This window comes from Balaenoptera ricei, chromosome 8 (assembly GCF_028023285.1).
Source record: "Balaenoptera ricei isolate mBalRic1 chromosome 8, mBalRic1.hap2, whole genome shotgun sequence".
Lineage (NCBI taxonomy): Eukaryota > Metazoa > Chordata > Mammalia > Artiodactyla > Balaenopteridae > Balaenoptera > Balaenoptera ricei.
The window spans coordinates 23,602,577-23,674,347 of record NC_082646.1 but is presented as its reverse complement, the minus strand read 5'-3'; the positions used below and the strand labels follow the sequence as shown (position 1 = coordinate 23,674,347).

The 71,771-nt window shown below is 45.1% G+C and overlaps 3 protein-coding genes, 1 long non-coding RNA gene and 1 pseudogene across 5 annotated transcripts; 2 read left to right on the top strand and 3 right to left on the bottom strand.

Moving 5' to 3' along the window:
• Positions 1-17,298: 17,298 nt before the first annotated feature.
• Positions 17,299-18,115, bottom strand: LOC132369732 (serine/arginine-rich splicing factor 3-like; annotated as a pseudogene).
• A 1,896-nt stretch (positions 18,116-20,011) lies between these two features.
• Positions 20,012-22,814, bottom strand: LOC132369657 (uncharacterized). Of its 2 annotated transcripts, none has more exons than XM_059929340.1 (2): positions 22,540-22,814; positions 20,012-21,383 (listed from the first exon to the last, which is right to left on the bottom strand). In XM_059929340.1, exon 2 carries the CDS (start codon positions 21,348-21,350, stop codon positions 20,592-20,594), a length of 759 nt encoding a protein of 252 aa, XP_059785323.1. In that variant the 5' UTR covers positions 21,351-21,383; positions 22,540-22,814; the 3' UTR covers positions 20,012-20,591. The 2 variants fall into 2 exon arrangements, with proteins under 2 accessions (XP_059785323.1, XP_059785321.1); XM_059929338.1 differs by lacking the exon at positions 22,540-22,814 and adding an exon at positions 22,083-22,160.
• Positions 21,539-25,391, top strand: LOC132369729 (thimet oligopeptidase-like; the record flags this gene model as incomplete). The annotated part of the gene is given in 8 exon segments (XM_059929402.1): positions 21,539-21,707; positions 21,908-21,949; positions 21,952-22,300; positions 22,380-22,605; positions 23,486-23,636; positions 23,742-23,870; positions 24,508-24,644; positions 24,858-25,391. Coding segments are annotated over 8 exon segments (1,737 nt in total), but the record flags the coding sequence as incomplete, so codon positions are not given.
• Positions 25,392-31,108: 5,717 nt separating this feature from the next.
• Positions 31,109-34,733, bottom strand: LOC132369658 (uncharacterized). Its single transcript, XR_009504455.1, has 3 exons — positions 34,666-34,733; positions 32,136-32,172; positions 31,109-31,275 (listed from the first exon to the last, which is right to left on the bottom strand). It is a non-coding gene; the product is annotated as an uncharacterized LOC132369658 (long non-coding RNA).
• A 25,950-nt stretch (positions 34,734-60,683) lies between these two features.
• LOC132369724 (endogenous retrovirus group K member 13-1 Env polyprotein-like) lies at positions 60,684-67,742 on the top strand. The gene is made up of 3 exons (XM_059929397.1): positions 60,684-60,736; positions 65,782-65,998; positions 66,450-67,742. Exon 3 carries the CDS (start codon positions 66,516-66,518, stop codon positions 67,740-67,742), a length of 1,227 nt encoding a protein of 408 aa, XP_059785380.1. The 5' UTR covers positions 60,684-60,736; positions 65,782-65,998; positions 66,450-66,515.
• The last annotated feature ends 4,029 nt before the right edge of the window (positions 67,743-71,771 follow it).

The window sequence follows — 71,771 nt, the reverse complement described above, 5'->3', positions numbered from 1 at the left end:
TCCTCATCTCTCTACCATACCATTCTCTTTATTTCCTCCACAGTACTACCACAGTCTAAAATTATCTTGTCCTTGGGTACTTGCTTATTATCTCTCCTCTCCATATAAAAAAGAGAGGAACCATTCAGACTTAGCACTATCACCAGTTTGTGGCAAAGTTCCTGGCACAATGCAATATCCGATATTGCAAGTATCCAAATACTCGCTGAATAAATACTAAAAATGAGAAGCACCATTACCAATATTACATCAATGTATTCATGTAATTCACTACATTAAAATGTTAGAGGTGAAAAGAATATGTATCATCTCAACAAAAACACATGATAAAACACAGTATCTATTACCATGGAAATACCTGGTAAGCCAAGAAGGACACTTTTGTTCTTGACAATGTACTCTATCAGATATCTAAGGCATATATCAAGTAGGAGTTTAAAAATTAGAAGCATTCCATGTAAATCAGAAAAGATGCCCAAATCAGAACTAGAAGGGAACAGATCTGGAAACCTAACCAATGCAACAAGACCAGAAAACAAAATAAAACAAACAAAAAAACAAAATAGAGAAGTAAATACTGAAAAAAGGAAACAACAAAATGCCATCATTTGCAGAAAACATAATAATCCTTCTAGAAATTTCGAGAGACTCAATTGAAAACTAAGTAAATGGTAAGATCAACATACAAAAATCAATAGATTTCCTATACAGTAGCAATAACCAATTGAAAAATAAAGTGCAAAATGGAAGAAAAGATGTAATTCACAATAACAACAAAAACTACAAAATAGCCCCGGCATCTGGTTCCCATTCCCCCCACCCACCCCTTCCCCCCGCGCCTCCCCTTCCTACTCCTTAAAAATTCAGAAGAGCCTCGACCGAGGAGGAAAGCCCGCCCAGCACAGGGCGGAACGGGCGCCCGGACTCCCGGCTGCAGCCCCCGCCCCGCAACCCAGATGGAAGCGTTCGCTGCGCCCCCGCCTCCTGCCAAGAATCCGGCTCAGTCTACACCTCGGTCTTCCGGGCTCCCCCAAACCAGAAATCCACTCACTCAGACAAGGCTTTGATCTTCCAACTTTGCCAGGGAGCAGAGAATCCTCACGACCCGTCGCCTCCGCGCCCCCCGCCTCCTGGAGCCGCAAACCCTACAAAACCGGATCAGAAACCGTCTCACGCTACCACTGCCTGTGCCAGGAATCCCAGACTCGGCTGACCTCAAGCCTCTTTTTCTCAAAAGCAAAAAGTCTTATCTAACCAGGAAACCAGCCGCTTTCCCCAGCAAGGGGAAGATCAAACTCGGGAGAGGGCAGGAGCGGGCCGGCGGGGCGGGGGACGCGACCCCGAACCGGGGGCGGGAACCCTGGGCTCCGGGTGGGCGCGCGTGGCCCCCGTGCGGGGCCTCAGGCCGCCGGTAGCGCCGCGTTCCCCGGGCGGAGGGGAGGTGGGGCGGCCCCGTTACCTGGAAGACCAAGGCGGCCCGAGGCCCGGCTCTCATCTCTGCCGAGCCCCCCCGGCCCCAATCCACCCCGACGCGTCCAGAGCCCCGGTGGGCGCTCGCAGCCCCCGAGCCCTGGTCGGAGGCGCCCGCAGGAGAAGCGCGGAAAGCGGCAGCCGGTCCAGCAATGGCGACGCGCGGAGGCTCGGCCTCTCCGCATGAGGGGTCGGGGCGGCCGGGGGCGCGGAGCCGGGCGGCAGGAGAGACGCGGAGGACGCGGGTGCCCCGGGCTCGGGCCGCTCGGGCGCGCAGACTGAGCCTCGGCCGGCGCTCAGGGCCCCTCTGCGCGGACCTGGGCTGGGACGGGAGGACTGGAGGGGAGGAGAGAGAGGCGGGAGGGGGCGAGGGGAGGGGAGGGGGCGGGGGGCGCCACCACCCTTTTACCCCACCTCCCAAAGGCACTCCGGCACACACTTGCACCCAGACTCCCATCCAGCACCGCACCGGCGCGGCGCCCCCGGGGGAGGGGGATCTGCCGCCGCTCCGCCCACGCCGCGACCGCCACTCGCACAAGTCTCTCCGCCGGGCCGCCGCCAACCCGGCCGAGACCCCCGGAGCGCCGGGCGCCGCGCCCGCCGCCCGCTCTGCGCCCCGAAATAGCCGGCCAGCCCACTTCAAAGGGCCGCCCGGCACATCGAAGCGCGCGGTCCGCCTGCCGCCTCGCACTCACCAGGGGTCCGCGCGCGCGCTTCGCGCCCAGACCTCGCGGGCGCCCCGGGCAGGGCCTCGGCCCCGGCCCCCGGATCTGCTCGCCGCCACGGCCCCGGGCCCCCCCCGGGCCGGTCCCGGCGTCGGGGAACATGGGGGAGTCGCACGGCCGGGGAGGGAGTACGGGGAACCCGGCGGCGAGGGAGGGGGCAGAGGCGCGGCCCGCCGCCACTCTTTCTGCGGAAGATCCGAGTAGGCCTCGCCCCCGCTGCGGCCGCCCTCGGCCCCTCCGGCCCCCGCCCGGCCCGGCTTTCGACACGGGCCCCGCTTCCAGCAGCCACTCCGGGCACCCAACGTCCTCCGGGCGCTTCCAACAAAAACTGCGCCGTGGATTTCACTGTGCACTTCAAAGGCGCGAGCCGGCGCACTGTCCTGAAAAGGAGGTACGCGCCCGCCGCGCTCCGGGCCGCCCCCGGGGCCCCCGCCGCCCCTCTCCGGGGCCATCCGGCTAGCGGCCGCCCTCCCGGCCGCCTCTCGGCCGGGCCGGACCCCCTCCCGCGCCCTGCGCCCGCGACGCGGCTGGGCGCGACCTTGCCCCCGGCCCGGGGGGGCCCGGCTCGGAAGCGGCTCGGCCGGGGCCGCGCCTCCGCCCCCACCTTTTACAGCACAGCTTTCGCCGGGGAAGACGGGCGCCTCGGACGCCCGGAAGGGTTATTTTTATTTCCCGGCGCTCCGGTGGTTACCGAGTTGCCAAGACCTTATCAAAGCGCAGCCGGCTCCAGCCGACTCCCCCGGGCCGGGCCCGGGCCCGGGCCGCCAGTGATCCCGCCGCGCCAATCACTGCCGCGCTCGGCCGGCCCGCGCCTCCCGCCTTAAAGGGACAGCGCCCCGCGCCCGCCCCGGCCCGGCCCAGCCCGCCCCCGCCCCCGCCCCCCGCCAGGCCCCCGAGGCCACCCGGGCGCTCCCGGCAAAGAAAAAAAAAAACACTAAAAAATACTCAGGAGTAAACCTAACAAGAAAAATGTAAGACCTACATGAAAAAAAACGATAAAACTTTACTAAAGGACATAAAAGAACACCTGAAGAAATGGAGAGGCATACCATACTCCTGGATGGGAAGATTCAATAGTGGAAAGATGTCAATTCTCCCCAAATTAATCTGTAAATTCAATGCACTTCCAATCAAAATCCCAAAGGGATTTTTAATGGAACTTGACATGTTGATTCTAAAGTTCATCTGGAAGAGAAAATACACAGAAATTGCCAAAATTTTTTGGAAAAAGACAATGGGGAGGGGTGCCCTACCAGATGTCAAACATGAAATGACAATCATCAAAACAATGGAGTATTAAATCCAGAACAAATATATTTTGGACTTTTAAAATATGATAGAGATTGTATATCAAGTCAGTGGGAAAAAAAGACATATTGTTCAATAAATTATTTGGGGAGAAGGGTTACAAAACTGAAAAAATTAGGTCCCAACCACAGAATATATATTCTAAAAATTCCAGATGAATTAAAATCTACTAGAAACATAAATAAAACTAAGAAGCAGTAGAAGAAAATATAAGAGACTAAATTACTATAAGAAGGCTTTTCTGGAAAGACACAAAACCTAGAAGCTAGGAAGGAAAAGACATAGATTTTGACAGTATAAAAATGAAAAATCCAAAGATTCCATAAAGTAAGACAATTGACAAGTTAGGAGAAAATGTTATAAAATATGATGAGTATATTATAAACAGAATTATAAAGAAATCCTAAAATTTCAGTAAGAAAAAGGCAAATCCCGAAATGGGCAAAATGATATGAGTAGGCAATTTATACAAGACATAACAAATGACCGATAAATATGCTCAACTTCACTGGGAATCAGGTAAATACAAATTAAAATGTGGTATTACTTTTTATCCATTGACAGATAATGCCTATTTTGGAGATTTGGCAGAATCTATAATTGACATTTTAAAATGCAGTTTTCCTTCTAAGAATTTAGTGTACAGAAATACTTGTACATGTAAGCAAAAAAATATGTACAAGGATGTGCATTAAAGTATCGATTATAACAAAAAAAAATCTAAGTAATCCATATGCCCATCAACAGAATAAGTTAAATAAATTATACTATGAAATAATAAATAACCATCTAAAGAATAAAGTAGGTCTACATATAAAAGCCTACACCACGACTATCTGAGGTACGTACGTATCCTGCTCATTCTGTCCCTTCACTTTTCATCTCTTTACACTTCATTATTTATCTTTATGAAACTTAACAATATAGTGACATTTTCCCCCCAACTTGTTTATTATCTTCTTCTTACTTGAATAAAATTCACTTAGGCAAGGACCATATTTTGTTCCTTGCTCTGTCCTTTGCAACTAGAACAGAGCCGTAAGCATAAAAATATTTCCTGAATAAATACATGAATACTGATGTAGAAAGATATCAACATTACATCAGGTGAAAAGTGCCTCAGTAAAGCAGGCGTGGTATGTATCTGCTTAAGTTGATTTTAAAAACAAAATGTATGTGTACAAGAACATAAGCAAAAAATTTCAAGATATATAAACCCAAGCGATTAACAGTGTAATCAAAGAGTGAAATCAATGAGAGAATTTTACATTTTTACTTGTCTGTACCCTTCTATATTGCTTACCTTTAAAAACAACAACAACAACAAAGACCACGTAGTTTCCTATTGTGTAATCCTCGCAAATAATTTTTTAAAAAACCTTTAGATCTTCAAAGAAAAATATCAAGAATAACTTACTTATTTCCATATTTCTAACAAAAATTCCAAAAGAACTACCATAATAATTTGTATTATTTTGAGGTATATAGGATTAACTTGCTGGTATATGTAATTCAGTCTGAAATGCACATGCAACCCAATAATTTTTAAATGAATGCAAAAAGTCTTGGCATCAAAATCAGTCATTGTAAGATTCAGTTAAAGCAACTGCTTGGTTTCCCAACAGAAGAAAAATCGGGAGAATATTATATTCTTTCCCTTCATTCTTTTTCCTTCTGTATCCAATTAAATTTTTCTGAAAGTCAGGTTTATTGAAGTATAACTTCGAATATATTCACCCATTTTTAGTTGTAGAAATCTGTGAATTTTGACAACTATATAGTTACGTAATTGCCACCATAAACAAGATAGACAATATTTCTTATATTCAAAAATTTCTCTTGTTCCTTTATAGGCAATCTCTTACCACTACCCTCTGCCCCTAGCAATCATGTTTTCTGTTACTTTCATTTTCTCTTTCACAGAATGAAATGGAATCATCCAGAGTTTTGAGTGCAGCTTCTTTCACAAATGCACAATGCCTTTAAGATTCATCCACCCTACAGCATGCGTTAGCAGTTCATTCCTTTTTATTGCTGAATATTACCTGACTAGGATCTCTAGTAGTATGTTGAGTAGGAATGATAAGAATGGGCAACTCTGCCTTGTTCTCAACCTTAGGGGGAAAGCATTCATTCTCACCATTAAGTATGACATTCGTTCCAGGTTTTTCATAAATACCCTGTATGAGGTTAAAAAAATTCTCAGCAAACACAAGAATTCTCTGAAAATTTTGCTGAAAATTTTTTCAACACTGCATGTTGAATTTTGCCAAATTCTTTCTGTATATATAGTGAGATTATAAAATAATTTTTCTTGAGTATATAAATGTAGTGAATTACACTGATTGATTAGCAAATGTTAAATCAACTTTGCATTCCTAGAATATACACCATTTGTTCATGATGTATAATCTTGTTTATATATTGCTAGATTCTGTTTGCTAATATTTTGTTAGGATTTTACATCTAGGTTCATTGCATATTGGTCTATAATTTTCTTTTCTTATAATATCTTTGCTTGGGTTTTGGTATTAGGGTAATAATGCAGGTCTTATGAGTTGGGAAGTGACTCCTCATCATCTATTTTCTGGAAAAGTTTCTGCAGAATTTGAATTATGTCTTCCTTTCATATAATTCACAGATGAAGCCATTCAGATGTGGAGTTTTCTTTGCTGGAGGGTTTTTAATTAGAAATACTATTTCTCTGTTAGATATAATATTATTCTGGTTATTATTTATCTTGAGTGAAATTTGATATTTTGTGTTTTTCACAGAATTGTTCATCTAAGTTAAATTAGCTGGCAAAGTAATTCATAACACTCCCTTATTAACCTTTTAATGTATATGGCTGGGATAGCTTGTCTTTTCTCTCTCTTTCTCTCAATCACTTTTAATGATTCTTTCAAAGAACCTACTTCCACCTTTCAGTTTTATTTTCTTTGTTGTTTTTATTTTCAATTTCATTAATTTCTAGTTATGTTTATTTTTGTTAATTTATATTCTACTGTTAGGTTTATTATTGCTTGCATTCTGCTTGCTTTGGTTTAATTTGCTCTTCTTTTTCCAATTTCTTTTTTTTTTTAATTTATTTTTAATTAATTATTTATTTATTTCTGGTTGCATTGGGTCTTCATTGCTGCGTGCGGACTTTCTCTAGTTGCGTCGAGTGGGGGCTGTTCTTTGCTGTGGTGTGTGGGCTTCTCATTGCGATGGCTTCTCTTGTTTCGGAGCATGGGCTCCAAGTGCGTGGGTTTCAGTAGTTATGGCATGCGGGCTCAGTAGTTGTGGCTCGCAGGCTCTAGAGAACAGGCTCAGTAGTTGTGGTGCATGGGCTTAGTTGCTCCGCGGCATGTGGGATCTTCCCAGACCAGGGCTCGAACCCATGTCCCCTGCATTGGCAGGTGGATTCTTAACCACTGCGCCACCAGGGAAGTCCTTCCATTTCTTAATGTAGAGCTTGAGGTCACTGACTTTACTCTTTTTTAATATAAGCATTTAATGTTATAAATTTCCCTCTAAGCATTGCTTTAGCTGCATACCACAAATTCTGATATATTTCATTCAATTCAAAATAGTTTCTAATTTTCCATGTGGCTTCCTCTTTGACCTATGTATTATTTTTAAGGTATGTTATTTAATTTCTAGATATTCGGGGGTTTTCCAGAGATCTTTCCATTTTTTATTTTTAGTTTAATTCCATTAGTCAGAGAACACAGAATCTTTTCATCAGAGTCAAAATATTTTTGAAGTTTTATAGGAATTTTAAATAAAGTTAATGGAATGATAATTGACAGAAAGTCATACTGTACCAAAGCTGTATGCTTAAAAATGATAAAAATGATAAAATTTTACTACTCAATAAACATCAAATATGAGAAGGTTAAGAGTCAATTAAAAAGAAAGATTTCTAGTATCAATATTTCTTTTATATTTAACAACAACAACAAAAATGAATGCTCCATTCTAAGAATCCTAAATTTCTGAAGGTGGAAAGGATCTTAAACATCACCTAATCAATGATAACCTATTCTCATGGTTATACATTGAACATTTACACCTTGTTCGAACTCTGAAGATTTACGTTTTAATATCTAGCCTCTATAATTCTATCATTTTGTTATTATCTATTAAATCTTATTTAACTACATTCTAGGATCCTAACCTTTCCTCTTTCGTTCAGTCTATCCGTTCCCTTCTGGATCATTTCCTTCCCGACCAATTCACAAATAAATGTGCCCACCATCTCAAGTATTTTATAATCACGCCCTTCTGAGCTTCTCTTCATGGACTAACTCATTTAAATACTAATATGTCCCCTTCGTTTCATCTTGAGTCTTTTTGTCTGTTTAAGTTTTGTTTAAGTTAGGTAAGTTAACAAGGTAACGTCATCCATAAACACGTTTTAACTGATAATTTAAAATATCAGTTTCCACTGATAATTTTCAAATATTTCTCTCTCCCAAATAGACTTCTCTGCTGAGCTTCAGTTCTATTTTATCTAAACTGTTTGATATCTCTTCCTGGATGTGCTATAGACACCTCAATGAAACATATCTTAAATTGATATCTTTCTGTACTCTTTTCCCCATCTCCAAGAAGAGAAAGCTCTTCTTCCTCCTGTATTTCTTCTCAGAGGAACGTACAGAGCCTTGCCTTTACTATCTTCACTGTCTCCCTGGCTCCACTGCTCAGAGATAATACTCTACAATGGACAGCAACAGAGGAGGGGATAGACTGTCATCCAAATAAATGATTGAACCCTATCTAAATTATATATGTTTTAGGTTTTATATATATATAAATAAATAATATATATATAAAACCTAAAACTTAATCAAGCACAAATAATTAAAAGTCAGATTTCTAAGTATTCCAATTCCTTTTAAAATGTAAATAAGATTTATGACTCTTTTGTTAAAAACTGGCCAATGGCTCCCATTTCACTTAAAGCAATGCCAAAGTCTTTACAATGTCCCAAGGTAGGAAAAATTATTATATTTCAGTGACTCATGTAACCAAAGCTCTAAGAACACAATAGGTACTCAATGAAATAATTGCTGAATGAATAATTTCCAATATTTGGGTAAGATCTAAAAAAAAGAATATTCTTGGCATATCAAACAATGGTGAGCAGCAGCAACCTTAGGACACTAGATACTTGCTCACTTAAATTCCTAAGTATTTATGAACCATATTTGATAAATTTCAGTAATAACTGGAACAGGTCACTGCTACCTATTATAAAAAATACTTTTCTTTATCTATTAATTTTACTTTATTTGAGTCGAGGTAGTATTTAAAAGGACGTACATTTTTTATGCCATGTAATAAGAATAAAGACACTACTTCTGCTCGCTTGTGACTTTCACTCAATTTTTAAATCCTGAAACTAGAAAAAATGGTAACCCTTTTCGTAGGTGAGGCTTTAGAACATTTGTATTATCAATCTCAATGAACTTACAAAAAGATGCCTTTTAATTTTAAAATTAATTGTATTTTGCATAGAAATGAGTCCTAAAAATCTGAATTTATATATAGAAGCCAAATAGACTCTACAACCAAATAAAGGGTAAAGCGATGCTTACCCTCCTCCACCCACACCAAAAAATGCTTCAGAAAACAGGCAATCACCTTGTCATGCTTCCTTGTTTGGGGAACACACATTAGTCCAAAACAGTGCAAGACTAAGATATAAATATATACAAAATTCACATGATAATTTTTTGAGGCAAAGAAATATAACAAGGTTAAAAATTTATTCCCAGTCTTCAATTCTAAAAGCCGGATGGATGTTATTATAAAGAAACCTTTCAAAGAGCACATTTTAAACTACTTAGTAAATGATTTCACTGTAGCAATCAAGAATAGATAGCTATATAGAGGAAAAATGAAAACCCCAACTGTCTTAAGCTATAAGAAGAGGTGTTTGTGGCTTTAGATACAATCATTATAGACAGCGGTGAAAGTACTTTATCTCACTAATCTTAAACTGAAAGAAAGAGGTATTTTGGCAAGCTGTGCTAATGACCCAAAACATTGTGTTAAAGACATGTATGTCAAGGTATACATGAAGAATAATGAATAAAATTAATTCATAAAATGTTAGCATGGACAAGAATCAATATTTTTCAAAATTACTTCATAAAGTAAGTAGACATTTAAGTAGATCCTCTATATCCTGAAGGTTATACTTAAGTAGCTATTATCAAGTAACTAGATTCCTTGCTTAGCACCGACCTCAAGAACCATTTCAAAGGACTGAAATACAGTAAGAGCTCTCCCTAACTAAGTTGGTGAGTATTTTTTGGCATGACCTGATAAAAGGTTCACAAAATGAGTCAAATGGCCCCTGGAAATTATACTGCTCTTTGCAAGCTGTCATTAAGTAACTCTTACTCTGGAATAATTTTACTAGACATACATAAAATCACAATCATGAAAATACATGCCTGGGAAAAAAACCTCAAACTTTGTCCTATCTTGGTTTCCCCAGTGAAATCTTACTTTTTAAATTCACTGATTTTGTTGTCTGCCGGCAGACAAGAAGTAGCAGGCATGCAGTCTGCATCACATAGTGTTTCCACAAAAGTTTTGTTTCCCTCCTAGGAATAGGACTATTTTGCAGTGAGTTGACGCAAATATGAAATTTAAATATCTTAAATTACAAAGATTAAAAATTAATTATCGTTTACATTATTAAAACAATCTTCATGGCCAATTCAACTCAGTAGATTTTCTTAGCTAATTAATTTGGATGTGAGTCTTAATAATGAGATCAGTAACTCCTGGTTGGTAGGATCTATGTCTTTACTAATCTATTTCTACCATAGCACTTCACACATCAAATGTCACAGACATAGCATATTTTATTTACTACATTTAAAATGTTTGAAAGAAACTAATACATTCAATTTTCAGAAAGAGCTTTGTAAGCATTCTCTAACTAAAATGTTCTATTTGTCTGCTGGTTATCAAGAACTCAGGATGCATTCTGAATAGCACCCTTTTAGCCTCCAACTCCCCACCAATCACTCTAAACTGAGCAGCTCTGAAATAGTTGTTAGCTCTTGTGTTGCTACTATATCCTACCCACAGTAAGAAGGGTTCTTGTGGTAGAAGGTGGAAAAGCAGTTATTATGCCAATACCACTGAAGTCTTATATTCCTATAGTCATATAGTAAATACCGTTTACATTATGGAAATCAAGGTTTATGCAATGTTTACGGCATAGACAATTGTGCTATAACACAATAAATGCATCCTGACGAACCTCACATTCTGCAAAATAGCACATTAAAAATAATAGGACTTAGGGAAAAAATAGGACTGGGGACATTCCACTCAAAACTTAAGCAACTCTAATCAGAACACCACAAATAAAGAAATATGTCTTAACTTTTAAAAGAAAAGAGAACACTGTTACAGCACTTTCAAGAAAGAACCTTTAGGCAAACTAAGCCAAGACAAAGAAATTCAGGTGAATGAAAATCACATTAAATATATTATTTACTCTTTGACCTGGGGTATTCCAGTGTGTTAGTATACTTTACATTCAGCTCCTATTATCCCGTGGTACACAACCTAAAAATATTGTATGAACCAACGTACCCTCAGACTTCTACTACTGCATCATTCACCTTAGATAGCCATATGTATAATCTAAATCAACACATTTTTGAAATTACCCCAGGAAAACAAATATAGACTAGAATTGTCCCAAGCAAACTGAAACATGGTCACCGCATCTACTTAATAATTGTACATGATATATAATATAGGAATATAGGCAACCACTAATCTCCTTTCTGTCTCTACAGATTTGCTATTATGGGCATTTCATATAAATGGGACCATACAATATGTGATCTTTTGAGAGTGGCTGCTTTTCTTTACAGAATGCTTTCATGGTTCATCCATGTTGTAACATGGATCAATATTTCATTCCTTTTTATAGCTGAATGCTATTCTATCATACGGATATTCCACATTTTGTTTATTCATTTGTCAGGTTGACATTTGAATTTTTTCCACCTTTTGTTTTTAGAAATATGCTTCTATGAACATTCACGTACAAGCTTTTGTGCAGACATAAGTTTCTATTTCTCTTAGGTATATATTTAGTAGTGGAACTGCTGGGTCATAGGGTAACTCTATGTTTAACACTTGCAGGAACTGTCAAGCTGTTTTGTAAAATGGCCGCACATTTTGTAAAATGGCTCAGACTGTACTTTCTATCCAAAGGTCTCCAAAGCCACTTTAGATGCAAAATGTTTAAAGTTGACCTTTGCTGCTGCCCAAATCGTAGCCACTGTGGGCAGTCTGCCAGATGGCATCTTAGGTTTCTCAGGAAGAAATTAGAATACACAAAGGGGAAACTAAGTGTACAATTACATAACGTAGATTTCATATTTAATTTTATGGGAAAAGCAATAATTAGGTGGCTTTTGGTTTTAACTGGAAATAGCCACTCATTGGGAAATAATTACTCGCTAATGGCCTTAGCGAGTCACTCTGGAGCTTCTCCTAGAACTAGAAAACCTAAGCTCTGCTCCCAGCAGAACCTGGAGCCGCTGCCCAGTGCTGGCGAGGCAGCACAGAACAGGGGCGTCGTCGCTGGAGGGAGCGGAGACGGCGCAGCCCCTCTGGAAAGGAGTTGGCCAGCTCCCTAGAAAGCGAACCGCCATTGCCCACTTTTCCCCAGTGTCACCTCTTGTGCAAGTCCAGTCCGCGTCCCAGCAGGATCCTGACGTTGACACGACTGCCCCTGTCATCCGTTGCCCTGGGAAGGCCCCCGGCGGCTTTCGGTCTGGGGCTCTTCCCAGTCAGGCGAGCGTTTGTGTACAGCTTCTGTGTGGACTTCAGCCTCCATTTCCCCGGGGTAAGTGCCCATGACTGCGGTTGCCGAGTCCTGCGACGGCTGCTTTTTGAGGAAGTTTCGCGGTAGGCGAGCGCCTGGCCTGAGCCCCGCGTGCCGGCCTCTGCCCATCTCTCTGCCGCCTCAGCCCCAGGAGGGAAGGTCCACGTGGACCAGCGCTTCCTCTGCACCTGCTGTGCCCTCCGTCCTCAGGGTCACAGGGCTTCCCCAGACAATGGGCGGCGTGGGCCCCTCGCTGCGTCGCGCCCCACCCCCGCCTCATCCGGGCCCCCCGTCCCCCGTGGGTTTGGTGGGAGGGTCTCAAGGAAGGACCCCCTCCTCCGAGCCTACTCCACCCTCAGCCCCGGCTCCCACAGAGCTTCCGTCCCGACGCCAGGCCCGTGGGGCTCCCGCAGCAGCAGCGCTGGGACTGCCGGGTTTCTGCAGCTCTTCAGTTCGGACTCCATCTACCCGGAGTCAGAGCCCGCAGGTCAGGGCTTGGCCCACGCCAGCCACAGGTCCACGTCGTCCTCTGCGCTTGTGGCCGACAGGCTGTGTCAGGAGTTCCCACGCCCCCAGCCCGAGTTCCGTTCGTTGGCTAGCGCGGGCCCCCAGAACACAGGCCCCCAGTCCACGGACTAGAGCACCGGGCTATTAGAAAGGAACAGCCAGGTGGAAGGAGGAGGTGGGGAGGCGTGGGGCGGGGCGCGGGGCGCGGGGCTTCCAGTCCGCCTGCAAGCACCCACCCCGCAGCTCTCTGAACCCCGTGTTTACCGAGATTTTGTTCCATGAGCACGATTACAGCGGGGGCCATGGGCAACGGATTCACGTTGCAACCCCTGGCCCTCTCCCCTCGCAGGAGGTGGGCAGGCAGGGGGGCCGTAAGATGCAACCCGGCCTGTGGCTTTAGGTTTAGGAGCTGTGTGCCAGGACTGGGGGCCAAGACCCGACCTCTTTCTCCCGTAATTCACAGCGCGGCTCCTGCTGGGCACGGAGGCTGGGGGACGACGGGAGGCTGAAGAGCATGGCGTCCGCCTTCACCCCCTCCCTCCTCTCTTGGCTGAGCCCTGCGCCCGCGCAGGTTCCCAGTGGGGCCCCCCCCGGGGGGCCTGTCCCTTCAGGTCCTCCCAGCTGCCTGACACCCCTCTGCCCCTAGCGTGGACCCACAGAGCCCCCAGCTCTTCCCACTCCTGGTCCAGCAGGATGGGGTCCCTGCGGCACCCTGGACAGGCGGGCGATGGGCAGCCCAGCCCCTCCCGGGAGGCCGCCCCGTGGGGTGGGGAGGGGGGCGGGCACTGCGAGCCACCCATGGTCGAGCGCGTCACCTCGGTGTGTGGCGTGGGGCGCCGTGGCTACACGCATCTTGATGGCCGGGATCAGACCCAGCTCTGCCACCAACTGGCTGTGTCCCCGGAGGCCGGTCACTGGACCCCATTGTCCCTGTTCACCATCTGCAACGTGCGTGACCCGAGGACCCCCTCACAGGTGGTCGTGAGGGCTGACCGAGTCGGTTTGTGTGGAGGACAGAGAACAGTGAGGCCAGCAGGTGCGGAAAGAGCTTGTCACTCATGGTGCTGGGCAGGGGCACGCCTTGTCACCTAGGGCCTCCCAGGAGCACGAGGGTTCGGCAGGAATGAGGGGAGGGGTGGCTGGGGACTGGAGCCTGAGGTGTGGGTCCCCGGGAAGGAGCAGGCTCAGGATTGGCTAGAATGAGCCCGGGGCTCCGGGCCTCTCCGGGGTGATGAGGGCAGGGGGACGGTGGCCCCGAGTGTGGGAGCCCCGTACAGAAGGGGCTGGGGTGCAGCCCTGCGCTGGCTGGTTTGCGTCAGAAAGTGACAGACACGGTGAACGCGGGTACCAGGCCCGACCCAGGGCTCAGCGACAGTTCTTATTCCTCAACACAAACGCTGTCCCGCTTCGGCCGGTGCTGTGCCTTGCGGTGGAGGAAAGCGGGACTCAGAGGACTGTGGGAGTCTGGCATCCAGGGTGGGGCCCGGGCACGTGGGCCCCGGAGTCCACCGGAGCGGCGGGCACATGGAGCTTCGAGGCTGGGGGAGGTGAGGGTGTGGACAGTGGGGCTGCGCAGACCGCCTTGACACTTGAGAACCACTGGCCCGAGGGACCACGGGGACGCCCGTGGAGGGGGGCGCCCAGGAGAGGCGGCCTGCTGGCGCGGGGCGGGGTCCTGAGTGCCGCCCCGCCCTCCCAGGGCGCCCTGTGCTCCTGCCCAGTCGTGGCCGGTGGGGCCGTGAGGCTGCAGGGAGGCCAGTGCCCGGCACGGCGCCTGCTGCCCGCAGAGGCCCGGTGTCCCTCAGGCTGCTTCTGAGCCAGGCGTGCCCGACGAGCCCCTGCGCCTGGCAGAGCCAGCGGGCACGCTCCCCCAGCGCCCCTCCTGTCCTCCGACAGGCACGTCTGCTCAGCCCGGGAGCGGGGCCGGGCGCGCTGAGTCCTGGGCTGGGCAGGGGGCGCAGCCTGGGCAGGTCCTCGAGGCACCCCGCCTGCTGCTGGCCCGGCAGGGGCCCCGGGGAACCGGCACCTTCCTCCGCGCCCCACGTCGCTCCCTCCCCCAGGCTGGTCCGTTTCTACCTGTTTCTGCGAACCAGATAGACCCTGAAGGGACAGAAACTTAGCTCCGTTGAAATGGCTGAAGCTTAGGCTATCACCTTGGGGTAACTCCTGAGGAGGGTCCTAACAGTTAGGACCCGAGGCCCTTTCTTTCCCATCTCCCTCCTCTCGTCCGCCTCATCCGCCTCTTCTCCTTGAACCCCCCTCCGTGCTCCCGCCCCCCGATTTTACAGCCGTCTTCTTCCTTCAGAAAATCAAGAGCATCAAGAAGAAGCTGAGGACTTCCCTGTTAGCGCAGCGGTTAAGAATCCGCCTGCCCATGCTGGAGACATGGGTTTGAGCCCTGGTCCGGGAAGATCCCACATGCCACGGAGCAGCTAAGCCCGTGCGCCGCAACTATTGACCCAGCGCTCTAGAGCCCGTGAGCCACAATTACTGAGCCTGTTTGCCACAACTACTGAAGCCCGTGCGCCTAGAGCCCATGCTCCGCAACAAGAGAAGCCACTACAATGAGAAACCTGCTCGCCGCAACTGGAGAAAGCCCGTGTGCAGCAACGAAGACCCAATGCAGTCACAAATAAATAAATAAATTAATTAATTTTTTAAGTTTTAAAAAATAAAAAAAAATAAGCTGAGTCTCCTGTGCATCGACTTCAACAAGAACCTGAACGGGGACGTGACCTTCCTGCCATTCACACGCGAGGAGCTGGGTGCGTGTGGGCCCCGCGGGGTGGTCGAGAGGCGTCTGTGTGCCCTGCCCCCGGGAAGGCCTTCTTCTCCTGAGGCGCTCAGAGTGTTTGGGTCCCAAGGTTCTGGATCCTTCCTAGGGGAAGGTGGCGGTCTGTCTACCGAGATTCTGCCCCGAAGGAGGTTGTCCCTCGAGACCCCGCCCCGCCCCTGCTCTCTGTGATGTTTCTTTAATCTCACAGGGTCCTCCTGCACCTGACCCGGCGTGGGGTCTTGAAGGGCTGGGGCCTGGGCGGCTTTTTCAGCTTCTGCCCTCTTCCCCGAATGCTTTATTTTGAAGTCTAAATTTTTTTTTTTAACAGCTAACATTATTTATTTATTTATTTATGGCTGTGTTGGGTCTTCGTTTCTGTGCGAGGGCTTTCTCTAGTTGTGGCAAGCGGGGGCCACTCTTCATCGCGGTGCGCGGGCCTCTCTTGCTGCAGAGCACAGGCTCCAGACGTGCAAGCTCAGCAATTGTGGCTCAGGGGCCCAGCCGCTTCACGGCATGTGGGATCTTCCCAGACCAGGGCTCGAACCCGTGTGCCCTGCATTGGCAGGCAGATTCTCAAACACTGCGCCACCAGGGAAGCCCCCGAATGCTTTAGTTTGAAAACTTCACACCTGTAGGGAAGTGGCAAGAATAGTACCAGGGAGACCCCATGTGCTCCCCGGGCCGGCCTCCCTGAGTGGATGCCATGTGTGCTTTTCCTGCGCTGGGGCTTCTGGACGCATCGCCAGGAGCAAGGGCGCCTCCTGAGGCCCCGGGTGCAGGCCCCCCTTGGGAAGCAGAGCGTGGAGCTATCCCCCAGCCATCCCAATGGCGGTCTTCTTTTAAAAATTAATTAATTAATTTTTGGCTGCGTTGGGTCTTCGTTGCTGCACGCGGGCTTTCTCTAGTTGCGGCGAGCAGGGGCCCCTCTTCGTTGCGGGCACATGCCTCTCATTACGGTGCCTTCTTTCGTTTCGGAGCACGGGCTCTAGACATGCCAGGTTCTGTAGTTGTGGCACGGGGGCTCAGTAGTTGTGGCTCCCAGGATCTAGAGCGCAGGCTCAGTAGTTGTGGCCCACGGGCTTAGTTGATCTGCGGCACGTGGGATCTTCCCGGACCAGGGCTCGAACCCGCGTCCCCTGCATTGGCAGGAGGATTCTTTTTTTTTTTTCTTTTGGAACCAAAACTTTCATCCCAAGGATTGTCACAAAACATATTACAAATGACAGCATGAAAAAAAAAAACTGCACAGTAACTCAAAGTTCAGCTCTACAATATACTCTTAATCTGGCAGGACATTGGTGTCTTGAATACTCTCAAATTCCCAAGTAATATTACAAAGAGCTTTGTATTCATGTACAGCAATCACACAGGGGACTTATGCCCTAAATCAAAGGTAAACTAACTTTCTTGAAACTTCTTCGATTCTAAAGTCACTGGACAACCTCTTGTCCGGTGTGAAGACTAGTGGAATTTTTAAACCTCTAATCTAGGGTAAGGGTGCAGCTTTAAGTTTTACCTGCTGCCTTGTGTTCACAGCACCTTTTAAAGACTGCTTGCTTAACTACAGCTGCATGCCATATCCCAGCTACAGAAAGCCTTTTCAATGTTTGCCAGTGTTGTTTCCATAATAGTAAACATCACACTTTAGCTGGGCAGGAGTCAGAGTTTTATTATCCGTCTAGGCAAGACCAAAAATTCAAAGCAAATTCAATTTTGCTTAAGGGAACATTGGAAGGTAACAATTCTTCATATTACATGCCTCATAGGACCCATTTCAAACCATAGAGAATGACACCTTTATGTGTCACTGTCCCAAGAGACAAACAAATGTGAACAGCTAAAACATTTAAAAAGTGCACCAAGCTTCGGAAGTCTCAAACAGAACTTGAATTTTCTGTACATACTCCTGTCAAATGAAGTTACTTCCTGTACACCACTCTTCTTGCAAAGTGGTCCTCTATTTCCTTTCATTTGACCTAGATCGGCTAGGAGACCTAGAGAAAGATCGGGACGGCTTTTGATTTCTCTCCTGGGACAGGGATCTCTCTCTTCTCCTATATCTAGAAAGGGACCTGCTCTGGCTGAGGGAGAAGCTTCTCCGTCTCGGACATGTGTGGCGAGGTGGAGGACTCCTCCTCCGGTAATCATCTCGAGGGCGACGACCCCAAGAAGGAGGCGGTCACGATTTCGACTTCTCTTTTCCCCATTCGACAGGTCCACTCTTACTCGGCAGCCACATAGCGTCCTCCCATCTAGTTCTCGGACAGCATCGGCTGCATCTCGGGGATCTTCACGTTCAACAGGAGCGAAGCCGGGAGGGTTTTTAGCAACCCACACACTTCAGAGTGGTCCATAATAGCCTAAAGCTCGTTCCAAATCAGCCTTGTTACCACTGTTTCCAAGATTCCCTACATAAACTTGACAGTCCAACGGACAGGCATCACGATGCAAGACCCTCGTGGCTCCTGGGTTTCACAGGCCACAGGGTGATCCCGGGCCTCTAGAATCTGGCAGCTGCATCTGCTCGCACAAGCTGTCCTGTGGGGATGCTTTTCCCCCTTTGTGTCCAGCCCGGGGCCCTACTGGCTTGGCCCCGCCTCCCGGGTGAGAGGGTGAACCCCAGCTCCCTGGAGCAGACACTCAGAGCCCTGTTGACCGGACTCACGGGACTGGGGCAGCGGCTGGACATGTGTGGCCAGCCTGGTGGTGTTTGGCCCCGTCTGCAGTTCCAGTTCCAGCTGAGAAAGAGCCTCGCTCTGTAATTTTCTCCCGGTTATGTAAGGATCCCCGGTGTCATTTGACAGAAATGTAGATGGTGTGTTCTTTCTCTGTTTTCTCCCTGCTTCCTCTCCTCCCTCTCTGCCTCCCTCTCTCCCTGTCCCTCTTTCCCTGTCCCGCTCTCCCTCTACCTCTTCCCCTCTCCCTCTCTCTCTCCATCCGTCTCTTCCTCTCTCCCTCCCTCTCTCCCTCTCCCTCCCTCTCTTTCCTCTCCCTCTCTCCCTCTCCCTCTCTCCCTCTTCCCTCTTCCTCTCCCTCTCTCCCTCCCTCCCTCCCCCTCTCTCCCTCCATCTCTCCCTGTGCCTGTTTCCCTGTCCTTGTTTCCCTGTTCCGCTGTGCCTCTACCTCTTTCCCTCTCCCTACCTCTCCCTCTCCCTCCACCTCCTTCCCTCTCTGGAGAGGGAGGGGGAGAGGGAGAGAAAGGGGGGGAGAGGGAGAGAGGGATAGAGGGAGGGAGGGAAAGACATCTCTCCCTCCCTCTATCCCTCTCTCCCTCCCTCTCTCCCTCTCCCTCTTGGAGGGAGAGGGAGAAGAGGGAGAAGAGGGAGAAGAGGGAGGGAGGGAGAGGGAGAGAGGGAGGGAGGGAGAGATGTCTCTCCCTCCCTCTCCTCCCTTTCCCTCTTCCTCCGTCTCTCCATCTCCCTCACTCCCTCTCAGAGAGGGAGAGACGGAGGGAGAGGCAGAGACAAGGGAGAGGGAGAGAGGGAGAGGGAGAAGGAGGGGGGAGAGAGGGAGGGAGAGAGAGGTCTTTTCCTCCCTCCCCCTCTCTCCTCCTTCTCTCCCTCTCTCCCTCCTCTCTCCCTCTCCCTCCCTCCATCACTTTCCCTCCTTCTCACTCTCCCTCTCTCCCTCCCAGAGAGGGAGAGACAGAGGGAGAGGGAGAGGGGGGAGAGAGGGACACGGAGAGGGAGGGAGGGAGACAGAGGGGGAAGCAGGCACCCTCTCTCCTTCTCCCTCTCCCTACCTCCTTCTCCGACTCCCCCTCTCCTTCGCTCCCTCCCTCTCCTCTCCCTCCGTCTCTCCCTCTCCCTCACTCCCTCCCAGAGAGGGAGAGATGGAGGGAGAGGCAGAGACGAGGGAGATGGAGAGAGGGAGAGGGAGGGGTGAGAGAGGGAAAGGGAGAGATGTCTCGCCCTCCTTCCCTCTCCCTCCCTCGCCCTTTCCCTTCCTCTCTCCCTCTCCCTCCCTCTGGCTCTCCCTCTCCCTCTGTCTCTCCCTCTCACTCACTCCCTCCCTCTCACTCACTCCCTCCCAGAGAGGGAGAGACGGAGGGAGAGGGAGAGACAAGGGAGAGGGGGAGAGGGAGGGGGGAGAGAGGGAGAGAAGGAGGAGAGAGGGAAAGGGAGGAAGAGACCTCTCTCTCTCTCCCTCTCCCTTGTCTCTGCCTCTTCCTCCGTCTCTCTGTCTCTGGGAGGGAGTGAGGGAGATGGAGAGATGGAGGGAGAGGGAGAGGGAGGAGAGGGAGCGAGGGAGAGGGAGGGAGAGAGGGAGAGCGAAAGAGGTAGAGGAAGAGTGGAACAGGGAAACAGGGACAGGGAAAGGGGGACAGGGAGAGAGGGAGAGGGAAAGAGGGAGAGGGAGAGCGGAGCAGGGAAACAGGGACTGGGAAAGAGGGAGGCAGAGAGGGAGAGGAAACGGGGAGAGGGAGGAGGGACGGATAGAGGGAGAGGGAGAGAGGGACGGGGGAAGAGAGACAGGGATGGAGGGAGGGAGAGAGGGACAGGACAGGGCAAGAGGGACAGGGAGAGAGGGAGGGAGAGAGGCAGAAGAAGAGATGGAGGGAGAGTGAGAGGCAGGGAGGTAGAGGGAGGGAGGGAGGGAGAGAGGGACACAGAGAGGGAGACAGGGAGAAGGGCTGATGGGGGCTCCCTCCCCCTCCCATCCTCTGCCCACTGCTTTCTCTTTTTTCTGCTTCAACAAACACCAGGCGCCTTTTAGATCAGCCCTGAAGTCAACGCTGATGCTTGGACGGCCTGACCTCCCCGCTGCCTTCCAGCCCGGGACCACAGCCAGGAGATGAAGTCTGCGGGCCCTGGGCGGCAGCGGCGGGCTGCACAGGCACCTCCTCTGACGCCCTATCTCTCCTCGTTTACGAGGCAGCCGCCAGCTCCCCTCCCTGACTCCCCCAGATTTGGGCCTTTTTAATATGTCTCGATAATGTCGTGAGCTACTATTTAACTTTTCCACGAGGACCCATCTCCCGAAATGCAGTGGTTTTCAGCCTTGGCTGCACTAGAGAACCCCCAGGGAAGGGAGAGAAGTCTCTCCCTCCCTCTCTCTCCCTCTCCCTCCGTATCTCCTTCTGCCTCTCTCCCTCTCCCTCTGGGGTGATGCCCGATGAGCTCAGATTCGCAGAAGTTCCCCCCATCCCCTCTCTGTGCCTTGCGTGGGGTCTGGGCCTTCTCACTGTGGCCTGGGTACAGCCTTGACATTCAGACATCGGTTCCTGCAAGGACACTTGCGTTTGGTCCATACCGCTGCAGCCTATGCTTCTCCCGTTTAGCATCTTCAGTAGATGGGGGCTGTGCACGAGCCCTTCATCTTCCCCGCAGACACCACTGGTGCTTGCTCGGCCTCGCGGGTGATGCGGGGGGCACGGGGGACAGTCCTGTGTCCCCACCTTCTTGGGCTGCAGACAGGCCACGTTGGTCCTGTGGTGACTGGGGGCTCCCAGGAGAACCCCACCGCAGACCCGGAGAGGTGGCCCCAGAGAAGGTGACGTACGCCTGGGGCCGGGCCTCACCAGCCAGCCACGGGCCACCTGCAGCAACAGGCCTCTCGCCGTCCAGGGGCTGGGTGTTCGGGCGCCGTGGGGATGAGCTGCTGTCTGCACGGCAGCCGAGTTTGTACTGTTGAGCCCGGGGAGGCCCCTGGGTGGCTCCTGGAGAGGCTGGTCGCATTTCTTCCTGCCCTTGGCCTTAGAGCTCATCACGGTTCACGCCGTTTCTGGTTCCAAAAGGACCTGTGTTCATAAAGACCACGTGTTAGGACAGCACCAAAGTGTCTAGAAATCCGGGCCAGGAGGAGGAGGGAGGGGGATTGGCTGTGCCCGCCAGTGGCCTGAGAGCCCTGCCCGCCCACAGAGACCTGGCCCGGGGCCTGTGGGGAGGGCGTGGCCCACGGTCCCCAGCGCTGGCCGTCTCTGGGTTCCAGAACTGCGCGATCCTCGGGGAGCTGGTGAGGCTGCAGGCTCAGAAGTCCCGCCTGCTGGGGTTCAGCACGCGTGCCGACTCCGTGCTGGAGATGAACATGGCCAAGACCAGCCAGCTGGTGGCCACTTTCGTAGGTAACCCCGCCTCTCCGAGTCCCAGTGGGGACGGGCATCAGGCGGACCTTGACTGGACGTGGTGCTGCCTGAGACCCCACTGTGTCAGCCCTTGGGGGTCGCCTTCCCCAACCCTTCATTCTGCCTCGAGGGGCGTGGGGTGGGGGGCGGCTGGGGGGCCGCCACAGGGACATAGCCGAGCCTCTCCCCTCCGCCCGCAGATGAGCTGGCCCAGAAGCTGAAGCCCCTCGGGAAGCAGGAGCGGCCGTGATCCTGGAGCTAAAGAAGGCTGAGTGCCAGAGGCGGGGCCTGCACTTTGACGGGCCCATCAACGTCTAGGACCTGCGCTACTACATGAACCAGGGGGAGGAGACGCGCTACCACGTGGACCAGCACCTGCTCAATGAGTCCTTCCCCATGCAGGTGGTCACGCGCGGGCGGCTGGGCATCTCCCAGGAGCTGCTGGGGCTGACCTTCGACCTGGAGGAAGGCGCCAACATGTGTCACGAAGATGAAGATGTGAGGCACTACACGGTCTGGGACGCGGCCTCGGGCAAGGTCATCCATCCAGGATGCCATCCAGGTGGCAAGTTCCACCTGGACCTCTACCCTCGGTGCATGCGTGGGGGAACCTGTCGGCCGTGGGCCAGGGCTCCTCTGTGGAAGCGGGGCCTCACCCGCATCCCTCCCCAGGGAAGGGAAGTCCGGGCACATGGCCTGCTTTGGCCTGCAGCTGGGCTGCCTGCAGCAGGATGGGAGGCGCCAGATCGCCATCGCGGCCATGGTGGCCAACTTCACCAAGCCTACGCCCAACCCGCCCTCCCTGCTGCAGCATGATGAGCTGGAGACCTACTTCCATGATTTCTGGCAAGCGATGCACCAGCTCCGCTCCCAGGAGGGTGCGGGCGAGGGGCTGCAGGCAGGGGGCGGGGAGGGCCCGGACTCTCCCGTGGTCCTCAGGCAGGCCCTCGCCACCGGATTCTTCCGCTGATGTCACCCCGCATGTGGCGACGCCCTCGGTGTCAGTTTCCATCATCAAACCCCACGCACTGGGCGCGTAAACAACGTAAGTGGACGTCCTCGAGACTCTGGAGGCTGGAAGTCCCAGATCAAGGAGTCAGGACTGGGTCCCTGCATGTTAAATACATGTATTCAAGAGCTGCCTTTAAAAAAGACAAAATAGAAGAAAGGAACGTTGCCTGCAAGTCTGGTGACAGGCGGTGATGAGAACCAGAGGGTAGGCTCTGGGGCCGGGAGCACAGCGCCCTGTGAGGCCCTGAGGCTGCTGCCAAGTCTCTGTGGAGGCTCAGCAAGTCCCAGTGACTTCCGCGCGCGGGGGTGTGGGGGGTCCCCAGCTGAGCGTCTGGGCCCAGGACCCAGTGCTCGTTCAGTCTTCCTGCGGTCAGCCCTTCGTCCTGAGAGCGATGCTCTCACAGGCTGCACCGGAGTGCATGCGGACACTTTACTGAGCTGTGCAGCCGTCACTACTGCCCTGTTCTGGAACATTTCCCTCACCCCGAAAATGTCCCTCACGCCCTTACTTATCATTCCCTCCCCTCCCCTGCCCCTGACAACCAGGAACCCACTCTGACTCTGTGGATCTACCTGTTCTGAACGTTTCCCCTCAGTGGGGTCACACCCTGTGTGTCCTTCTGTGTCTGACTTCTCTCGCTGAGCATCGTGTTCTCAGGGTGCATCCACGTGGCAGCGAGTGTCAGGGCTTCACACCTTTGCGTGGCTGAGGGCCGGAAAGAAGACAAACGAAAAGAAAGGCACGTTGCCTGCAACTCTGGTGACAGCCGGTGATGAGAACCAGAGGGGAGGCTCTGGGGCCGGGAGCGCCGCGTCCTGTGAGGCCCTGGCGCTGCTGCCAGTCTCGGCGGGGCACGGGCAGCGCCGTCCCCCAGGGGCTGCTGGACAAGCTCATCAAGTCCCGGCTGGCCAACCCCGGTGCGGCCGGGCCGAGGGAAAGAAAAGGGGCTCCCGGACCGCCCGGCTGGAAAGCGCGGCCTGGACACAGTGCCAGCCCCCCGTCTCCTTCCTCCCGCCCCCCAGGCCTCTTCAACCTGCGCCAGATGGTCCTGGCCGAGGTGGACCAGGCCCTGCACACGCAGACGCCCTTGGACCCGGCCCAGGACAATGCCCGCCTCTGCCAGGAGATCCTCGGGGTCCCAGCCACGCCAGGTAGCCAAGCGCGCGCCGGGCCCACCTTAGCGGTCGGTTGGCGGCTACTGCCCAGGTCAAGAGGATCCTCTGGTGGTGTGTGAAGGGGGACCGGCTGATGGGCTCTGGCCAAGGCCCGCTGACCTCTGGCCTCTTCCTGCCTGGGTTCCTGGGCTGGTCCCTCCAGCTGTGGCCCGCGGAGTCCGAGGGTGGGGTGGGCGTATCTGCACGTGCTTTCTGCAGAGCCTGCAAGAGGCAGGAGAGGGCTTCATAGCCCGGACGGAACTCGTCGACGAGGTTTGCAGGTGCGTGTCGGTGCAGAGACGCAGTTCACTCCCTCGTGAGCGCTTTAACCCGCGCTCTCCCCGTGCTGGAGCGCGAGCCCTGACTCATCCCTCGGAGCCTCGGGCAGCTGTCCTTGTAAGAGACTTAGGGGTGAACCCTCGTGAGCTTCAGCAGAAAGTCGGCAAAGATTGATTTGTGTCCCTCCACTGAGTTGCCCGCAAGGTCCCCGTTTTCTACAAGTGTTGGGCCAATACTCCCTTCTAGTGGCAGGGGACTCAGACAGGGCTGCTTTGAGGCCCCAAGCTCTGCGCTCTGGGGAAGGGGCACGGAGCGGCCAGGGGGCCGGGCAGGAGCCTCTCCGCGTGTGTCCCAGGGACCCACCTGCCTGCGACCTTCGGCCGCCTGGCAGGAAGATACAACGCCCAGTCCTATGGCTACCTGTGTAGCGAGGTGTACTCTGCGGACACGTTCCACACACGCTTCAAGCAGGAGGGCGTCCTGAGTGGCAAGGTGAGAGGCCGTCCTGCCGCGCAGACCAACACGGTGGTCCTTGGCCTGGGCCTAGATGCTTGTGCCGCCCGCCTGGGCCTGCCAGGCTCTGAGGGCCCTGCCCTGGACCTCCTGCTCCCTTGCCCTTTGTTCAGTCACAGCAGAGGTGGCCACACCCACACCCTCAGTGAAGGCGGAGCTCCACCCTCCTGCAACCCCGCCCCCTCTTGCCAGGTTGCCATGGACTACAGAAGCTGCATTCTGAGGCCAGGTGGCTCCAAGGATGCCAAGGGCATGGTGAAGCTCTTCCTGGCTTGCGACCCCACGCAGGATGCCTTCCTCCTGAGCAAAGGGCTGCAGCTTGAGGGCTGCAAGTTCTGCCCACCCAGGCGGGCCCGGTGCCTTAGTGCCCCGCCGGGGCGGGGGAGGGGCCGCGTGTCCTCCCAGCCCCTGAGGCCCTGGCGGCCGGCCTCGGCCAAAAGTCTCCACCTGGACGTGTCTGGAGAGCCTGGCGTCAAGGCTCCCCCTTGTTGCACTAATGCCATCCCTTCCTGGGGAGCTTTCCTGCTAACAAAACGGTTCTTTGAAAACGCAGCCGTTAATAAAAAGACTCCACTCCTGGTCTCTGCCTGTGGGCCCTTCCACCACAGGAGCGGCATGGGGGCCATCACACTGGGGGGAGTTCTGACCTTGGTCGGGGATCAGCCCTGCGGCCGTTGCAGGCTGCTCTCTGCTGGTGTAGCGTCTGGGTCACTGGGAGATGGCTGAGCTGTGGGGTGAGTTCACACGGGGATGGCTCCCCCAACCCTGGCCGGCCGGCTCTCCAGTGAGGGGGTGTCAGGTTCCTGCCGGCCTCTCGCCTGCCCTGCACTGTTTGGCATGGCGGGGGCTGTGATTGGCTGCAGCTGCTTCTGGCGGTGGGCACAGCTGCGGGAAGCCCGGCTGTGGCTGTCCCTGTGCCCGTGCCCTGTCCTCCTGCTCACGGCCGGCCGGCTGGCTCCCTCCGCTCATCGGCAGCTGGTGAAGTCTGGACCACAGCAAGGGGCCGCCTTCCTGGGTCCTAGCAATTCTGCCCAAAGGCCTTAGGGATGCGGTTTGGCGGCAGTAGGAATTCAGAGAGGGTGCTGCCCCACTGGAGCGCTAGGGTGGGTCTGGACCGTCCCGTGTGTCCCTCCCTGGCCTTTGAGCTCCTCGGGAGCCCTGCCTCCGGCCCTTCGCCCCCACAAAGGACGCCAGGCAGCGGAGCGAGGGCGCGGGCAGCGCCCCGACCTTCTCCCCGGGGCCCAGGCGGGAAGGCTGTGCCACGTTCTGTCCTCCCCTCAGCCTGCCCGCCCGTTCTCACCCGCCCTGGGCCAGTCGGCTGTGGACCAGGCTGTGGTGTCTGCCCTTCTGCAGACCCGGCTCAGCTCGCTCCCTGCACCCACTTCTGTGCCTTCTGTGTTCTGGGCTGGTCGCAGGCCCAGAGCCGGTGGGCAGGCACCCCGTGGCCGGGAGGGCTGTTCCTGCGAATTCCCTGGGGCTCGAAAAGGAGCACAGCCAGCCTTCCATCCGGCGCTTCTCGATGGACATGGAAGGGGCGTGTCGAGGCCTGGGGGCTGCTCCTCTTCCTGTGCACCGAGCCCCCCGATGGTCCCTGTGCAAAAACCAGGTGTGGCGCTGGCACCCCAGCCGTGTGCCGGGCAGTCTGTGGCGGGCGCCACAGGCCTCGGGCTGGTGGGCCACAGGGTTCCCGAGCGGCAGGTCAGGACTGAGAGGGTGAGGCCTTTCCCCGGGTCCAGGGCCCAGACTGACGCCGGCTGGAGGCCCCTCCGCTCACCGCCCGCACCCCCCAGCCCCTGCCCTCACGTGAGCCCCCAGGGCTGAGCTCAGGTGTTGCATGCCCAGGCTCTCCGGCAGCCCAGCCCGTTCCCACTCCTCCATGGTCACTGAAGGACTTGGAAGCAGGTTGCCCCACAGAGACCGCTGTTCCCCGAGCCCTGGGCAGGGGGCAGGGGGCAGGGGGCAGGGAGGACGGGCACAGGGCCCTGCAGGGGTGTGGGCGCCGGGGCAGCCGGAGCAGCTCCACACAGTAAGTAAGAGCATCTCACCAAAAACAGTGCGTTTCTCCAGCCGCCCCGGGACCTGGGCTCAGGTCCTGGGGCAGGAAGGGGCAGCAGTGCAGCTGTTAGCTGTCACTGGGGGTCGACTGTGGCCCGGTGCCACCTCTTAGATCCTCCCCCGTCCCCTTCCGGGGTTGCGATCGGACCCCTGCCAATCGGGTTCTCATTCCTCCCCATCCCATACGCCGGCTCCATGAAGGTGGAAGGAACACATTTTTTAAAAGGTTAGAGCTCGGGCTTCCCTGGTGGCGCAGTGGTTAAGAATCCGCCTCCCAATGCAGGGGACAAGGGTTCAAGCCCTGGTCTGGGAAGTTCTCACACGCTGCGGAGTAACGAAGCCCGTGCGCCAGAACTACTGAGCCTGCACTCTACAGCCTGCGAGCCACAACTACGGATGCCCGCGTGCCTAGAGCCCGTGCTCCGCAACAAGAGAAGCCACCGCAATGAGAAGCCCACGCACCGCAACCAAGAGTAGCCCCCGCTCGCCGCAACTGGAGAAAGAACGCACGCAGCAAGGAAAAGCCAACGCAGCCAAAAATAAATAAAATAAATAAAGTACATAAATAAATTTTTAAAAATCATATTAAAAACCTATTAATGAGATTTAAAAAAATAGTCAGTTAGCTACTTAGTTAATTGTGCTGGGTCTTAGTTGCCACAGGCCGGCTCCTTAGTTGTGGCAATCAGATATTTTATATTCTTTTTTGTTCCTGAACAAAGGCCTCAGAATCCAGTATCTATTTGATAACGCTCACAGCATAGCTCAGCATGGAATAGCCACATTGTTTTTCTTTGGCTGCTATGTACCAAACAGCCGTTTGTACTGTTTTACCAAATGCCTGTATTTAATACCTGTTTTAAAAAACATAGTGAGATCTCAAAACTTTAAATTGACTAAAGTAAGATTCTCTCTGTAGTACTACTTATTTGACCAACAAACACTACCTGATGACACCGGTGTGGTGCACTGAGCCTTACTCTAGCATATCGGGATAAACCCTGTTGCGACAAGTGTTCATCCTCCAAGTCCCCAAGGCCTGTCACACACTGCCAGCGAAACTGCTTCCTGCTTGGGAAAGAGTGCCCCAGTTCGTTTCTTCAGAAGCTTGAAGGCTATGGAAGCCCTCCAAAAGGTTAGAGGGCAAAGAACAACTCTAAAATTGGCACATTTGTTTAAAAAAAAACACTTGTCAGTATTACAAGAGCCAGCTTGCTTTCCCTTGTGACACGGTTTCTTCGGAGGCAAGGGGTGTGGCCATGGGACTTGGACAAGCTGTTTCCCTCTGTCTCAGTGTCCCACCTGTGAGTGGGTAGTCTGACTCAACTTCATTACAGACATCTGAATAAGGATCATGAACAGTGGCATCTAATTTCCAAAATAAAAACAGGAGAATCAGTATGTCTTTTACAACAGGACGTCAAGTCTACCTCGGTGATATTGCTAGCCTTGAGTCCAGTGCTTCTCGCTCAGTGCAATTGTGCCCCCCAGGGGACATCTGGGAAAGCCTGAAGGTGACTTTGGTTGTCACAACTGGGAGGAGAGAGAGGGAATGTTACGGGCATCTCGTGAGTAGAGGTCAGGACCTTGCTAAACACTCTACGATGCACAGGACTCACACCCACAGCAAAGGTTTATCTGGCCCCAAAAGTCAATGCCTTGCTTGAGAAACCCTGCCTTAGAGCAAACCACGGATACTCATCTTTAGCAGGTAACAGGGCATTTACTACCCACCTGTAAACCTACAGACTTCCCGACTTCCACAGCTAATCCTGTGGCAGGAATGAAATAGATAGCGTATGACCATCTGGTAGTATCTAGGTTTGCCCCTCAAGTCACACGGGACAGTGCTAGAGACTGACATTTTCTATATTGGAGGCCTTTGGCAAGCCACCAGTTTTCTAACCTAAAAAGTCTAAGCAGCATTATTACAATACACATAATAACACGACAACTCTGCTTTTATAGACAGATTAGATGTGGGAAAGGAGCTTATCTGACATCAGAAGGAAATGCTTTAAACGCATCACATCTGCTGGTTTGACTGTCAAATCTTGACAGCTGGAGAGGTAGGAAGGTAGACAGGAGAGAACACACCAAAGTTACGGGCCTGCTGAGTCCTCGGCTCTAACCAGAATACACTTCGTACTGCCCTGGGTCCAGGGATATGTTCTAACACCCTCTCAGTCACTTACGGTCCAGAGACAGACCAAGTGTAAATTCACAATTACCAGCAAGTGTACCAAAATAAGGCAGAGTTAAGAAACTTAAACGTGAGCCCTACCTGCTCTTTTTCTTTTTCATCGACAGAATCACCTGATTTTGCTTTTTCAGGGTCTTCCTCAGGTTTGTTTGGCAGGGCTGTCACACACAGTAAGGCCAACTGGTAGCTCAGCCAGACCCTACACTTGCAGTGGGCACAAAACAACTTATATTCCTCCCTACCAAGAATACCCTCTGTTTGGAAAGATTCAGGGCATGGACACCCTCTTCCCTCCAAGGAGAAGCCCTTTTGGCCAGGACATTAAAACAAGCTTCGAGCTTAATGTTTCTTTGGATGACAGGTTTAGAATACCACCGTTTTGCAAACCCTAAGAAATAATGGAGCTAGACTTTGATCAACGGCTGCTAGAATCACTGAAGAGACATTACATGCCTCTGATGGACAGCCCCATACCGTCAATGAAGTCGCACAAAATAAAGCTGGAATCTGATCAGGACTCTAGACCTAACTACCAGTTGACAGAAAACTGGACACAAGGGAACACATTCACCACCGAAACGATGCAGTCAGCCAGACCTAGAAGCTATTAGACAAAAGACCTCTTTTCTTTAAATAAACGGCAAGGAAATAAGGAATCTATCACTTGAAAGGCTTAAGGAACAAATCAACCAAACCCTGTTACACAAGGGGAGGTATGAACACTGCTATATATTTGTTCGTAAGGAACTGTTACACTTTGTAAGGCAAGTTTTGTCTTCTTCAAAAGACTGTTTGCTAGATGTTAGCAATTATAGCAAAATATGAATAAAAAACTTGTCAGAGAAAGAGACCTTGTCATCTAGAAATATCGTATTTGTGGATAAGATGACATGTCCGATTTGTTTCAAAGTAATCCAACTGGGGGGACATGGGTGTGTATGGAGTTGTAATCCATTTGGAATAATTTTCACTTGGAGCATATGGCGGTATAGATGAAACAACAGCCAGGAGCTGTTAACTGTTGATACTGGCTGATAGGTACACAGGGGTTCATTTTACTATCCTTGGTATTTTGTGTATGTACATTTGAAGTTTCCTATGCTAAGAGTAAACATGGATGAGGTCTTCAGAAATGCTGTTCATGAATGTCTAAAAACAGAATATCAAAAGGGAAACCTAAGCAATGTGGAAGTCAGAATTACTAAGTTACATCCTACCAATTCTATATGTGTTTTACCAAAAACAGTTGGCCCCTAAAATGGGGGCTGTCCATTCATTATATACTGACCCCCTTGTGAAATGAGATGTGATGGTGGTCTGCCTGGTAGTTTGCCTTGTAATCCTGGGGCTACATGAGACTTCAGCTGCTTACAGAAAAGAAACAAAAAAGCCACTATGAATAAAGAGTTCACAGACAAGGTACAGTTCTTCAGCATTAGCAAGCTGGTGCACAGACCAGGTTCTGAGGATTAAGTATCCTTCTCTTCTTATTCTAAGCAACCACCGTCTTCATAAAGTCATCAAATGAGCACCTGCCAGTTTGCTAGGCCAGTTTAACACAAGCTCTTGTATGAAGGGCCCAACCCTGAGACGGACAAGGAAACAGAGCCTCTGCTTATTTCGTCACACGATGAAGTGGCCAAGCACCTGTCCTGAGCTCAAGTCCCAGGCTCTTATTTTTAAAAATTCCAGAAGAGTTACTCTGACTACAAGCGGGGAAGGAGTCTAAGAATAAATGTTTAGCTTCAACAGGCATGTCACTTACAAGTCATAAATATCAGCAGCTCCTGTTTTCTTATACCTCATCAATTCAACCACATTTGGGGATCTAATGCTCTATAACTTGGTCGAAGACAAAAATTTAAAGTATATATCTAAGCTAGTTAGAAGAATACACAAGAGGGAATTCCACGGCGGTCCAGTGGTTAAGACTCGGCACTCTCACTGCCGAGGGCCCGGGTTCGATCCCCGGTTGGAGAACTAAGATCGTACAAGCCGAGCAACACAGCCACCCGCCACCCCCCAAAAAATAAAAATAAAAAAAAGATACACAAAAAACAAGTACTGCCGGTGGAGGGGTTGTGTGGGGGGGGAACAGACAGACACTATGGCACCAAGTCTGTCCTCCCCTTAGGCGGTACCAGACTCCAACGAGCTCAAACGAGTCAAGTGCTCTTACATTTTGTTTCTCCATCAGACTTGCTTCTCCTGGGCATGCAAAGTTTGCAAACAGGTTTGGGGGACTTCTTTTTCTCTGCTATTTCCACTCTGCGCTCCTCACCACTTGGCTGGCTCCCGTTTTCTAGACATCCATTCACTTCCCGACTGAAAGCATGTTCTCCAAGGACAAATCTGTATTTAAAAGGGATTTGACTTCAGCCAGGTAGCCCTCCTACAGCAGGAAAGGATAATTTAAGTAGCAGTGAATGTCAACAAGTGGCCATGAGAGAATAAGGAAACACATGCGCTTCCTTTATAACTATCAGGTAACAGGGAGAGGTGGGATGATCCTGCCTCCCTGGTCACAGACAAGTTACATGGGAGGAAACGTTTTCTAGCCGCCAGGATGCTGACGACTGAACCTCTGATAATTCTTCTTTATGTCATTTGGTTTCCAAGTCACATAACTGATTCTTTATTTCTGTCTGCAGAAATTCAGGCAAGAGATTCCATTTCTCCTTCACGCATTCCTAAGGGAAGGATATAGGTTTAGAAGTCTCCACATTCCCAAGCTATGAACCAATGGACTAATACACAAATAGTTACACTGCCTGGTCACATAACAATGACTGAATGGCAGGCAATGCTGAGTCGGCCAAAAAGAAAACTAAATATTCACAAGACATGTTCCTGTTGTTTTCGTTAAGATCATATCACACCATCTCCAGAGTGGTGAAAAACGGAAAGATTAAAGGTGAAACAGACACATAATAGCATACTAGAACAAACCTGATTTTGAAAAACAGTGTGACCAGGACAAATTATAATCCAGACTCGATGGTACGGAACCCAGACTGGGCAACTCGATGAGTTACCAAAAGCTAACCAATAATAGCCTATTAGTCCAGCACGTTAGACAAAAACATCCAGGTTATCCTCAACTTCAGGGAAAAGAGAGCCAATTCCACTTAAATTTGTTTTTAGGAACTACATAGTGTCTGTCAAATGGTCACATTTGATCATACATTTTGTTAAGGTGGAGATTACCTTACCTTTTCTGTTAAACTATCTCTTTCCAAATCTTTGAGCCTGGGGGAAGAAAAAGGGAAGAAACAAACACTTGTTCGGCAACATTGTCTACCTGTAAGAATACCACAGTTTAAAGAACTTTGGAAAGAAGTTTAACATGAATGTTAGAAAAAAATACAATGGCTTTTCCCTCCCCCAGTGTCTAGAATGCCCTAAGGTAATGCCTACACGTTAAGAAGTTATTTTCAATATGAATGAGGTCCCCCTTTTGGGGGGTGGTTTTCTGATGGTGGTAAGAGATGGTAGAGGAGCTCTAGAACAACATTTTTTCTTTTTTTTTTTTTTTAACGTTATTTTAAAGACACTGGGAAAGGGGAAGCAGGTCACACAGTTGGGTTCCTTCCCAAGCTAACTGACCTATAGGTGGTCTTCCTCCAATTGGACCTGACAAGATTTCATAGGAGGGCATACAGAGGTTAGAAAGAGTGGACCAGGGTGACAGGATGCTGTGGGGAACAGCCAGCTAACATTCCCAAAGGCCAGGATGGGGTGGTGGCAGCATTCTGAGGAGGAATATACGAAAATGGAGGAGTCAAGGCATCTGGGGCAGCAGGGGGTGCCCACACCCAAGCAAGAGAGATGAAGCTAGAAAAGTGGGCTGGCGCCTCACCCAAGAGCTCATCCTTGCAAATGTTTGTACCCAGTCATTCAGAGGTGCAGAACTGTCATGAGTTTAGTTGGAAAATCATGGCCTGATTTGGTTCTTGAAGATTAGTATCTTGCCTCTTTGGGGAGGAAGGCAGCGAAAAGAAGAAAGGAACAAAACTAGAAGACACCGAGGAAATGGGGAGGCTGCTGTTCCTAGCCTGGGCGCTGACTGTGGGCAGTTGGGTGCGAACAGGTCTAACCAGCTGGGCAAGCGTCCCTCAGCAGAGGGGCAGCACCCTGGGCAGGCGCTGGGCCTCCACCATCTATGGATCCTCCCCTCCAGCACCCAGGCTAGGTACTCAGTTACCGGCAGCCCAAAGGGCAGGAACAGAGCTCTGCCAGGCTGGCCTTCCCAGAGGGCACGTGTAAGCAGCACAGCCAGGAAGGTGAGCGACAGGCTTTGCTGGCTTGTCGGGAAGGAGGGCGACGTCTGGCTCGGCACGGCTGGAGTCAGCGCTAGCCTCCCCTCGGACACGGGCACTGGGCCCCTGGCCTCAGGCGCACACAGGCCTCCAAAGCCCTTCCCTCAGGATGGCGCTCAGACCCTCCACCCAGCCCACCCTCCCGCCCCAAACACCAGCAGGTCAAGCACCACTCAGAGAAGGGGGCCTTTAAAGGGCTTTGGAAAATCTTAGAATCCGGATATGGAAGCTACTATGTTTCACTTGTAGCTGAGAGCTCTGCTCCCAGAGCACAGGATGGCCGAGGGGGGCGAGACGGGAGGGTCTCGCTGTGACCCCCAGGCACCGCTGGCCTTTTCAGCCACATGCCTGCCTTCCTTGGAAATACATTTCATTAACAGCCAAACGGAACACCCTGAGAAACAGGAGGAATTATTGCTTCGTTTCAACCCTTAGCAACAGTGAATTTTCACCACCGGGTATTTCGTCTGCTCTCTGCAATGCGCTGGAACTTGCCTTTGGGCTAAACGTGCCTCAGCTGTCCACGGCACCCGACACACTTGGCGACTCCTAACATAGGCCTCCTAATATGCATGTGGTTAATACTGGCTGTTTTAATTTTAGCACATCGGAAAACATAAGGGGTATAAGTTCTAGTAGCATTAAAAACAAGAAAGAGTTAACCAATTCTAATAGTAGCTTTTCCTTTTCGACCACTTCCCAAAATTATAGTTCTCTTTTTCTGTCTAGCAGTTGTGGATGCTTCCTTCACCAATGGAGAAGTTATCCACTGGTACTGAGACAGAAATGATAAATATGCCATTTAAGTTACAGGTAATTTAGGAGGGTTTGATCTTCATTGGAAATTAAGATACTTTAAGTTAATCAAAGGTTTTCAATCTGCATTTCTGGGAACCTAAATTAAGGCATCACACAATATTTTCAAAAACAGAAAAGCCATTTCATTGGACTAAAAGCTTAGTTTTAAGATGGCAGAAAGGGGCTTCCCTGGTGGCACAGTGGTTGAGAGTCTGCCTGCCAATGCAGGGGACACGGGTTCGTGCCCTGGTCTGGGAAGATCCCACATACCGCGGAGCAGCTAGGCCCGTGAGCCACAATTGCTGAGCCTGCGCGTCTGGAGCCTGTGCCCCGCAACAAGAGAGGCCGCGATAGTGAGAGGCCCGCGCACCGCGATGAGGAGTGGCCCCCACTTGCCGCAGCTGGAGGAAGCCCTCGCACAGAAGCGAAGACCCAACACAGCCAAAAATAAATAAATAAATAATTCCCAAAAGAACTGAATGTTAAAAAAAAAAAAAAAAGAATAAAAATATTTAAAAAAAAAAAAAGATGGCAGAAAGTACCTTGATAATTTTCTTTTAAGAAAGAAAGAAAAACAAGCCATTAAAGAGAAATTCTTCGGAGAGAACTAGAACATGCTATATACCTCTGACTTGGCACTCCTTCCATCTGGAGAACTTTTTGGATAACTGCTTTCATCACAGAATGATCTAAAGTAAAATAAATTGAAATTAGAGTAATTATTTCCCAGTGAGTGGCTATTTCCATTTAAAACCAAAAGCCAACTAATTATTGCTTTTCCCATAAAATTAAATATGAAATCTACATTATGTAATTATACACTTATTTCTCCCTTTGTGTATTCTAATTTCTTCTTCAAAAACCTAAGATGCGAGAGGGCTGGGCTCCGTCCGTCCGGTCAGCGGAGACCGAGTGTCCCGAGCGCCCCGAGAAACCCGGTAGGAGAGGAGACGCCCGGAGCCCGGGTCCCCGCTCGGCGGGGCGGGGCGCGGCCCGGCGCGGGCGAGCGCCTCCCCAGGCCCGGGCGCCCCCAGCCAGCTCCGCGGGCGGCGCGCGGCGCGAACTTGGGCACTGCGGCAGGCGAGGGCGGGCGCGCCGCGGAGTTTGCGGGAAGTCCGGCGGTGGGACCCGCGAGCGGCGCGAAGTTGGGGTACCTGCAGGCGCCGGCCCGGTCCGGCCTGCAGCAGGAAGTGCTCCGGCGGCCCGGCGCCCCGGCTCACACGGACTTTCTCCGGCGGCGCCCAGCACCTGGCCGCACCACGGCGGGCGAGGCACGTGGGGGAGGTGCCGCGCGCCGTTTAAAGGGACAGCGCGCCGGCCGCGCGCGCGCACTCGCCGCCCTGGGGCGCGCCGCCCCGCCGCCAGGTGGGCGCCCTGGGAGGGGCGGGGCCGGGGGGGGCATCCGCGGCCCGGGGGTCCGGGGCGGGGTCGGCCGCTCCGCGCCCCCTCCGTGCGCCGCCTCCGCAAACTCCTGGCGTGCGACTCTGCGCCGGGCACTGAGCCGGGGTCGCACGCGGGAAGGGCAGGGGTGCCGACCCACACCCTCTCGAGGTGTGGAGCCCCCGGTCCTGGGGCGCCCCCTCACCGCGGCGGCCGCGCTTGCACGGGACAGCCTCCGGGATGCTGGGCCAAGTGGGGCCGCCGGCGGGAGCGGGTGCGCGGCCTCGGCTGCACCGACGCTCCGGAGGCCGGAAAGCGGGGACGTGGGAGCGCCCTTGGGCGAACCGCGCGTCGCGGCGCCTCCTGCGCGTATCCCGGTAACTGCGAGCTGCGGAGACGCTGCGGGGCCTGCTTTCAGGCCCGGCGTGATCTGGGCGCACTGGCCGTTAGTGACTGCCACCACCCACCCACCCACCCCCGACTCCCCCGTGGCTCCCGGTTTGTTCGAGGTCACCCTCCTGCGGACAGAGGTGAGGTTTTAAAACAAGTGCGCAGAAATAAAATCAGCCACAAACCGGAAAGGACCCACAGAAGTCCCCCTCAGTCGCCCCACCCTAACCTGAGGCCTGCGGTCAGGACAGGCTGCAATGGTCCTCCAAGACTAGAGACCTCCTGGCTCCCTCACCCCTACAGGGTCCTGGCAGGAAAATGGGGGTGGCACCAGGACAGTGGTCCGGAGCATAGCGTCACCAGGAGGACGGGGTTGATGTGAAGAGCAAGATGCCCACCCCCACTTCCACCCCCGCTGAGCACATTTTGGGCCCCTTGGGGGTCAGAGGCTGGGGCTAAAGCCCTGCAGGACAGTGGGCCAAGGTCACTCCTAGGGCAGTGGTCAGAAGCCTGGTCTAAGTACTTCTGTCCCCAGTCTCATGGTGGTAGGTCCTTGACCTTGGTCGTGGACTGACCCCTGACCCCCAACTTGAGGTTCTGCACAGAAAGCTTCCCCCCACCAGCTCACTCCTGCCTTGCCCTCTGGGCAATGGGTATGAACCCTCGAAGACTCTCTGGGCACACCCCCAGAACCCCACTTAGATCTAAGCTTGTCCCAGGTCCCACCTCCCCCCCCAGCCCAGCGCATGCCCCAGCCTGCAGGGCAGTCTGACTGTTCTGAGGGGCCTCTACCAGTTGCTGGCACAGTCACGTGGATTGGCGTGTGGTCCCAGCCCAAGAGGTGCACGGAGAGAGGGACAGGTAACTGCCACCCGCTCAGCTTGGGGACCAGCTGAGGCCCTGGGCCGGGAGGGAGGCCGTGCCTTGGCCTAGGGCAGCTCAGCAGCCCCAGGATTGCAGCTAGCTACTAAGTGTTATTTAGGATCTCGGGGCCCTGGGAAACCGGGGCTTCTGCAAACAACACCTGTGAGCAGAACGTCTAGCTGCTTCCAGGCAAGGGATCAGGACTCAAGAAGCCCTCCACTAGGTGCCAAGGTCCTCCCCTGCCCAGGGCTGGGGTCACCGTGTGGATGGGGTCTAGAGGTGAAGAGGGGCAGGGGTGCTGGCTGTTGTACACACTCCCGGTGGGAACCTACTCACCCGGTGGGCTGGTCACAAATTCGCACATTCCAGTTGTTTTCCTCACTTGTATTTTCTAACTATTAAAGAGATTATTTCTTCAAAAAAAACCCAAAAACCTAGGATGCCATTTTACAGACTGCCCCCAGTGGCTACTATTTTGGCAGCAGCAAAGGTCAACTTTAAACATTTTGCATCTAAAGTGGCTTTGGATACCTTTGGATAGAAAGTACAGTCTGAGCACTGTCCAGACACTTAGATACCTAAAGCGCATCTAAGATATCAAACCAAAGTCCTGATATCCCCTCAAAAGCTGCTCCTCCTATCAGCCCCCTTTTTCTAAGTGATACCACCCAGTTGCACACATAATCATCAACGACTTGTCTCCTTGTTACTATTTCCTTCATACCCCACATCTAATCTATCGGCAAGCCCTGTTAGCTACATCCTCAAAACACAACCTGAATTCAGTCACTTTTCACTTGCTCCAAACTTCCAACCTAAGCTAAGCCATAAACATCTCTTATTTGGACCACTGTGATAGTCTCCTAACTGGTCTCTCTGTTTCTCTTCTTTATCCCCACAAGTATATTCTCTATACCAGGTCATCTTATTGAGATACTATTTGGATCATGCCTTTTTCCAGTTCAAAACCCTCTACTCATTTAGAATAATCCACACCTTTACTCTGGCCTTCAAGACTTTACAAGATCAGACCCCTGGCTAGCTCCTTGACCTCATGTCATACCACACTCTTCTTCACTCAGTACTCTGACCATGTTGGCCTCCTTGCTTTTCCTTAAATACTCCACCCACCTACATGCCTGCATACTCATTGCCTCCTTGTCCTGGAATGTGCTTACCCCAGATCTTCCATGGCTTGCTCCTCTCTTCATTCAGGTCTCCATTCAAATGCCACTTCTCCAGTGAAGCTGTCCCCTAACAAACCTATCCAATGGAGTCCTACCTGCTCCCCCTCACTCTCCTTACATTAAGATATTTTTGCACTTCCTACTGTCTAAAATTATATTACTTATCTGTTTACTCATTTCTATCTGAACCCCTTCACTAGAATGTAAGCTCCACGAGGGCAAGACTTTTGTCTGTCTGGTTCACTGCTTTATCCCTAGTGTCTGACCCGTATCTGGCACACAGTAGGTATTAAAAAAATTACTTGTTAAACTGACAAATGAATAAAGTATTCCTTGCAAGAATTCAGAGGTTGCACAACAAGGAAATAATGCTCTTGGTGGAAGCAGGCTTAGTATCTAGGTTCACCTCTATTCAGAGTAGAGATAAGAACAATTTAAAGGTATAACTCACTTTAATTAGTACATTATCTGCTAAAAACATAAGGGAAGTGCAACATTAGGAAAGTACAGTTGACACTTGAACAACATGGGTTTGAACCTCGCAGGTCCATTGACACACGGATATTTTTCAGTAAATATGTACTATCGTCCTACATGAGCCAAGGTTGGTTGAATCCACAGATGTGGAACCACTGACTATAAACTTATACCCAGATTTTCAACTGTGTGGGGGGCGGCACCTCTAACTCCCAAGCTGTTCAAGGGCCAACTGTATACGATGAGGAAAGTGAAACACATTAAGTTTTAAAAACTGTCAATACGTGAACAAACTCTTTTTGTTTTGCTATGTGTTAATCAATTAAAAAAAAAAAAAAGTGACCACATACCAACAAGTGGATTTTTGTCTTATATCCAAAACAACCAGAGTTCTGTTGCTTTCAAGGGCCTTTAGTAAAGCCTTTGCTCCTTCACTGGTGAGGCCACACTGCTGCAGGTCAAGTGCTTTCGATGAAAGACAAAAGGTCACTTGCGAAGTCTATACAGATTTAACATATAGACAACTCTCATTTTCTCACGTGTGGAAGAGTCCTACAAAAGACCAGCCATGGCAGGTTTGTAATTTTGGGTATGGAAAAAAACAAACGTATACGCACACACATAATGTATAATCCAATTTAAAAACCTCTTCTTGGAATTTTCATTGCAGCTCCATTTACGATAGCCAGGACATGGAAGCAACCTAAGTGTCCATCGACAGATGAATGGATAAAGAAGATGTGGCACATATATACAATGGAATATTACTCAGCCATAAAAAGAAACGAAATTGAGTTATTTGTAGTCAGGTGGATGGACCTAGAGTCTGTCATACAGAGCGAAGTAAGTCAGAAAGAGAAAAAGAAATACTGTATGCTAACAGATACATACGGAATTAAAAAAAAAATGGTTATGAAGAACCTAGGGGCAGGACAGGAAGAAAGACGCAGGTGTAGAGAATGGACTTGAGGACACGGGGAGGGAGAAGGGTAAGCTGGGACGAAGTGAGAGACTGGCATGGACATATATACACTACCAAATGTAAAACAGCTAGTGAGAAGCAGCAGCACAGCACAGGGAGATCAGCTCAGTGCTTTGTGACCACCTAGAGGGGTGGGATAGGGAGGCTGGGAGGGAAACGCAAGAGGGAGGAGATATGGGGATATATGTAAATGTACAGCTGATTCACTATGTTACAAAGCAGAAACTAACACACCATTGTAAAGGAATTATACTCCAATAAAGCAAAAAACAAAAACAAAACAAAACAAAACAAAACAAAAGCACTTTTTGGATGTGCAATGATAACCCTGCCTTCAGTACCAATAAATGGTCCAACATACTCTACAATTACAGAACTGAAGAATAACTGTATATAACCTATGAGAATAAAACATCACAAAATGAATCTCAGTTCATAATTAGCAAGGGCAGCAGTGGCATGTAAACCTCAGAAGCAAAAACTGGTGGAGCTGAGAAAGGCACTGCATTCTTTTGATCATGATCTTGAGCTTCAAATCACACTTCAAACTAGTTAAAAGGGGAAAACGAAAGAGAAGAAATGTAATAACTGTTAGTTTTAGAGCAAAAAACACAAGTCTAGGAGGATACAAATAATAACAAATTCAAAGAAGGTGTGAAGACACAGTACATACTAAAAACCTATCATGAAAGTATGATGGTCAAGAACTCTCTCAGTAAAAGGTCAGACAAAAACTAGAACAAATGATCATGAATTCTAGTAGTTCTGGGGCTGAACAACCTACTCACTTAAACAAAAGGCATCATCACAAAAGCGCAGGTATTAAAAAATATTACATGAAAGGCAACTATCATGAGTCATTTTCTTAAGTGTTGTGTGGAGCATCACATTTAAATAACTGGAGTCTTTCAACACCCCATGGCACACAGAAACAGAAAGTCAGACATATGGATCTGACAGGATAGGATACAACCATTACAACCTCTCACTACAGAAGAACGGACACAGGGTATAATTAACCAACTAGCCAAATTAATACAAACAGCCAGTAAACCCATCAGTAAATCAAAGGAATACAAAATAAAACAACATGTGGTTATTCTCCTATCAGATTGAGCCAAGCCTTTACAATGTGTATACGCTTTTGATCCAACAACTCTCTTTCTAAGTATTTAACCAAAAGAAATAGTCAGAGATATAGGCAAGGACACGTATCAGAGTACTATTTGGGACTGGAAACTGGCCACAGCTTATATACAAGGACGGAGAAGCTATGTGTACTGTGGCATAGTCATATAATGGAACACTGAACAGTCACGAAAAATGATGCGGTAGATGCAAATTTACTGACTTGCTAAATTAACTGAAAAAAGTTATGAAATTTGGAGTAATCCCACTTGCATGAAAAAGGGAGAGGTATTCACTTTTGTAGTTTTACACTTTTTGAAAAGTGCTACAAGCCAGTGTTTGTGTGAGGCAGGCTTCACATCCACTGTTGGCGTGGACTACAAATTGGCATAGCGCTTCTGGATGGTAACTTGGCAATGTGTATCAACAGTCTTAAAAAGGCAGAAGCAAGAAGAACTACAATCCTGCAGCCTGTGAAACAAAAACCACATTCACAGAAAGATAGACAAGATGAAAAGGCAGAGGGCTATGTACCAGATGAAGGAACAAGCTAAAACCCCAGAAAAACAACTCAGTGAAGTGGAGATAGGCAACCTTCCAGAAAAAGAATTCGGAACAATGATAGTGAAGATGATCCAGGACCTCGGAAAAACAATGGAGGCAAAGATCGAGAAGATGCAAGAAATGTTTAACAAAGACCTAGAAGAATTAAAGAACAAACAAACAGAGATGAACTAACTGAAATGAAAACTACACAAGAAGGAATCAATAGCAGAATAACTGAGGCAGAAGAACGGATTAGTGACCTGGAAGACAGAATGGTGGAATTCACTGCTGTGGAACAGAATGAAGAAAAAAGAATGAAAAGAAATGAAGACAGCCTAGGAGACCTCTGGGACAACATTACATGCAACAACATTCGCATTATAGGGGTCCCAGAAGGAGAAGAGAGAGAGAAAGGACCAGAGAAAATATTTGAAGAGATTACAGTCGAAAACTTCCCTAACGTGGGAAAGGAAATAGCCACCCAAGTCCAGGAAGCGCAGCGAGTCCCATACAGGATAAACCCAAGGAGAAACACGCCGAGACACATAGTAATCAACTTGCCAAACAATAAAGACAAAGAAAAATTACTGAAAGCAGCAAGGGAAAAACGACAAAAAACATACAAGGGAACTCCCATAAGGTTAACAGCTGATTTCTCAGCAGAAACTCTACAAGCCAGAAGGGAGTGGCATGATATACTTAAAGTGATGAAAGAGAGGAACCTGCAACCAAGATTACTCTACCCGGCAAGGATCTCATTCAGATTCGATGGAGAAATCAAAAGCTTTACAGACAAGCAAAAGCTAAGAGAATTCAGCACCACCAAACCAGCTCTACAACAAATGCTAAAGGAACTTCTCTAAGTGGGAAACACAAGAGAAGAAAAGGATCTACAAAAACAAACCCAAAACAATTAAGAAAACGGTCATAGGAACAAACATATTGATAATTACCTTAAACGTGAATGGATTAAATGCTCCAGCCGAAAGACACAGGCTTGCTGAATGGATACAAAAACAAGACACACAAATATGCTGTCTACAAGAGACCCACTTCAGACCTAGGGACACATACAGACTAAGAGTGAGGGGATGGAAAAAGATATTCCATGCAAATGGAAATCAAAAGAAAGCTGGAGTAGCTATACCCATATCACATAAAATAGACTTTAAAATAAAGAATGGGGCTTCCCTGGTGGCGCAGTGGTTGAGAATCTGCCTGCTAATGCAGGGGACACGGGTTCGAGCCCTGGTCTGGGAGGATCCCACATGCTGCGGAGCAACTAGGCCCGTGAGCCACAACTACTGAGCCTGCGCGTCTGGAGCCTGTGCTCCGCAACAAAAGAGGCCACGATAGCGAGAGGCCCGCGCACCGCAATGAAGACTGTCCCTGGCAAACTAGAACCTATGGTGACGCCATCTAGAGCAAATATTTGAGCCATAGGTACCTCATTCGTAAGCAGCAGGAGTTTCTCTACTCACCCTTTTTGTTCTCAACCCTGCACCTAGTAAAGAGGAGGTCTTTAGCCAAATAGAATAAACTGACAGACTGGCATAACTCATCAGTTACTTGATGAAGGGCAGTCGATATTAACAGGGCTACATTTTCTTTACATTGTCCCCTCACAAACTTCTGAAGGGTGTGAAGCAGAGGTTTCAGGTTGATAGACAAAGAACAAATCTGGTCTTGGGGTCACTTTATTAGACTTACACAGTATTTTTTTTTTCTTTAAGTATTTGAAAACATTGCCAATATTCTAAATTGAGATATTAAGAAAAATACCCTCATTTGCAACTTCTCTTGAAAAATTGGAGACATGTGTTAAAACTGAAACTTCATTATCACTTGTCAAGGGTCAAGTGGAACTGAACTGTCAGTGCCTCCTCTCTCATTCTCTCTCCAAGTCATCACACTTCTCCTGAAGTTGAGGTTTAGTTTCATTCATCATTCCCTTTGTAATATTATAAACTTCCTGCCCAATTCACCCACAGGTCCTGCCAAGACCCTGAAATATTTTAGATGTTTTTTTGAGCTTCGTGTAAACCCCCTTCAAACAGCTTGCAGCAAAGATTTTCAGAGCGGTGCTGGAAACAAGAAGGAGAACAGAGACTTAGAAAAACTAAGGAGATTTTAAAAGGGAAAAAGGATAGAGACTAGAAAACAAGAGTGGACTCTACCCAACTGAAGTGGATCTTTACGGACTGAGATAGGAAATAACATATAAGGAGGCAGGAAATAATATATAATTACTAAATATTTGTGGACTGACAGATCACATTGCTCACCATTCATCTGAATACCATAGGTGAGTGTGATCATCTACAGCTGTTTTTTTTAATAACATACTTACAGACCTGCCTAGAATTTATAAGAAGGACACAAAGATTACATGTAAGATAAAAACAATAATATTTATTTAACTATAAAACTGTTGGGATCAAACCTAGTAATCAGTAAATGTGATTTTAAACTATAATAACTATAAAATGTTATATGGCTTGATGATGCTGATGCTGATGCTGATGCTGGTCTGTATTTATAGAGCACGCTATTTGGTTTGGGAGGTCATGAGAATACCCAGATAGAGTCTGTATTTCTTGCTTCTTCACTCATTTTATTCACTGACCACCTCTTGTTGAAAATGGAGAAAAAAATCCAGTAAGTCATAATTAATATGACTTGGGTCAGTTTGTCACTTATTTAATTTACTCTCTGTACTCCCTGTTCCTTGCACACTGTAGTCCCAAAAAGGGGAGAGCCAAGATCTCTGAGCACCAGATGGGTTTGCAGCAAGGGCCCTGGACAACCTAAGCTTTGGAAAGTGGAAACATCAATGTACAGAAGACAAAGAAAGAGAAAAAGAGGGAAGAAAAAGATGGCCAACTAGCCATTCTCCTTTATCATACTAAGGGACCACCTCACATCTCTGCATGGCACTCCTGAAAATCCACTTTTGGCAACAGGAATTTTGTGTGCTGTCCCACTTACAATATTAATAACATTAATATGTAAAATAACATCATGGGAGCTTAGTATGCTAAACGCTTATCCCAATCCTCACACTAGCCATATGAGACCAATATTATTATCTCAAATTTATAAATGAGGAAATTGAAGAACAAAGGGATTAAGTAAATACTCAAAATCATGCAGTGAGAGAAATGCATAACCTAGATTTGAACACAGATAATCTGACTCTAAAGCCCATGTTGTTGACTTCAATGCCATGTAGTTGCTTGTTACTTCAAACATTTATATATTTTTCTCATGCTGAATTTTTTATGTTGAGAAAAGAACCCTGGCAGTCATTCTCCCTTTCTCTCTCTGTCTTTCTTATATACCCCCTTCTTATTATATTATGAAACTTTTTATGATAATATTTAATTTCATATAAAAACAAAACTTTTTTTAATGGAATCAGTAATTCTTCCAGTGCTCAGAAAATCCAAGTTTGTAAAGTATGTATTAACACCTTCATTTTCTTAATAAAAAATATGAAACTCAAAGAAATTTGAGTTGCCAAAGTCACACTGCTATTATATGCCCCATTCTGACTCAATCTTGGTCCTTCTAATTTTGAATCTAATGTTCTTTTCAGTCTCTCTTCATGTGCTTTCTCACCTAGCTCAATGTCTGTTGCAAAAAGAACAACTACAATGCTGTGATAAATGAGTGAGCACATGTCCTAATAAAAAAAGATCACTCCATTGCACATACTTTTGTACAGATCTTCTAGCTTTCTCTTCTTATTCACAGGATAGAATGGCTAGGTGCAAAGATTAGGCTTTTCTAGGCTGTCGTTTAGGAACAAATGGTAAGTAGGAACAACAACTTCTGGTTTGTAACAGTGAAAATTAAATTACATTCTCCCTCAAGGATTTGGAATTATTTTAAAACAGATTTTCCTAAGAAAATGGAAGAAAAGTATATTCCTTTGATATTTAAGCATCTACCATGTCCAGGAGAATAAGAACTGTGTTAAAAGAAGAGAGAAAGGGGGAAGTCTGGACCAACATCCCAGAAGAATCATAGGAATTTCCCCACAGTTACTAATCTGGCTTTAATTAAGACTGGAAGACCAAAAAAGCCTTAGTGTGGGAGGCAATTAGTGCTCTGCCTCACACTAGGGATGTGTATACACTAGTCATGGACTTGGCTAATGACTGTCTTCAGAAGGACACATGTAACAGAGCAGAGACTGCTATCTGAGGAGCTCAAATTGATGCTACAGTTCACCCCAGGGAAATTAATACAGTACTGCATAAACTTCTGTCAGTTCTACATATTAAAGACACATTACTGTGTAGTTCATTTCATCAGCAATGTTTTTGAGAACCTACCATTTATCAGGCACTGTTCTAGGCACTGAGGATAGTGATCAAAACAAACAACTAAACAAAGCAAAACTTCCTTCTCTCATGTAGGGTACAATCGAATGGAAGAAGAAAGGTAATAATATAAAAACAACACAAAATGTAGTATGTCAGGTAAGTGCTGTGAAGAAAAATAAGTGCAGTGGAGTAGGGACGAGGCATTGAAACAAATGCAACATAAAATCTATCTACCTTGTTAGCAAATTTTAGGTATATAACACAGCTATAACATTAGTTATACCGTCGACCTTCAGAACTTAATCATCTTGCATAACTGAAGTTTTGTAACCTTTGACCAACAGTTTTGCATGTTCCCCTTCCCCCAACTCCTAGTAACCAACATTCTACTTACCATGAAAGACTGAATGAATGGATGAATGAATGACGGAATAGGGCAGGAGAGTAATTTTGGAGGTGATGGATATGTTTATGGCGTTGATTGCAGAGATGGTTTCATGGGTGTATACTTATCTCCAAATTCATCACATTGTTAACATTAAGTAGAGCTTTTTATATGTAAATCATACCTCATTAAAGTAATTTAAAACAAAACAACACATAAAAAGCCAAATACAACAAAACTCGCCCCTCACCCCCAAGAATAAACAAACTAGTAAATACTCTGACTTGACACTAAGAAATATACAAAAATAGGTATAATGCACAGAGGATTGTTTCCATTGGGCATCGGAGAGGAGGCAAGAGGTCTTCTTTCTCTGACAGGTCTGGTTTGTGGCCACGTGGCCCTGGAGCAGCAAAGCCTTGGAAACCTAAACCTTGCTAACAAGGAGACGGGTTAGCCCCTGGATGTCAATTTCTTCATTATAAATGGAAATTCTTTGATATAAAAACCCTACCTGAAACTTTCGTAGAGTAGGATAGAAAGGACATGCCGTTTAATACTGAGGCAGGAGATAGATGGGCTCCAGGCTAGGCATTTACAGCTAGCCTCTTGTTTACATTTCGTGAGGAAGGAGGCAGGTGGGCTCTAGACTAGATATTTACAGCCAGCCTCCTGTTTGCACTTCAAGATGTAAATAACAACAGGAACAGGGTACACAGCTGGACTTTGTTTCCTGTGGACACCTTAAGATAACAGTCACGGCAGGAACAGAAAGGGGATAAACCTTGTTTGAGTAAAAGATCACGAGGTCATATATTTCCCATCCTTGGGACAAGGGAAACACTGCACATGCGCAGAAAGGCTCCTTGGGGGTCAAAAGGAGGGGGCACCACCCCATAATATGTGATGCTAAGGCCGTCCCATAGGCCTCTGGGCTGAAATCCACCTTGGAAAAAAGTTGCGCACGCATGTTGGGCAGGGTCCTAGGGCAGGTCAGGTGTGGAAAAAGAAACCAGATAATTGGCCAAAGGTAAACAAAGATCTGGAAGAACTGCCCTATGTAAGTGATTTAACCGCCTCTTTGCCGAGCTCCTCCTCATTAGGGAGGATGCCGACACCCTTTCTTTCCAGGTGTGTATCTCTGCCTTGCTTCTGTCTTAAATAAACTGTTTCTCTGTGTGCTCTCCCACTTGTTGTGCTGTGCCTCTAAGAATAAACTTTGCACCTGTTTTTACAGTTTTTGCCTCCTTGAAACATTCTTACTTTCAAACAGAGGCAAGAGCCAGGGAAAATTTGCTTCTAGCCTCTAGCCTTTGCTGGTCTAGTAGCTAGGATTCCTGGTTTTCATCCAGGCTACCTAGGTTCAATTCCTGGGCAGGGAACTAAGATCTCACTTCAAGCCACCACTCACTGCTGCTGCCTCGCTGAGATAAATACCACAGGTGAATCTAAATGTGAAAAGTGCAATTATTCACTTTTGGTAAAAATAAAAACATCTGTGGAATTGTGGAATTAAAAAAAAATCAACTTAGAGTTACTTAGTAAGCTATCCTTATCCTCTTCCATAATTTATTCATCTACACACAGGATTTTGATGATTCATCATGTAAGAATTATTTCTCTTGGATATGTCTGAAGACAAACTAACAACTCGCCGTCTCAACAATACATCTAATTCTGATTTCCACAGTTGGTGGAAATTTTGTGTGTTACTGATTTTTAGGATCACACCACTATCTGTGAATGTTCAAGAGCTCTTCAAAAGACAGACCTGGTTTCATGTCTTGGTTCAGGCCCCTATGAGGGTAGAAGTAGCTAGACCACAAACATGTTACTTCACATGTCTAATCTTCATTTACCTCATCTGTAATCGATAGTAGTCTTGGTCTCATAGAGTTGCTGGGAGGAATCAATGATCCCACACAAAGGGCTTACATAATACTTGGTACATAGACTAACTCAATAAATACCAGTTCCTGCTAACATTCTTATTGCCATTAATGTTATATAAGAGCCTGTTTTTATTCATGTGAGTGTTCATTGATTCACTATTTCTTCTTGCTAATTTCCTTTCTGTGGTTATGTAGAAACTTCTGATAATTTCTTCTATATACTACTTAATATAAAAAAATAGAGGCAAAATAATGAGTGATGTTAAACAGCAAAGAAAGAAGACAACAGCAAACTTTATGCCACAGAAAAGCTAGTCTACTGTTGCCAAGGGACATCCTCAGGTGGCTTTTACTTACAATGGTGAGAGACTGATTTTCAGTTATGGTCTCAGAAATGTGACTTTGACAGAAAGAAGCAGAAACTTTTTAAAGGTGGAGTCAGGGTACCAAAGTTCACAGGATATATTAATAACACAAATATAATGCTGGGCAAACTGGCTAACCACATGCAGAAGAGTGAACTGAACTCTTATTTTATACTATTCAAAAGATTAACTCATAATGTACTAAAGACTTAAATGCAAAACCTGTAAGCATAAAACTACTAGAAGGAAACATAAGGAAAAAGCACCTTAATATTGGTCTTGAAAACAGTTTTTTGAATATGACGAGAATCGCAAAAAATGAAAGCAATAACAGCAAAAATATACAAGTGGGACTACATCAAACTAAACAGCATCTGCACAGAAAAACAATTAGCAAGATAAAAAGGCAGCCTACGAATGGGAGAAAATAGTTGCAAATCACCTATATGACAAGGAGTTAATGTTTGAAATATATAAGGAACTCACATAACTCAATAGCAAAAAAAATAAAAAATGGATAAAAGACTTGAATACATTTTCCAAAGACGTCATACAAATGGCCAAGAAGTACATAAAAAGATGCTTGACATCACTAATCATCAGGGTAATGCAAATAAAAACCACAATGAGATATCACCTCACACCTGTCAGAATGGCTATTATCAAAAAGACAAGAAATAACAAGTATTGAGGCTGTGGAGACTAGGAAACCATGTGTACTGTTGGTGGAAATGTAAATTGGTAAAGCCAGTATGGAAACAGTATGGAGGTTCCTCAAAAAATTAAAAATAGAACTACCATATGATCCAGCAATTCCACTTCTAGGTATATATTCAACAGAAATAAAAATAAGATATCAAAGAGATATCTGCACCCTTATGTTCACTGCAGCATTATTCATGATAGCCAAGACATGGAAATAACCTAAGTGTCCACCAATGGATGATTGGATACGGAAGATGGGATATGTGATATGTTCCATTGTGTATATATATTCAACCCTAAATAGAAGGAAATCCTGCCTTTTGTGACACCATGAATGGATCTTGAGGGCATTATTCTAAGTGAAATGAGTCAGACAGAGAAAGACAAATACTGTATGTTCTCACTTATATGTGGAGTATAAAAAAGCCAAATTCCTAGAAACATAGAGTAGAATGGTGATTACTAGGGTATAGGGGAGGAGGAAATGGGGAGATGTTGGTCAAAGTCTACAAACTTCCAACAATAAGATGAATAAGTTCTGGGGATCTAATGTATAGCATGGTGACTATAATCATCAATACTGTATTATATACTTGAAAGTTGTTAAGAGAATAGATCTTAAAATTTACCAACACATACACACACACACACACACACACACACACACAGTAATTTTGTGAGGGAATAGAGATATCAATTAACCTCATTTTGGTAATCATTTTGCAATATACATGTGTATTAAATCATCACATCGTACACCTTAAAAATATACATCAATGATCTATCAGTAAACCTGGAATAAAATAATACCAATATGATACTAATAAAATTAATCTTATGTCATAGGAAACAGTACTGCTTTGAGGACTGGCAGTCGTATCATATATCCAGCACATGCATTTCCCAAAACACACACATTCACACCACACACACTGGAAAATAAATTCTAGTCCAAAGATTTCTGTCAAGCCTAGAATCAAGGCAAGGTAAGTGAGTTATATAACTTGAAAGGTTAATAGCACAAAGCTATGATATCTCAATGTACACATCTCAATTTGTTTTTGGGGTAAAGGGATCTCTTAGGCCAGAGTAAATTCTTCTAAGCAAAGTTCTCTAAAAAGTATTGCCAATGTTTGTCTCTCTGTTTTATGTTTTCTTGTTTGAACTATCTACCTTCTGAGTGATCTATTCTCCATCTAACCCTGGTAATTTAATTGGTTAACTTAATTAACCAATAACCAATCAACTGGTTAACCAATAGCTTGGTCTTTCTCTTTATGATTGGACTTCAAAAAGGAGTTGATCGTTAAGTATATTTTGCATTTATCTGATTTCATTTATTATGTGTTGCTATATTGTTAACTTTTAACAGTTAAATGTTTTTAGGGCAGTTTGCTGTCTTATATATGTAGATACATGTGTGTATTCATATATATAAATTAAACCCTCACCATGTGAAATCTATATTAAATGTCTCACATTAAAAGATATAACTAAGTATATATCGCATTGTTTACACAGTGTTGTTTTGCTGATTAATTTTCTAATACTTAGATTACCAAGTTATTTTATAATGTAAGATCGTTTCTTAAAAACAAGTGGTACAAAGGTTTTTAAATGTAAGTTCTTGTATTAGACACTTATAAGTAAATGTTATTTCACTAGAAGGATATGTAACTGAGCAGGATCCTACGGGGCCTTCCCAGGACAGACCCCTCCATGTCCTTTGCCCACCTCTTGTTTATAGAAAAACTTTAGTCTCCTAGGCCTCCCCTGAGTCACAAAAGGCTGGCTCAAGAATTAATGATTAGAAAAATGTGAACATGTAGTAACAAAGAAAGAGCAATTGGGCCAGGAGAACTGGTATCAATTTAAACAATGGATCAGCCATATAGCAGAGTCACAGAATCTTTAGTTCCTCCCTGAAGGACATAGATAATAGCATCTGATGCACATTCCTGAGCTGTTTCACAGATACTAAAACCCCCACCAGATGGAAGAAGTTAACTGCAAGATGACCATGAGCACATAGCCCCCAGACTGGCTGGAGCCTGAGGATTGATGACGCTAACCCCTGTGACATCACCCTGGTACCTCACCGTCAACCAATCAGAGAATTGTGCACGTGCTGATCATGTACCCTGAGACTCTCTCGCTCACCATGCCTTTAAAAACCCTTCCTTGAAACCCATCAGGGAGTTCGGGTCTTTTGAACATTAGCTGCCCGGATTCCTGGCTTCGCACCTGCAGTAAATGCTGCACTTGCCTTCACCAAAACCTGGTGTCAGTAGATTGGCTTTACTGGATAAAACTAAATAAAATACATCATAATTAATAATATGAATGTGATCCTGGAAATGTGTTAAATTTTCACATCCCACAAAGACTCTGGAGTTGCTCCTCCATTATACTGAAGAAAAAAGTTGGTGGGAGCACCTGAAACCAACTTCAAAACTCGCCTTCACTGTATTTGCCTTTTGGCAACCCACACACTATTTTCAAGCCCACGATGAGAAGAGCAAAACTTTTGCAAGAGGGAACAAAGAACAAGAAAAAAAATTGCTTAGAAACTCAATAGACCAGAAAGAGAGTAGAAAATTATCATGAAAAAAAGAGCTTTTCATGTTGACTGCAGCTGCTGTAAAACTACTATCTGGTATAGGTCAAATTAGTTATGAAGAAGTGTGTAGGAAGACACAGCCCTCAGTAAATTGCATTAGGAACTAAGCAGGTGGGTAGATTCTATTCCCTGTTATGCAAGCTGATGGAGCTGTCATCTTTGAAAGAACTTAGAATGGCTATTTTTTCTAATTAACTTGCCCTGGGTAAGTAACACACTCTTCTAATATCCTGCCCACCCAACCTCAAAAGCTGCATCTTTTTCTTTGCTCACTCCCTGCTCTTCTTATTATATATGCCTAATCACCAGAATTCCCTGAATATGACTTCTACTTCTTTGCCTCTGGGATTTTATTCAATCTGTTCTCTGTGCCTAAAATGACTTCTCTACCCACCAAGTCAATGGAAAATCTACTCTTCTTATAAGACTCAACTCTAAGGCTACTTTCAAAGGCAATTTTCTAAGTGACACCTCCATTTAGAAATAATTATTCTTTTTGAATAAGCCTTTCTACAGAAATATTTCCAAGCCTCAAAAGATACCTAATAAGATGTAATGGATAGTACATTCTCATCACTCTAGTTATATGACTTTGGAGAGATTAAGATTTCTGATCTCATTTTTTTCTTTTGCAAAATAGGAATAATAATCTTGGAATCTTGTTGTAAAAAATAGTCTGTGCATGCTAATTAGCATTTGTATGTTAGTCTCTGGCATAGGTCCTAGTTCACAGTAAGTATTCAATAAGTGGTAACAATTAACAGCTTCTTATGCTTATAATTACAGTAATTTCTTTATCTGTATGCCTCCATTAGACAATTGGTTCCTTGAAGGTAGATACCAAACCTTTGAATTCATTTCTGTATCTTCATCCCTATTCCCAATCCATCGATGTTTCTCACAGTGACTTGTACTTAGCAAGCTTTTTTTTCCAATAAAAGTTCCCTAGCTTATTCAATTAATATATTATATAAGTGTGATGTTGTGATTTATAATAAGAAATACATATTTGGTATTCATCCCCATTTCTGGCCTAGAGTTCCTAAAACCCTTGGGATTTCCTAAGTGTGGGAGGCCTAAAGGTATTTTTGTTATGTTAATTAGGTGACTTATGGAAAGCACCTGTGAATAGGGGCTTAATTTCTAAGACAGTCAACAATGTGATTAGAAGGTTGGAACTGCAGTCCCACCCCCTGATATCCTGACATCTGGGGAAGGAAAATGGCTGGAGATTGAATTCAATCAACAATGGCCAATGATTTAATCAATCACAGCTCTGTAATGAAGCCTCCATAAACACCTAAAAGGACAGGGCTCTGAGGGTTTCTGGGCTGGTGAACACGTGGAGATTTGGTGAGACTGGCACACCTGGGGAGGGCATGGAAGCTCTGCGCCCCTTCCCACATACCTTGCCCTATGCATCTCTTCCATCTGGCTATTCCTGAGTTATAACCTTTTACAATAAACCAGTAATCTAGTAAGTAAAATGTTTTTCAGACTTCTGTGAGCCTCTCTAAAAAACTGATCAAACCCAAGGAAGGAGGGGCTCATGGGAACCTCTAATATATAGCCAGTTGGTCAGAACTACAGGTAACAGCCTGGGCTTGTGACTGGCATCTGAAGACCAAGGAGGGGGGTCCTTGAAACCTCCAATTTGTAGCTAGTCAGAAGCACAGGTAACAACTTGGGCTTGTGACAAGCATGCGAAGTATGGGGGTCGGGGGGGCAGTCTTGTAGGATGGAGTTTGTAACCTGTGGAATCTGATGATATTTCTGGAAAGACAATGTCAGAATTGAGTTGAATTGTAGGATATCCAGGTGGTGTCCCAAGAATTGCTTGCTGGTATGGGAAACTTCTCCCATAACCCACACTGGAATTAGTATCAGAACCTATTGAGTAAGTAACCCCACATTTTCATAGCTCAACTGAATAAAACTGGTTTTATACAGTAATAAAAATAAAACAACTATCTTGTAATTTATCTATCATTTTGATTCTGAAGCTTGAATATTCTTATAAGGGCCTGGGCTTGAGAAATTTAATGATCACCAGATAAACATGTAATAAAATAGAGTCTATTTCATAATAGTAGAGTTTGATGTATAATAGTAGAGTTTATACTATATTATATGAAATGTCTTTAAATATTGGTTTATGAATTATAAACTGAAAGAGACTTGGGGACTATCTAATCCAACCCTACTTATTTCACAAACGAGCAAACGGAGACACAGTGTGTGTTGGGTAAGGGGCTTGTTAGGAGACATGCAGATTGGAAGTCAAAGAGCTGAGACTTAAACCCAGGTTTCTTCATTATTCTTTCTTACCTAGCACTTACATGTCTTTGGAAAAGAGTATTTAGATTTTCCAATTGTGTTATCAATATGATAAAACATCTAAAATGATTTTGAGCAAAGGCCAGATATTTTTTCAGAATGGTAATAATAATTTTGAACTGAATATCTTCAGGTAATAAGATTTAAGTTGACCTTCAAAAGTAGGATATTTTAAAGTTACTTCAAGTGTGAGAAATAATGAGAGAAGTGTGGAAGCAGAATAGACAAAGGGTTCCTGAGAGACAAGGAAAAGAAGACGGGGTTGGAGAAGCATGTTTACAGAACTCCAGCCCAACAAATGCAGAAAATGACATAATTATAAGGAATCTGAGAAACATGTGGTCCAATTCAATCATGTGATGGTAAACAAAACGGAAACATCTTGTCTTTTTCACTAAATCATTAACTACATCTGAAGGACACTGAGGAAGAGGCCCTAATTATTAAAAGTAAGTTTTAGGAAGATTAATCTGGCAATTGTGTGTAGAAGATTATGGAAAAGTCATGGTATAGATCCTCATAGATCATCTGTGAATCCTTAAAGGTAGGCTGAAGCTCCAATCAAGTTGTAGCAGTAGAAAGTAAAACACATAAGTAACGTTACAAAAGAAACATCAGAAAATCACAATTGGCTGGAGAGTAGGTAAAGGGAAGAGATGGAAATAGAAGGATATCACAGTTCATGCTAATATTTCAAGCTCAGGAGACCCAAGTTTTCCAATGTCGACATTAGGATGCATGGAAGAAGGTCAGGCAGGTTCAGTATGACAGGTTCAGCTTCAGACACACTATCTTTGGGTTGAACGTGAGACAATTCAGTACATGTGTTCATGAGCTGAGAGAGGGGTAGGAGCAGGAGACATAGATTGAGATGGTACACACATAAAGGTGAGAACTGAACCTATATAAGGAGAAAGCTCTTGGAAGAGAAAAATAGGAAGAAAAAAGTACAGGAGGCCAAGACAGATTCCTAGCCAATACTCACATCTGGTTGGCAGAAGATAGAAAGGGAATCAATGAGGAAATGAAGGGCCACAAGTGGAGTATTTGAAAACAAAAACAAACAAAAAACAAAAACACTATGGTATTTTCAGCTCTATCTTGGAAGAATTCTATATCTTAAATGTTAATTTGGGAGGTTGTCCACCATGTATATGCATATCAATTTCAAAATGTTAGTTTCTGTGTCAGTATGTATATCTGGCCAAATGTTTCAAATCTTGCATGAAAAACAATTATAGAAAGTTCAGTAAAGAACTTTGAAAGAAGAGAATTACATCAGACTAGTTCATCTTCAGAAATGCAATAGTGAGTTGAAATATCTCATTAAATTTTGATTTCTAAGTAAAAGTCTCCCCAGACTACTTGTTAAATATTAGATATCAAATTTGCTTTTGCTCTGAAACCCCTTTTATCAGGATTTATGACTGAGGCACAAATGATGTCTGTTGTTTGACTCAGTGGGAAAGCCTACACGGGTCTGGTTAAATTGCTTAAATAAGTTGACAAATCTGGACACCAGTATCACTGAAGGAGCTACATATAATCTTGAAAGAGATGGAAGAAGAAAGGACAACGAGTGTCAGAATTTGTTTAAATTAAAAAGCTTGCAACCACTCACTGATTCATTGAATGATGCTCTTTAAACCACAATAAATCGTATACCATCAACGGTGAAACACAACTTAACCTATGATTGTTTTTCATGATTACAAAGGTTTGTGTGAATTTTTGTTTCAATTTTCAAAGAACTAATGGGGAATCCCCTGGAAGTCCAGTGGTTAGGACTTCACACTCTCACTGCCAAGGGCCCGGGTTCAATCCCTGGTCGGGGAACTAAAATCCCACAAGCTGTGTGGTGCGGCCAAAAACAAAAACAAACAAACAAACAAAAACTAATGAATCAGTTCAGAATGAAAGTAAGTCATGCCCAACTAAGCAGATAATCTTGGGAAGTTCACTTTTCCTTAATTTCTGTCTCTGTAAAATGGGATTGAGGTGGATGATCTGAAGTTCCTTCTCTCTTTAACAAGAATTAAGTAGTTTCTAATTATTGAACTGGGATGGTAATGTGTCTCTTATCAAACCCCCTGCAACTTAACTTTGCACATAGTTGGAACATGGATATGGATATAGGTATGGAATACATAACTTGCTATAAGTAAAGCATTAAATTTAAGCATTAGGTTGAAGTGAATAGATTTTCTTAAAAAGTATATTTGTGGGAGGTTTAAAGATTAATGTAGATATGTATCATGTGGAAAATTAGTGCAAAGCTTTAGGAAACATAGGATGGCAAAAGTTCTGCTTCTAAGGCAGGAAAGCTTTTAGGAGATGGGGAGAGACTACCTGGTTGGTTGTGTAGCTCAAAGGCGGTAGTGTGTGTATGTGTGTGTGCGCACATGTGCGTGTGTGTGTGTTGTGTGCAATTACTATATAGAAATATGAACAGTAGATATAGAAAACAGAGGTAAACCTTTTAAGCAATCATGAAACAACCGTGCAAAAGTGGGTATTTTGTTGATGTCGTTTGTTTGGTTGGAGTAGTATACCAAGTCCTCCCACAGCAACTCCTGGTCTCCGCAATTCCCCAAACTAGCAGCACAACCAGGGCACATCACCAGGCTGTCGGAAAGAGACAGCTATAGGATTTCACTTTCAAGAGACCAAATAAGTGTATCTCTGAACATATTCTCTGACTGCAATCCAACAAAATTAGAAGTTAATTATAAAAGTTTTCAAAAATCCAACATTAACAATTGAATGAAAGAGGAAATCAAGACACAATTGTAGATCAGTCATTCTTTAACATATATAAGGAGATTGTACTTGAAAAAGAGTGTGACACCTTAGGAACAATTAACGAACACAAATTAAAACACAATGCCATCAGATTGGGAATATACGTATACATATAGCTGATTTACTTTGTTACACAGCAGAAACTAACACAACATTGTAAAGCAATTATACTCCAATAAAGATGTAAAAAAAAAAAAAAAAGCCATCAGATTGCCAACATATCTAAAGACACTGATAAGAGCCAGGTCTGACAGTGTATAAAGAAATGGGTGCTGACATACACTGTTGATACGACTTTAAAGTGGCAAATCCCATCTTAAGGTCAGTTTGGCAGTAACTTAAAAACTAAAACACACATTAACTTTAACACAGCAATTACACTTCTGGGAATCTCTCTTACTGAAATACATGTACAAAGCCAAAATATAGACACACAGTGATATTTATTACCATATTATGTCTAACACTGAACAATTGAAAACAAGTCCTAAAAAAACTTTTCAAAATTTTACAATCCTATGAAGAAGCCATTAAAATGAATGAGGTGGCTCTACATGTCCTGATGTGGAAAGATATTATTATATATTCTTAAGGAACAAAGCAAGTTTCAAAAACTATTATGTTATGACCTCCTTAGTTGTAATCCCCCTATTTTATGAATGTATCTGTATTATATAAGTTGGAAAGACTAAGGAAGGATAATATGTTAAGTTGTTATAGTGGTCACCTGTGGTGAGTGGCTTTGGGAGGTCATGGGGGGATTTACATGTTATTAAATAAATAAATATATTATAAATATGTTACATATTATATATAATGTGGTTGTAATTTGAGAAAATTAATTTCAAATAACACAATAATTTAACATGAATTTAATGGATTAAAAAGGTAATGCTGCATCATTGCTCCTCATTGGTGACTAGTTATATAACATATGAATCCTCAACACTAAAGTATTATATAGAGGTTAACCTACATTGGCCACTGCTGCCATGTACTTAAGCATACTATTTTAAAAGTGGTCACTTTAAGTCACTATAAAAGCCTAAGGAGAAAGCTTGCTCTATTCTAAAAGCAAATTTAAAATATTAAAAATTATGTAAATACTAAAAATATTAATTCTCACCAGAAATCAAAAAAATAAAAACAAGAATAGGGTATCATATTATAAAAGCTAAAACTGATAATATTTAATATTTGTGAGAATCTTATCACAAAGTACTTTTATATATTGCTGGTGGTAACACTATTTTTGCATGGTATCATTATCATTTCATTAATGCATGTATATGTCTACACAAAAGCTGAAAGTAAAATATTACAGAATATTAAAATTGCTAATCTTCAAATAGTAATATTTTAGACTTTTATTTTCTTCTCTGAACTATATACATTCCAGCGTTTGTAATTTGTTATCTGTACTGCTTCTACAGTGATATAAACATAAAAAGAATTTTGAAAGTAGTATTTGTTTAAGGCCCTTAGATTATTCATTAGAATAATCAGAGGTATTCTGACTTTTGTTGGTTTTTGAAAATGGAACTCTTAAGCCTTAACCACTTCTGTATGAAGGAACCTTTCTCCTCACTTCTCCAAAGGTCAGGGTAAAATTCAGTTTACATGTAAAGAATCATGTGAGACAGATACCACATGATAACTGGCAGACTGGCTGGATCTTGGCAGATGACTTCACAGCTTCTGCCCAGTACCTGGAGCTTAGCAGGGCTGAATCACCAGTTTCTCCCCACTTTGCAATCTGTGGCATTACTCACTCTCCACCACTCTTAACCATGAACCTTCTTCTAACGGATATAAGTTTATCTATATTATGGAACTTAAAAATGGGATGAGAAGGCAAAGGTCTCCATCAATCTCACTTTGAGCCTACTTCTTTTCCTTTGAAGCTACATCAATGAGGGGAAAAATAAAAGTTCCTGGTCTATGGTCTAAGGTATTTAAGGGTCTTTGCAAACTATAGGTGCATCTTTTGCCTGAACATTTTCATCACACACACACACACACACACACACATAGCATAACATCATATATTTATAAAATGATAGAACCAGAAGTGATATTAGACCCTCTAGCAGTTTTAAATTGTGATCCTTGGAGAACCTGGGTTCTGTGCAGCTGTCTCAAGGAAACCTGGGAAGGTTGGAAGGTGCTGAAAGAGCGGTCAACTGGGCCATCCTAGCTCTCATTTAAATTAAGAAACAAAAACAAAAACAAAGAAACAACAACTTCATTTTCATTTCTCACACAACCTGGATGCTGCTACTTTGAAAATATTGTAACCACTGATCAAGTCCATTTTATTCATTTAATAGGTTAAAAAATTAGTGGCCCAGAAAGTTCAGTTACTTAACCAAGGTTACAAATCCATGGTAGAAACAGGACAAGAATCCAGGTATCTAGACTTTTAATTCCAAGTGGAAATTGGAAAGTTAATGACAATGGTAATCATCTGTAATTCTGGATTTTCCATGAGGTTGCTATAGCTTATGAAACTCACATTATAAAGAGGTAATTAAGAAAATAAAGAGGTAACCAGGCAACAGTAATGCCATTTTCCTAAAAATAACGTGAGGGATATTATGCAGGGATAGGTTACTTTTGCTTCAGCTGAGCTGTTGCATATGTAGGAGAAGAAAGGTTGAGCATCTGCCGGGAATTAACACAGACCTTTTTCTACACACCTGTTCTGCAGAAGAAGATCTATAATGAAAGCGCCTAGAAGTTTGTTCCAACATGACTGCCAAAATCCGAACCAGTAATACCCCTTGGCCATATCATAAGGCAGAATCTCATCTGTGATATGGCTCTAAAGAAAACAAATAAGGTAATTTGATTGGGAAATTCTATGGGTAGAGTTATATGGAAGCTTGTGTATTATGGGCCAATCCCTCTCCCATGGGCTTCAGTTTCCCCATCTGTAATGAGGGGAATGGAATTGATCTCTAAAATAATTTTCAATTCTTACATACTTGGTTATGTTAGTTGGGGTGTAGTGCTTTTTGTTTGTATTTTTGTTTGGTTTTAAAATCAGGTTCAATGTCTAGAGGGAAAAAGACAAAAGGAAGAAAAATATTAGCAACTGTTTTAGAGACATGGTATCAAGGCTTTGTATTATTATTTTTAAAAATACCATCTCAGATAGAGCTGTAACATGACCATGGATATTATTAAAAATATTCTTTTGACTAGAACAGGGGAGACACAAAACAATTTTTTTAAAGTATGAATCGTGTGTGTGTTTGTCTGTGTGCATGTGCACATCACACCAACTCAATGAATATACCTGGGCAGTTAAACCACAACTGGAGGAAAAAATGTGTCAACATGTAGGCTGATCTCCCTAAAATTTATAACAATAACCTCGAATGGGTCCTTAATGCTAACGAGCAGTCAAAATATATTTCCCTGGTCATCTTATTTTGCCACTCTCCTAGAAGGATATTTCATATTTTATTCCCTCACTGCAAATTCTGTCTTCCAACACCTCCTCCCCAATCCTCACTCTCAGCTGATGATTTTGCTTCCTGTTTCACTGAGAAGATTGAAGCAATCTGAAGAAAACTTCCACAGCTCCCACCCACCCCCTGGTATCTGTACCCATGTATTCTGACTTCCTGCCTGATACTCAAGATAAACTAACTGCACTCCCAACTAAGCCCATCCATCTCCTCTACTTACGCAGTAGTTTCCATCACTCTCGTGTGGTGGCCCCCAAGCTGTAAGCTTATTCAGCTTTCTGCTTTGCGGAGAACTGCTTGTCTCTTTCTTGGTATGCACTCCTGACGCTGCGGTATTGAGCGTAAAAAAGGAAAATGGCTTGCGGCCAGTTTCGTTCCAGGTGCCTGCTCTGGATCTAAGAGCCCCTGGTTGTTCCCCAGAAGAAGGACGTGCTGCCCTGAGGGGGAAGTCTGTATCTCCAAAGAATGGCCCATAAGGCATGCTGACGCATAGATAGTGATGCATAGATAGTGATGCATAGATAGTGGCGCATAGATAATGGCGCATAGATAATGGCGCATAGATAGTGGCGACAGAATTATGTGGAAATACAAGGTTTGCTGATTTGTTGTCTGGTATTCGTTCCGTACTAAACCTATATATACATTCATGCTCTTTGAATAAACTAGCCTTGCAACCATCAGTTGTCTTGGCCCTTCTGACCCCATACTGGTGCTTTTCAGTTCCTTACCCCTCACCGCCAGGAACTTCTAGCTTTCTGCAGCCGGTCTGCGGCAAGTGGCGCCCGCACAGGGACCTGAGTGCGTGAGGCATTTCGGAAGATTTCAGGTAAGTAGAACTCTCGAGTGAGATAGTGTGGCCACAAGAAATAATTTCGTTTTTAGGACGGTAACTCGAGAAAGAGTCAGAAGTAAAATAATATGGGACAAAAGGGCTCTAAGGAGCGTGATTTATTTGCTCAGGTTTTGCTTTCAATGTTAAAAGCCTGTGGAACTAAGGTAACTACCTCACAACTTCTGGAATTTTTGCAATTAGTATATGATGCTTGTCCTTGGTTCCCTGAAGGAGGATCAGTGGACTTAGCAATTTGGACTCGTGTAGGAGATGAATTATCTAAATATCATGAAGTACATGGACCATCTTCTGTTTCAGTTTCCATTTTTAGCTTGTGGAATTTAATAAGAGATTGTTTTAATCCAATTTATGATTCAGTTTCAAAATTAACAGCTAAATCTGTAGAACATATTGCTGCAGTAGATACTGCTCCTCCGTTGCCACCGAGGATAAAGAGTGTTAATTCACTTGATGATGATGACTTTTCTTTTGATTTAGCGGGTGAAGAAGCCAAATATGAGGCTGAAAAATACCCTGATGAAAATATTCTTCCGCGGTTACAGCAATTACATGTCTCTGTCCCTATCCCTCCTAAGCTTAGTCCTTTACAACAAGCAGTACAGGGAGCTCTTAATAGAGGGGAGGATCCTTTATTCTGCTGCCCGGTGGTGGAACGACCCAATCCTCAAAATCCACAACAAAATAATCGGGAATATCAGCCTCTCTCCTTTAAGGTTTTGAAAGATTTAAAAGCAGCCTGTGCACAATATGGGCCTACAGCCCCTTTCACTATTACTATGTTGGATACTATTGCAACAGAAGCATTGCCTCTAGCAGACTGGAAATCTATTGCTCGTGCTTGTCTCACTGGTGGCGACTATTTACTTTGGAAATCAGAATATTATGAAAAGGCTGCTGAACAAGCTGAAAGAAATACTGCACATAATGTGCTAGTAAATTATGAGATGTTGATTGGTGAAGGACAACATCAGTTATTACAGGATCAATTAGCTTTCCCTTTTGTGGCTTATGCTCAGATCAATCATATAGCTCTACATGCATGGAAACATTTACCTGCCTCCACTAGGACTGAAGACCTTGCTAAAATAAGGCAAGGGGCAGATGAACCTTATGCTGATTTTGTGGATAGATTATTACAGGCTGTTAACAGAATTATTTCTGATGGTCCTTCTGGAGCAATTATCGTCAAACAATTGGCTTTCGAAAATGCTAATAATATTTGTCAAGCAGCTATACGTCCATGGAAAAGGAAAGGAAATTTAGAGGATTATATTCGAGTTTGTTCTGATATTGGATCATCTTACTTACAGGGAGCAGCTATAGCTGCAGCCCTAACTAAGGCAGGATTTGGGCCAAATGCTAAAAGTAAAAGTAAAAACTGTTTTAAATGTGGGAAGCCAGGTCATTTTGCAAAAAATTGTACTGTTGATACTCCTAATATGCCTGTCGTAAATTCTGTGCCTCAAGGTAAATCTCCTCCTCCCACAATTTGTCCCCGATGCCAAAGAGGACGGCATTGGGCTAAAGAATGTCGATCAGTGACTCATAAAGATGGAACTCCCTTGTCGGGAAACTTCCGGAGGGGCCTGCTCCGGCCCCATCAAACAATTGGAGCAATGTCAATAATCCCCTCACAACCTGCTCCACCGCCTCCAGCTCAGACCTTTGTTCCTCAGGGAATGGAATCTCCTCCCTTCAAAGGGCCACGCCAAATAGTGCAGGACTGGACCTCTGTGCCTCCACCCAATTCTTATTAACCTCGGATATGGGACCCCAAGCCCTTCCTACGGGAACTTTTGGGCCTTTACCCCAGGGAACGGTTGGTATAATCCTTGGAAGAAGTAGTATGTCTATGAAAGGCTTAACTATTATTCCTGGGGTGATTGATGCTGATTATGAAGGGGAATTAAAGGTTATGGTTCAAACATCAAAAGGATCTTTTCTTATCACACCCGGTATGCGAATAGCTCAGCTTCTATTAATTCCATTCATACCAGAAGGAAAAATTTTACAACATAACAAAAGAGGAACTGGGGCTTTCGGTTCCTCTGATGCAGTTTACTGGATTCAACAAATTGGTAGGGAAAGACCACAATTGGTATTAAAAATAAATGGAAGGCCTTTTTCTGGGTTATTAGATACTGGTGCTGATGTTTCTGTTATTTCGTTTATACATTGGCCAAAAAATTGGCCCGTGCACCAAACCATTACACAGTTGCAAGGTATTGGCCAATCTAATTCTCCACAACAAAGTTCGCAATACCTACATTGGCAGGATGCTGAAGGTAATCAAGGAATATTCAAACCCTACGTATTGCCCGGATTGCCAGTTAACCTTTGGGGAAGAGATATATTACAACAAATGGGAATCCTATTGCTTAGTCCCAACCCTACTGTAACTAATATATTGTTAAATCAAGGTTATGATCCTAGGAATGGTTTGGGAAAAAATCAACAGGGAAATAAATTACCCTTACAGACTGATAATAAATGGGATAAAACAGGCTTGGGTTTTTTCTAGGGGCCTTGGATTCTCCTCCACCACATGCTGACCCTATAACTTGGATTTCTGATAATCCTGTCTGGGTGGACCAATGGCCCCTTTCTAAGGAGAAATTAATGGCGGCTCATAATATAATTAATGAACAGCTTGCTTTGGGCAGACTAGAAAAGTCTAATAGCCCTTGGAATACTCCTATATTTGTTATAAAGAAAAAATCGGGAAAATATCGTTTATTGCAAGATTTACGTGCTGTTAATCAAACTATGGTAATTATGGGAGCTCTGCAACCAGGTTTGCCTTCTCCTGCAGCCATACCTAAAAATTATATGATTATTATTATTGATCTTAAGGATTGCTTTTTTACTATTCCTCTATTTCCGGCTGATAAGTTGCGATTTGCTTTTAGCTTACCCTCTTTAAATTTTACAGAACCTATGCAACGTTATCAATGGAAAATGCTGCCTCAGGGTATGGCTAATAGTCCTACTTTATGTCAACAGTTTGTAGCTCAAGTTATTGCCCCTGTTCGTAAACAGTTTCCTCAGATATATTTTATTCATTATATGGATGACTTATTACTTGCTTATTCTGATAAACATATTTTACTTAAGGCTTATAATTCCCTTCAAAGTCATTTGTCACGATCAGGACTAGTCATTGCTGCTGACAAAGTACAGATGAACCCACCTTTCTCATATCTTGGTAAGTATATCACAAATTATAATATTACACCTCAGAAGATAGAGATACGGACTGACGTTCTTAAAACTTTAAATGATTTTCAAAAGTTATTAGGAGATAGTAATTGGCTGCGACCTTCTTTAAAATTAACTACGGGTCAATTACAGCCTCTTTTTAATATCCTAAAGGGAAGTCCTGATCCTTCTTCCCTTCGTATTTTAACTTCTGAAGCTCAACAAGCACTCAAGCTTGTAAACAAAGCAATACAATCTGCTCAGCTAACTAGAATTGAGCCTTCTTTACCTATACTATTAATAATCTGTGCTACGTCACATACCCCTACCGCCTTATTATGGCAAGAAACAGGAATTCTTGAATGGATTCATATGAAAAATACGCCTAATAAAGTCATTACACCTTATTATGAGTTAATAGCAACCCTTGTTCAATTGGGTCGTAGAAGAAATATTCAGTTGGTAGGATATGAACCAAATTCTATTATTATACCTTATACTACTTATCAATATTCTTGGCTATTATTTGTCTCTGATTTTTGGGCTCTTGCTTTTGCTGGATATTCAGGAATTATTGATAATCATTATCCTTCTAATAAGCTCCTTCATTTTGCTACTCAACATCTATTTATTTTTCCTAAAACTGTCTGTTCAACTCCTATTCTCAATGCCCCAAATGTTTTTACTGATGGTTCTGCCAATGGCATCGCTGTGGTTATTTCTGATGACTTACTTCATAAAGAACAAACAGATCATACCTCTGCCCAACGAGTCGAATTACATGCGATTTCCTTGGCTTTTCAAATCTTTTCACATTGTTCTTTTAATCTCTATACAGATAGCCATTATTTGGTTACTATTTTGCGTAACATAGAAACTGCTATAATTGGCAATACTGTTGATTCTCAATTGTTTCAGACTTTCTTTCAACTACAAAAGATTATTCGTCAGCATGAGTTTCCTGTAGCCATATTACATATTCGAGCCCATTCAGGTCTCCCTGGCCCATTGTCTTTGGGAAATCAATTGGCTGACGAAAATACAAAGATTATAGGCTTAAGTTTATCTCAACCTCAGGATCTTGCTACTCAATCACATAATTTACATCATCAATCTGCTGCTATGCTTCAAAAACAATTCTCTGTTTCTAGAGAAACAGCCCGATACATTGTTAAGTCCTGCTCTAAATGTTTACCCCACCTTCCTGTTCCACAATTTGGAGTCAATCCTCGGGGTTTACTCCCTCATCATCTTTGGCAAATGGATGTTACTCATATTCCCTCTTTTGGTAAATTACAATTTGTTCATGTAACTGTTGATACTTACTCTAATTTTATATGTGCTACGCCTTTGGCTGGGGAATCTACTAAATATGTAATTACTCATTTATTTCATTGTTTTGCATCTATGGGAATTCCTAAAGCTTTAAAAACAGATAATGCTCCAGGATATACGAGTAAAGCTTTTGCCAATTTTTGTGCAACTTTCCATATTTCACATAAAACAGGCATTCCCTACAATCCTCAGGGTCAAGGTATTGTAGAACGTGCCAACCAACAATTAAAAATTACATTACAAAAAATAAAAAAGGGGGAATATGATAGATCTCCTCAGATTATGCTTAATCATGCTTTATTTATTTTAAATTTTTTAACTTTAGATGCATTTAGTCACACGCCTTATGAACGATTGTTTACCGGTCTTTCTGGAACCCCTCCTGAAAAAGCGCTTGTTAAATGGAAAGATCCCATGACTAACCTTTGGCATGGACCAGACCCTGTTTTAGTATGGGGCCGAGGCCATGTTTGTGTTTTCCCTAGGGAGGCAGACTCTCCGCGGTGGCTCCCGGAGCGCTTGGTTCGACATTATCATGCCATCACCAATAAACACCCTGACTCGAAGAATGCGTCGCCTGAGGCTCTCGCAATCGACCACAGCACACCCCAACCGGTTCCCCCGGCGGACGAGAAGAATGCGGCGACGGAGTAGGAGAGAACTTGTCAGGGAGGCGAGGGGAGATCGAAATCAAATTACTTGGTATCAATTGCAATGTTTAGTATTTCAAGCACGTAGGATTATGGAGGAGAGTGCTCATCCTCGCTCTCCTCTTACCTTTTTTTTAGCCATGATAGCTGTATTGGCAGCCCCACCTATAGAGGCTAAATCTTATTGGGCTTATGTACCCGATCCTCCTTTATTACAACCTGTTACATGGTCTGAAGCTGACCTTCCAATTTTCTATAATGATTCTACTTTTGGAAGAGTGCTAGGAAATTTGCCTATTACTAATACTTCTGTTAATTACTCTAATTGGTTTAATACTCCCCCTGTTTGTTTAAGTCCTATGAGTACCAATTCTGGTTGTGTTAAGGCTGTTGCTTTAGAACATGCTATTTCTTACCAAACCACTGTAAATTCTCAATTTTTTACTCATTTACGTAAAAATTATAAAGCTGTGGGATCTAATATTTGTCTTCCTTGCAAACAGACTGTTCCTAGACGAGAAGATTTATCCACCTTTGTATTTTGGTATAAGGATAACGTTCCCATTCACATGAATGCTAGAGTAACTAAGCTTGCTTCTAATACTTCGTTGGATCATTCTCTATGCATATATCGCTTGAGAATTGAAGATACTGGACATTATTTGTGTATTGAAACTACCATAGGTAATCAAGGGACGTTATTAGCTGGACATCAAATTACGGTCGTAAAGACTGTCACAGGACTACAATTTCCTGCTTTTATGGCTTCTGAATTCCCGCAGTTTGATTTTCCTGTTTGTAATGATACATGGACTAAAGCCTCTGTCTGGTGTACTTTAGATTATGATAATGGCACCATACTAGTTTCTTCTGTCCCCGTTAATAATAACAGCCTTGTTTTTTACAAGCAATGGGAATTCTGGAAACTTGCCTTATCCTTTTCTTATAGACCGGTGATTACTTGCGTCGCTCCTCCTTATGCTTTATTGATTGGAGATTTAATTGTAGAAAACACTATGAATCCTATAGGTTATAATATTACTTGTGTTAATTGTATCTTTAGTAGTTGTGTTTTGCCCGTTAAAGGATCTACATCTGTTATGATTATGAAGCAACCTTCTTATGTAATGTTACCTGTTAATTTGTCTGAACCATGGTATCATAACACTGGCATGCAAGCCTGGCTGGAATTGACTGAAGCATTAAAACGACCAAAGAGATTTATAGGTGTTCTAATATGTGCAATCCTAGCCTTAGCAGCTTTAACTGCTACTGCGGCCACTGCTGGGATTGCTCTTTCACAAACTATTCACCAGGCTCATTATGTTAATCAGTTATCTAAAAATACTAGTGTAGCATTAGCCCTACAAAGTCATATTGATACCCAACTAAAAACGGAAGTAGATGAATTAAAAAATGTTCTAATAGGAATAGGGGATCAAGTTATGGCTTTAAAATTAAAAATGCGTTTGATTTGTCATGCCAAATATACCTGGATTTGTGTAACTCAACATTTATATAATGATTCACAATGGGATTGGGAAAAAGTAAAAATGCATATATTAAGTGTATGGACTGATGGACACATTAGCCTTGATATTCAAAAGTTAAATGCCGAAATACAAGCTATTCAAGAGGCCCACCTGGACGAAGATGGACCCCAGAATTTGATTCAAGGATTATTAGATCAACTACAAGGGCTAAATCCGATACAATGGATTCATGGAGGGCTCTCAGGCCTGATATCAATTGGTGTACTACTTTTTGGTGATCGGTTTATTACCTTGTATTGTTAGATTTGTAATGGGGCGCTTCGCTGTCTTGCGTCAGGATGTTCATGGCTTAAAACTACATTATCAAGCTTTAAAAAATAATAAAAAAGGGGGAAATGTGGTGGCCCCCAAGCTGTAAGCTTATTCAGCTTTCTGCTTTGCGGAGAACTGCTTGTCTCTTTCTTGGTATGCACTCCTGACGCTGCGGTATTGAGCGTAAAAAAGGAAAATGGCTTGCGGCCAGTTTCGTTCCAGGTGCCTGCTCTGGATCTAAGAGCCCCTGGTTGTTCCCCAGAAGAAGGACGTGCTGCCCTGAGGGGGAAGTCTGTATCTCCAAAGAATGGCCCATAAGGCATGCTGACGCATAGATAGTGATGCATAGATAGTGATGCATAGATAGTGATGCATAGATAGTGATGCATAGATAGTGGCGCATAGATAGTGGCGCATAGATAATGGCGACAGAATTATGTGGAAATACAAGGTTTGCTGATTTGTTGTCTGGTATTCGTTCCGTACTAAACCTATATATACATTCATGCTCTTTGAATAAACTAGCCTTGCAACCATCAGTTGTCTTGGCCCTTCTGACCCCATACTGGTGCTTTTCAGTTCCTTACCCCTCACCGCCAGGAACTTCTAGCTTTCTGCAGCCGGTCTGCGGCACTCTCGCCTACTTCAGACCAATAATTTTCCCATGCTCTCTCCCCACCCCACCCTATCCTTAGTTGATAACTCCCCATCACCATACAAGTAGGCTGTTTTAATCCCTAAAAATTAAAAAGAAAAAAAAAAAAAGCAACCTCTTTGACTCCAGTTTTCCTGGTGGTTTCTTCCCAATTTATTTTGTTCCCTTTTGCTCCAAAATTCCACAAAAGTAGGGTCAGTAGCTATTATTTATAACTCCTCTTCTTAAACCTTCCACAGTAGGTTTTTGTCATTGTTGTTGTACCATAGCTCCAGGAAGACTGCCAAAGTCACCAATGGCTCTTCATTGCCAAAGTCAATGGTCAATTCTTCGTCTTCATCTTATTTGGTATATTAGGGACATTTGACACAATTGCTTGTGCCTTCCTCCTTGATATACTTTCCCCACTTGGCCTCCAGGACACAACTCTTCCATGGCTCTTCCCCAACCTCACTAGATGCTCCTTCTCAGTCTCCTTTGTGCATTACTCTCATCTCCTGACCTATCAACTTTGGAAAGGCCCACAGCTCAGTCTTTGGATCCTTCTCTTTTTTATCTTTATTCCCTACCCTTGATGATCTCATAATGTCTCACGGTTTTAAACATTATCTAAATACTGATATCTCCTAAAAGCACATCTCCAGTCCAGATATCTCTAACTCCAGGCATTTATACCACATATCTGTGTTCTTTACATTTCCACTTGATCTGAACGAATCATGTCCAAACACAACATTCCCAAATGAGCCTCCTGACATTTGCTCCCAGACCAAATTCACTCATACTTTTCCCATATCAGTTGATGGGGAAAACCTTGGAGATCAAAATCTTGACTCCTTTTTCTCATAACCCACATTCAGTCCACTTTCAAAATATATCCAGAATCTAACTATGACTTCTCACCATCTCCACTGCTGCAAGTCTCCTAACTGGTCTCTCTACTATCACAGTTGCTGAGCATGGGGGTAGGTTTGGGATTGAGAGTGAGTAGACATGAGGCAGATGAGTTTAAAATGAAATCCAGCTAATATGACCCCTTTGCTTAAAACCCTTCATTCAATGAACTTCCACTTCACTCAGAGTAAAATCTCAAATTTTTATAATTAATATATGACAACAAGGCCTGAAATAATCTTGCTTGGCATTACAGATATAAACACACATCTGTTTCAGGGGACAGTTTTTCCATATTCCTTTGTGAATGCATCTGTAAGAGTTCAAAGCACATCACGGCACAAACGCTTACAGAGTTTATTCATGACTAATACATCACCTGATTATCCTTACAATGGAACTACAGGGCATATATAATTTGACCATGCCATTTGTAATGTCTCTCTACTTTCAGTACCTTATACTCTTTTAAAAATGCTGCTGTCATTTCATCTTTTTTCAGCCCTAATAATTTTGGTTTCCCCTTCTATTACTAGTGTCTTAATTCACTTCCCTTCCTAATTTCATATTTTGCACATCAAATTCTATAAATGTTTTATAAACCTATTACCTCACTCTTGGTAATACAATGCAATATATATACAGTATATAATACAATACAATATTTATTTTTATTGTTGTCAATAATAAATGTGAACTGTTTAAAGAAAAAAATCCTGGATTCATGGAAAGGGGGGGCTAAGTACTCCTTTTCATTGTTTTCTGTATTTGTTAATAATATATGAATTATAAACTTGCATATACAAAAGTCCTAAGTGGAGGACTTCAATAGAATACACCCCTGGCCTCTCTTCCCCAGGGGAAAAAATCTAGTTTATCTGGCTTATATGATTTGCAAGTTTGGGGAAAAAGGAGCTAGGAATGCTTGGTTCAGCAATTTTTTATCCTCTATTTTGGTCTGTTCCCCTCTCTTCTGCCACATAATATGGGGTCTGACACTATGGAGGTTGCCTGAGGTTTCCCAGTTGTGTCAGTTACTTGGTGGGAAGGTCTCAAGTTCAGAAGAAGAGGAAACTGGACAAGCTCATTTGCTCACATCAAAGTCCCATTCTCCTAGCTTTCATCAGTTATACAGCTGACCTTTTGATAGCCATCTGTCAGTCTCTAGTGCTCTATTTATCAACTGGTTTAAAACTCAGGCAGGGAAGAGAGAGGTGTAATCTATGGAGTCCATCAAAATCCCAACATATTCAAGGACTGCGATACTAGTTTCTAAGCTTCCCATTTTTGTATGTAGAGTCTGAGGGCAAAAGGGTATAGCGGAAAGAATGGGGCTATGGAGTCAGTCTTGGCTTCTAATGTCAGATGTGTTACTTATTGACTATGTCACCCTGAGTCAAGTTATTTAACACCTCTCGGGCTCTTTAATCTATGCAATGGCATGAACAATGACTCCTTCATTGCATCATTGTGGAGTTAAAAGAAATAAAATACAGGGAATGACTAGCGGGCAACCTGGTATAAATGTATGCTCAGAATTTTATTGTTCCCTTTATATCAATAACCCATTGGATAAATGTCAGAAATAAGATTTACCAGTAGTCATGAGAAAGTTGTTTACAGACCGTAAAACAACTGAGTTGTACAAACAGCATTTTAGGGAGAATGACTAGTTTTTTATTTTGAGGGGAAAGCAAATAAATCATCTTCTTGCAAAACTGAAGTAGACTAGTGAAGAAGAAAAAGGCACCAGTAAATGTCCAAAATTTCTACAGTAGCTGATGTGGGTGGAATAAGAGAACCCTTGATTCATCCAGCCAACTACTTGTGTTCTGCATAATTACAACTTTTTAATGGCTTCTGCAAGGATGTTGATCGTTACATGACAACAAACCCATAAATATCTGTCTGTGTTAGAATAGTGACACTCACTGGTTACTTCTGATATTGACAGCCATACTCACTACTAAAACACATCCCTTATAAAGCAAACTTAAATAATGCTCATAGAGATCAGCAAGGTAGAAAAGGGGATACCCAACTCCTTGTAAATATTTGGACCAACATAATTTTGAGTTACGCAATATGGAATGAGCTACCTTTCTTGTGGCTCCCTACACCTCTAGAGATGCCCAAATATACTTTAAATGATCATTAATTGGAGTAGTCCTAGAGAAGATTCATGAATAATAATTAGGGATTCTAGATGATCTTTACAAGCGTTCCAGCCTCCAGTTCCTGGTCTCAAGGACTCAGAGCAAACCCACATTTATGTGACTTGGAAGCTTAAAACATTTTTCACAGTAAAATCTTGGTTCCTTTGTAAATTATACAAATCTTTTTTAATTATTAAGGCTCTATTGGTTTTGGAAATAGGAGTGCTTGCCAAATCAGTGCCCTTGTTATCATTCATCAATGATAATTACTCACTGCAGTGAAATATAATAGAAACATCTACAGCTTCTTACCTA

Coding starts and splice junctions, on each gene's coding strand:
- LOC132369724 (XM_059929397.1), top strand. CDS start 66,516: ATGAATGCTAGAGTAACTAAGCTTGCTTCTAATACTTCGTTGGATCAT.
- LOC132369657 (XM_059929340.1), bottom strand. CDS start 21,350: ATGAGCTCTAAGGCCAAGGGCAGGAAGAAATGCGACCAGCCTCTCCAG.